The sequence below is a fragment of the Odontesthes bonariensis genome, chromosome 17 (genome assembly GCF_027942865.1).
Source record: "Odontesthes bonariensis isolate fOdoBon6 chromosome 17, fOdoBon6.hap1, whole genome shotgun sequence".
Lineage (NCBI taxonomy): Eukaryota > Metazoa > Chordata > Actinopteri > Atheriniformes > Atherinopsidae > Odontesthes > Odontesthes bonariensis.
This window is the reverse complement of record NC_134522.1, coordinates 3,295,100-3,366,735: the sequence shown is the minus strand read 5'-3', so window position 1 is coordinate 3,366,735 and position 71,636 is coordinate 3,295,100. Positions and strand designations below refer to the sequence as shown.

The 71,636-nt window shown below is 42.8% G+C and overlaps 3 protein-coding genes and 1 non-coding gene across 4 annotated transcripts in view; 2 read left to right on the top strand and 2 right to left on the bottom strand.

Annotated features, from left to right (window-relative positions):
• LOC142365874 (isthmin-2-like) overlaps positions 1 to 3,743 on the top strand; it is a 33,797-nt gene extending 30,054 nt beyond the window's left edge. The window contains exons 5-6 of the mRNA XM_075447622.1: positions 535 to 594; positions 2,878 to 3,743. Of these exons, the coding sequence (XP_075303737.1) occupies positions 535 to 594; positions 2,878 to 3,395 (578 nt within the window). The 3' untranslated portion in view covers positions 3,396 to 3,743. The remainder of the gene's footprint in view (positions 1 to 534; positions 595 to 2,877) is intronic.
• Positions 3,744 to 31,744: 28,001 nt separating this feature from the next.
• On the bottom strand, positions 31,745 to 31,817 carry trnat-ugu (transfer RNA threonine (anticodon UGU)). The gene has a single exon. It is a non-coding gene; the product is annotated as a tRNA-Thr (tRNA).
• Positions 31,818 to 32,235: 418 nt separating this feature from the next.
• Positions 32,236 to 43,994, bottom strand: hhipl1 (HHIP-like 1). The gene is made up of 9 exons (XM_075447664.1): positions 43,544 to 43,994; positions 41,531 to 42,177; positions 40,953 to 41,096; positions 39,893 to 40,221; positions 39,669 to 39,795; positions 37,732 to 37,877; positions 37,567 to 37,648; positions 34,952 to 35,034; positions 32,236 to 33,705 (listed from the first exon to the last, which is right to left on the bottom strand). The coding sequence occupies exons 1-9, from the start codon at positions 43,826 to 43,828 to the stop codon at positions 33,152 to 33,154; spliced, it is 2,397 nt and encodes a 798-aa protein (XP_075303779.1). The 5' UTR covers positions 43,829 to 43,994; the 3' UTR covers positions 32,236 to 33,151.
• Positions 43,995 to 45,770: 1,776 nt separating this feature from the next.
• Positions 45,771 to 69,964, top strand: LOC142366039 (coiled-coil domain-containing protein 85C-A-like). The gene is made up of 5 exons (XM_075447809.1): positions 45,771 to 46,464; positions 63,110 to 63,189; positions 65,880 to 65,966; positions 68,014 to 68,112; positions 69,176 to 69,964. The coding sequence occupies exons 1-5, from the start codon at positions 45,804 to 45,806 to the stop codon at positions 69,266 to 69,268; spliced, it is 1,020 nt and encodes a 339-aa protein (XP_075303924.1). The 5' UTR covers positions 45,771 to 45,803; the 3' UTR covers positions 69,269 to 69,964.
• The last annotated feature ends 1,672 nt before the right edge of the window (positions 69,965 to 71,636 follow it).

The window sequence follows — 71,636 nt, the reverse complement described above, 5'->3', positions numbered from 1 at the left end:
TTATGAGTCGCTGCCCATCTTTGGCCGCAGGCTGCAAACCCATCTCTTCAGGAAACACTACCCTGCTCCGCCCTCTGAGGACATCACCTATTTCGTCCTAGCTCCTTACGCACTTATTTGTTTCCTGAATTGTCTTCCCATTTGTCTCGGTACCTAACTTACCGCACTTACTCTAGCACTAGTTATGCTCTTAGCTGTTTGGTTTTGGAAGGAACTGCACTTATGATTTCTTGTGACCTTCTTTTGCCTACCGATGTGGAACACACTTACTGTAAGTCGCTTTGGATAAAAGCGTCTGCAGAATGACCGTAATGTGATGTAATGTGATGTCTATGCCAAACGACTGATGGAGGGATGAATCCTCCCCAGAGCCCGGACCTCAACATTACTGAAGCAGTGTGGGATCATGTTGGCAGAGAACGGAACTGATTGAGATCGAAGAAAACAACTTTGGTCATTTGTGCGTCTGGCTTCTGTGAAGATGTAGTTTAACAGCACTGGAACCCATTTCCTCTGTGTTTCTGCGTCTCGTAGATGCTGTGGCGGCGGTGACTGAGCTGACGCCCCCACAGACGACCAGAAGCACCGACTCGAGTACGTACGGAGGAGTGTGTGTGTTTGAGTTTTCGTGTTTTTCGCTCTGTGTTATCGATCAAAACGTTTGGTCCCAGTCAGCGGTCTCACCTTCAGTCTGACTCGGGGTGAGACGCACGCCTGTTTTTCATATTTAAAAAGCCTTCATTGTGCTGAATGAAACGCTGACCCTGCCCCCAGAACCGTTTCTGTTTTATTGCTCTCCTGCTGCTGCACACCGGCCACAGAATGTGATATTTCTTCTTTTTCCTCTGCAAACAACGCAGGAGATCCTGCAGAGAGCAGAACACGATCTGGTGTCAGACAGTTTCTCTCTGTGGAAGGCAGAGGCGGTCCTGGCTACATTTACGCCCTGGGCGAACCGTCCCTTGCCATCCCAACATATTATATTATTTGTATTATTTTATTATATATAATCTTAAATACAAAAAGGTACAAAAAGAACTGAGAAAAAAACATGATAAACAAATGAAATACAGTATATAAATATCAATCACAAATCCTTAAATAACCTCAAAATCCTTAAAAAATAACCGAAGAAGGCTAAAAATAAATAAATAAAGGCTACTCTATGGAGCATAAAAAAAGATTCCTGCAGTTACGATAAAAGGGCTCAGACTGTAGCAGCTGTTTTCACCCTGTTTACAGCTGGCTTTAACATTAACATGTTGTGTTGCAAACACAAACTAGACTACGTGCCTCTGGGGGAAATTAGTGGCATGACACGATGCCTAAATTCTAATTCTAGTTAAAAATCAAATTCTGTTGGGCTGCAGAGACACATAAAGTTGTGTATCGTCTGCATAACTGTGATAATTGATGTTAAAATTCTGCAATATCTGACCCAAAGGGAGCATATACAAGTTAAACAGAAGAGGTCCAAGAATTGACCCCTGGGGGACTCCACGAGTCATGGCCACTCGCTCAGATTCATAGCTGCCAGTTGTAACAAAATCGTGTTTTGCCTTTAAGTGATATTTTAGACTGGAACTACTACGCTGAGAAGTAGTGTTGCGCGGGCCCGCCCCAACCCGCCCCATCACGCAGCCAACCCAGCCCGCCCGACCCGAAAGATTACACAATGATTTTTAACCCGACCCCACCCGACCCGCTTAAAAAACAAAATTAAATGAATAAGTATTTATTTATGTAGGTCTATTAAACACAAATGAACTGTCTGCGGCCGCGCCAGGGGGTGCGTAATGTCATAGGCTGCCAAAAGCTGCGCGCATTCACCCTTAATTTCCCTTGCATCAATACAGTTGCTACTCTAAAGTCTTGACCGCAGCACATCCATCTGACGATTATGGTTGTAATTCCACTTTTCATTGCCACATCAGAAACCCAAGCTCTGTGCATGTCATATGAATTTAGAGAGAGAGAGCTTCACGTGAGTAGGCTGCCGGTTTGCTTGCATTCTGCGGTCTTCAGCATTGGTGCCGTGCGCAGGGGGAGAGAGAGCAAGCACACAAGTGCAGACGCTGTCAATTGGCATTCTGCTGTCTCGGATGTGCATAGGTGTGATTTTAACGGTGTAATTATGATAACTGTCTGTGATCTGACCCGACCCGACCGCAACCCGTGGATTCTAAGAAAATAATGGCCCGACCCCACCCGGCCCGCGGGCTGGCCCGAGGGTCCCGCCGGGCTCGGGCCGGCCCGCGCATTACTACTGAGAAGACAATTCAACTTGGCAGTGTTTACAGATGACTTTGGTTCTGTCGACTCCGCCGTCTGGAAGAACTTTAAAATGAAAATGGCCGAGTAAAAGTTCCGTACCCTTCTCCATGTTTGGTGGATCCGCCGATTACTTTCTTTTCCTGTTCCGCAGCAGACAGCAGCAGACTTTTACAAAATAAAAGCCTGTGAGCAGCAGACTTTTACAAAATAAAAGCCTGTGAGCAACAGACTTTTACAAAATAAAAGCCTGTGAGCAACAGACTTTTACAAAATAAATAAATAAATAATAAAACAGGGGTGATCCGTGGCGTAGTAGGTTCAGCTGGCCCCGGTTCAAGTCCCGCATCGGACGGCCCTGTGCTGCGTGTTGTTCCCCCTCTCTCTGCTTCCTGTCTCTCTGAAGACACAAAAGCCCAAAAAAAAAAGTTTTAATTTTTTTAAATAAATAAAAATAATAAAACCTGCGTTAATGCGAGATCAAATATTTATTGGCATTAAATAATTAAAAGCCCCAGTTTTTTGTTTTAGTCGAACTACACAAATTGTTTGGATTTTGTGTCATAAAATGTTGTAAATAAAACTCTCTCCGATTCTCTAATCCAGATGTGGACAGCTGTGAGAAGTGGCTAAGCTGCAAGAACGACTTCCTGCAGAAGTACCTGCACCAGGTGCTCACGGCGCTGCCCAGCTGCCCCTGCTCCTACCCCTCCGAGGTCGTGTACAGCGCCGTCAACATCCAGGACGCCAAGCTTCGAAAGACCTTCCGCTGGAGGGACGCCAGCGGCCCGAAAGAGCGGCTGGACATCTACAAACCCTCGGCCCGGTTCTGCGTCCGCTCCATGCTGTCGTACAACAGCACCACGCTGGCGGCGCAGCACTGTTGCTACGACAACCAGATGAGACTGATAACGCGCGGCAAAGGAGCGGGGGCGCCGAATCTGATCAGCACCGAGTTCTCCCCGGAGCTGCACTACAAGGTGGACGTGCTGCCGTGGATCCTGTGCAAAGGGGACTGGAGCAGGTTCCACTCGGTCCGGCCGCCCAACAACGGGCTGGAGTGCCCGGATAACCCGCCCGAGCCGGAGTTTCAGGCGGAGCTCAGAGAGGCCCAGGAGTACTAACAGAAACTGAGGCTCAGGGGGCTTTTCTGGGCTCGTTCTTCACGTTTGTCTCGTCCTCCTGCATCAGTTTGGTTTTAAAAACTGAGAGAAAACCTTCTGGTTAGATGAATAATGAATGAAGACACGATGCAGAGAAAAAGACTCAAAGAATCAAACCGATTAAAGTGTGTTTCAGCTAATCCGTGTCTGTATGTTGCTGAACTGAAGGGAAATACATGTGTTCAGTGTGTCTGTGTGTGTGTGTGTGTGTGTGTGTGTGTGTGTGTAGGGAGGATGAGGGTATTTATTGGCCCACAAATATTTTTAATTAGATCCAAAGTCCCATGAAAGAAGTTTCTGTAAAGCTGAAAAAAAAGGGAATAAAACAAAAGGACTGTTGGAGTATAATTTGTCATTTTTTTATTTTCCTTTTCAAAAACAAAGAGAAAGAAATGTTACCACAGCTCGCTTTTCTTCTGCTGCACACCTGTCTCACGATAACACGATTCCTGCTCCTGAAGCAGGAAAACATCGGGCTGGTGTCAGAGAACAGAAGGAAGCTGAGGCCGGGCGGTAGAGGAACGAGGAATAACGAGAAGAAGAAAAACTGGATTCATTTTGTGAAAACTGAAGCTGAAATGTGGCACCACAGAGAATCAGGTTCATGCTCGTTGGGTTGAAGTTAACCATCCTGTGAGCTTGTATGTGCACGTTAGAGTTAGAGTTAAAGGGATAGTTCGCCTCTTTTGACATGAAGCTGTATGACATCCCATATCAGCAACATCATTTCTGAACATCTTCTTACCCCCTGCTGCGTCCTGTGAGCAGAGTTCCAGCCTCGTTTTGGTGCTGATGAAGGTAGTCCGGCTAGTTGGCTGGGGTTTAAAAAATAAAGCGTTTTGCTTCTCAGAACAATATGCGTTCAAAAGAGTAATACATTTGCATCACAAAATGGTTCTCCAGGAAAAAGTCAGACCTCACAATCGCTTGGCCCTATTTTCTCTCCCTTCATATCACTGCCTGCTGTGCAGACCGAGCAGCAAACACCGTAACAGGCGCGGCTGTCGGCAGGCGGCAGCAGGCAGTGATACGAAGGGAGAGAAAATAGGTCCAAGAGATTGTGAGGTCTGACTTTTTCCTGGAGAATTTTTTAAACCCCAGCCAACTAGCCGGACTACCTTCATCAACACCAAAACGAGGCTGGAACTCTGCTCACAGGACGCAGCAGGGGGTAAGAAGATGTTCAGAAATGATGTTGCTGATATGGGATGTCATACAGCTTCATGTCAGAAGAGCCGTTAACATTAAAATGAGGCGTACGCGGGGGGATAAAAATAATGAGGCGTAGAATACCAAAGAGGTAAGAAGAAAAGTAACCAGCTCATTGTAGCCTAATGTAGCGGAGTAAGAGGACAGTTTCTGCTGCACACATCTACTCAAGTAAAAGTAAAAAGTATAGAGATTTAAAACTACTCCTAGAAGTATAATGTTTTCAAAAACTTACTCAAGTAAACGTAACTCATTACTACCCACCTCTGATTAAATCAAACCTCATTCCCCACCTCCCCTCCAACGTAAATCAAGTTTTTAAACCTGTAAACGCGTCTATCGAGCATTTTTTATGCCTTAGAAAATAAATCATGAGTAAAATAAGCAGTGAACCAAATACTGATGTTACTTTGAAGCCCGTGACATCTCTGAAACACAAGTTATCTTTGGCATCGGTGCCCTGACGCAACATTTGTGACAATATTAGCAGAGAAAAGCATGTGTCCTTGTAGAGAAAGTCCTCTGAAGGCAGCAGGGAGCACTAAATCCAACGTATGAGTGAGTTGGTTTGACAGTCTAACTGCCCCTCGGTGCTGTTATCTGCTCTCTGTCCGCCCACAGATCGAGCCTGAGCTCATCTTCATCCCTTTGCTATCTTTTCTGCTCTCGGTTGTTTGAGTTTCAGCCTTTGTGGAAATATTTCCCACTAAAGGGAGCGCTCGCTGTGAGAGGGCGAGTGTTGATGGAGGGAAATCAGACGGATAGGTGTGCGTGTGTTTGTTTAACTGAAGAGTAAATGAAAAATTAAAACAGGAGAGGGGAAGAAGAAGAAGAATGTGTGAGGAGGAGCTGGAGGAAGTTGTCACACCTCGGTTGACAGACGGGCCCTGACACTAACCCCCCCGTCCTCTGGTGTAAGTGTGTGTTTATGGGACGCTCGACACTGGAGGGGAAACGCAAACTCTCTGTAAACACGCCAAGCTTTTGAAGTTCCGTCCTGCCGGACCGACGCTGGTTGCTCAACGACGCTCAGTTAAACGCTGACAGCGTGTTGTTTTAAGAACGCAGGTCATCCTGGTTTTTGGTTTAAAGTGAACACAGCGAGCTCAACAACTCGCTCATCTGTCCACCGACTCATGGAAACAAGTTCCTGTGTTTACTTTCTTTCTTTCTTTCTTTCTTTCTTTCTTTCTTTCTTTCTTTCTTTCTTTCTTTCTTTCTTTCTTTCTTATTATAGCTGGGTAACGGTTAAAATGTTTAATCTAATTAATCACATGATTTCCCTGATTAATCACGATTAATCGCATTTGTACGCAGAATCCAAAAATGAATCCAAAAGTAGCGTATAGCTTTTAGCATTTAGCTTTATTTTAAATGTGCTGCCATATGAATGAAAGTGCCATAACATTTGTTGTGCAAACACACTTTTAACATCAGCATCTTTCTGTAGTTTTTATGTAGAAGCCTCGCTCCACTGTCTGTTTCCTTGAATGACTTGCTGCTATCAGTTGTGTGTTTTGCCTTTAAGTGATATTTTAGACTGGAACTACTACGCTGAGAAGACAATTCAACTTGGCAGTGTTTACAGATGACTTTGGTTCTGTCGACTCCGCCGTCTGGAAGAACTTTAACATGAAAATGGCCGAGTAAAAGTTCCGTACCCTTCTCCATGTTTGGTGGATCCGCCAATTACTTTCTTTTCCTGTTCCGCAGCAGACAGCAACAGACTTTTACAAAATAAAAGCCTGTGAGCAGCAGACTTTTACAAAATAAAATAAATAATAAAACAGGGGTGGTTTGTGGCGTAGTGGGTTGAGCAGGCGCCCCATGTACAGAGGCTATAGTCCTCGCTGCAGCTGGCCCGGTTCGAGTCCTGCATGTTGTTGCCCCTCTCTTTGCTCCCTGCTTCCTGTCTCTCTGAACTTTCCATTAAAGGCACATACACAGGTCTGTAGACCGTGCAGACTGAGCAGTAAACACTGTAACAGGCGCGGCTGTCGGCAGGCGGCAGCAGGCAGTGATACGAAGGGAGAGAAAATAGGGCCAAGAGGTTGTGAGGTCTGACTTTTTCCTGGAGAACGATTTTGTGATGCAAATGTATTACTCTTTTGAACGCATATTGTTCTGAGAAGCAAAACGCTTTATTTTTTAAACCCCAGCCAACTAGCCGGACTACCTTCATCAACACCAAAACGAGGCTGGAACTCTGCTCACAGGACGCAGCAGGGGGTAAGAAGATGTTCAGAAATGATGTTGCTGATATGGGATGTCATACAGCTTCATGTCAAAAGAGGCGAACTGTCCCTTTAAGTATCCATCTCATCACACAAGTATCGATCAATACCCAATACCAACGTTAGTATCGATACTATCGATATTTTAAATCGATCCGCCCGGCCCCATCAACCAGGGCAAAACCGTCCAGTGTTTCCTCGTCTCATGCATTCTAATAAGACGTCAGGAAATTGTCAACTTTTTAAATAAAAGGGGGCAGAATATGTCTCAAACAATCCTTCCTAAAGGTAGCGTTTCCCTTCTCTCAGATGAAGTCATCTGCTTCTATTTATCGCCGTTCTGAAGCTAATCTGAAGCTAATGTCACTCTTTGTCTTGTCAGTGCGGCGCGGTGCCGCCCAGCTTCCTCTCAGTCATCAGCAACAGGAAATCTCCTCTGGAATATAATGTGCTAAACGATGCTGCCACACAAACATCCACATTTCATTAATTACTGCACCTCTTCGGGACAAACGCTCACATCCCGCTGAGTTTATCTTCCTCTCGTTTATCTCCTCCAGATGGGAAAAATCAGGAAAACAAAGCTCATTTTCTTTTACTCTGATAGAAGTTTAACCTGGAGGGTAAAAGGGGTTTCGGGCTCAGTGCATTACCATTTGGCATCGCTTCATACTGTTTATAGTATATATCATGGCTTCTTTCCGCCAGTCACCATCTAACAGCTGGAATCCTGGAGTAAAAAAACACGCCGTTTTGATTAATTCGGCCTTTTATCTCTGCGCCCGACGACTGAAACAGATCGTTTGGTTGTGTGTTCTGCTCAGCTGAGACATTTTTGTGGGTTTGTGGGGAAATGTAATTATGTTTAAAAAAGCTATTGAAAAATGGATTTTTCTGTGTGTGTCCCCTTTAATCCAAGTTTAAGTTTTACAGGGTTTTTGTTCTGACCGCAGGCTAATAATTTTTGTTTCTCGAGTCAGATCTTTAAGAGCGATTGTCTGTTATTAAACCAAGCTGTCGGCGCTGGTTACAGCGTCACGTCTGTCAGATCCTTCCTGCTTCTTCTGTCTCCCCGTCAACAGATAGTTCATTTTGGGATGTTCAGGGACTGTTTTCTCTCTTAAGGCTTGTTTAAACTGGTCAAACCCGACTGATACCTGCTAACATCTGACTTTATCTGAGTTTATCTGAGTTTATCTGACTTTATCTGACTTTATCTGAGTTTATCTGACTTTGGTATTGTTTGGCTCCGGCTCTGATCAGCATTGATGGGGAGGATGTGAAACCGACAGCAACGGACAAAAAGAGACTCAGACTGTGTTCGAAACGGCATACTACTCCCACTACTCCTACTAACTTTTTGAGTTAGTATGTGAGTTTGAGTAAGCAGAAGTTCCCGGATGCATACTAGATTCTCCGAAATGTTGGGTATGCATCATGAGGTTACTACTCATACTCAAACTACCCAAGATGCAACGTAATGTGACGTCGCCGATCGTCATTTCCTGTCAAAACGGCAGTTTCAAGCTAGCTACAACGAGGGTAGGTTCACTTCCTGTTTTCAAAACAAAAGCACCAATTGTATGGTAATGGCTTTCCCTATGATAAAAGGCAACGGGCATTTTATTTTGTGAAAATAACCGGAAGTGCGTTAGCTCACTGCGGCTAGCTTTAGTAGCGCCGAATTCGTGGGAACAAAATTGTAAACAGCCGGTATTTTGTCAGGTTTTCAACACGTTGGGGATCTAAACGACTACTTTCTCACCTGAAAATGTTTCAAATGTTGCTAAAGTTTACAGAGTTTAGAGCTTAAGGGAAATCAGCTTCAGGCCGGCTGATTTCGGCTCGGGCAGGAGCGAAATGCATTGTGGGTAAACGCTCTGCATACTGTCTGATCGATGAGTATGCAGAATGGAAGTATGTAGTGTGCGGTTTCGAACACAGCCTAAGACTTAGACTCAGAGTGGGTCGTCCAATAACCGGAAGGTTGACGGTTCGATTCCCACTCTGGCCACTCAAAGATTGGTGAAACTGACAGCTGGAGGGGTGTCAGTCCACCTCTGTGCCACGGCCGAGACGCCGAGACGCCTCATAGACTGACGCTGCCTGTTGGAGCTGACGTATCAGCGCGGCCGCCATCTTGGATGGGTCTCCAATGCCTCCACATTGCATTTATTTCCACTGAGGAAGGTGTTTATCCCCAACTTCAATAATCATAACTCCCAGAATCTTTATGTCTCTGGTCTGAACTCGACACAGAAACATGTGGCGTGACGTCACTTTGCTGCCGTAAAGCGAAGCAGAACACGGCATCAGCTTGAAGCTGGGGGCCGAATGTCCGCGGCGTGGAGGCATTTTAAACTGTGAGATATGCAAACTTTGGGATTTAAAGAGGTGGCGAGGACATGGCTAACATCCCTGATGAGAACAGGAACAGGCTCAAACCTGACAAGGTAGAGATGTTGGTTTCCATCCAGAAAAACGTACATTTCTTTCTGTGAAGCCAGAGGAGGAGATTAAGAATCAGGAGTGCAGTTAAAGCACATTACAGGCCTTACTTTAGAACACTGTGGCACTTTTATTTGCTTATTTGTTGACATGCCTGCAGGTATTTCAGGTTTTTATATTAGACATTGTTGCACTAAACTACAATGTGAAGAATCTGTTTATTACTTGATTACTTTTGTTGAAGCTCCCTCACAGAAGTGCTCTGTTTATAAGTGTTAAATGATAAAATAAGTTAAGAAAATTAAAAAAAATCAGGGACATCCTGGATCTGTTTCTTCGCCATTTTTTTAATGTTCTGTAGAAGTATCGGATCGGGACTCAAAACCAAATGACTCGGACTCGGGGGCAAAAAAACCTGATTGGGCAACCCTACTTTGAAATTCATTTTGAGATTTGAAGAAATAAGAAAAAAATCATTAAAAAACAAGATCATATTTTGGACTCCGTGCTGCGTTCCTTGCACCCCCGACTGTAAAGGTCAAAGTTTCACAAACTCTTTATTTCCCTAAACCTGATCGAGTGTTTTTGGTGCCTAAACATAACCAGAGACTAAAGTCAAGTGAATGTGAAAAAGCCAAACTATCACATGTTCAAAAACACGTATCAGGGGATAGAAGGAGTTGGACGAAGAAGACCGATCTGACCAATAACGTCTCAGTTTTTTACTTTACTGTCATTGTTGTTCAGTTAAAGTTAAAACAAAACATGTTCAGGTTTAGATATGGGCTTTGTTCGAAACCGCATACTTCTCCTACTACTCCTACTAACTTTTTGAGTTAGTATGCGAGTTTGAGTAAGCGAGAAGTTCCCGGATGCATACTAGATTCTCCGAAATGTTGGGTATGCATCATGAGGTTACTACTCATACTCAAACTACCCAAGATGCACCGTAACGTGACGTCGCCGATTGTCATTTCCTGTCAAAACGGCAGTTTCAAGCTAGCTACAACGAGGGTAGGTTCACTTCCTGTTTTCAAAACAAAAGCACCAATTGTATGGTAATGGCTTTCCCTATGATAAAAGGCAACGGGTATTTTATTTTGTGAAAATAACAGGAAGTGCGTTAGCTCACTGCGGCTAGCTTTAGTAGCGCCGAATTCGTGGGAACAAAATTGTAAACAGACGGTATTTTGTCAGGTTTTCAACACGTTGGGGATCTAAACGACTACTTTCTCACCTGAAAATGTTTCAAATGTTGCTAAAGTTTACAGAGTTTAGAGCTTAAGCGAAATCAGCTTCAGGCCGGCTGATTTCAGCTCGGGCAGGAGCCAAATGCATTGTGGGTAAACGCTCTGCATACTGTCTCATCGATCAGTATGCAGAATGTAGTTTGTAGTTTGTAGTTTGTAGTATGCAGTATGCAGTATGTAGTATGCAGTATGTAGTATGCGGTTTTGAACACAGCCATGGAGAAAAACACGGTTACAGGCTGGCATCACGTCGCTGACGTTTGTTTTCAGGTATCCAGGTTTCTGATCGAGTGGCTCATCTCATCGACAAAGATCTTCACCAACAGAGACGGTTCAGATAACCTGAGTTTTCTGTTAAAGGATTCCAGGTAGAAAAATCCAGGTTCCTTCAGGTTTATCAATGAGGTGCCAAAGGGTTACAAAGGTCTCCGTTTTACACTGAAGGGTCAGAGAGCGTTAAAAAGTGAAGAAACCAGAGCGGATGGTTGAGTCAGGAGAAAAACTTTAACCTGGAGCAACAGATCCAAACTGTGCAAACAAATAAAACCCAGCAAAAAACACATAAATATGAACAATAATAAGTTACTGTTTGTGCGATGGTGAAGGTGCATTAAAAACATCTGGTTTTGTGTTCACTTGTTTGCGTGAGGAATGTGTTTTCCGTCCCTTTCTGGCACGGCGGTTTATTGCCCGTTTAGCCTTGGCGTTATCTTCTGTGCTGTTTCTCAGTTACAGGCGCTGAGAGCGTTCACCTTTCAGAGCTTTAAAGCACGGCAAAACCTGCGGTTTGTTTTCTGAGAGTTTCACCGTGAAGCTGACTGTTATTTAACAAACAATTAGCAGCAGAATGTGAAGAAACAGCAGCTTTGGTGTCGATGCCAGAGAGCTTTTCAGTGCTGAAATTAACATGCTAACCAGCTAAATGTGAGCATGTAAAACCAGTTTGTAAAAACAACGGGTTTTTTTATCCGCTCTTTGTTTAACATTTAACTTTTCTTCCTCTGATTGCAGCTTCTTATCAGCCGTGTTGAAGCCAAGATAATCAATAAAAGAAGCTCTTTCTAAGCAGCAGTTACAGCCTTTAAACTTTTAGTGTCCAAAGCAAGCCGAAACCTGGAAAACTGCCCCTGGATCGTATATATTCGCGGGTAGGATGTACAACAACAGCTGCTCTTTTTCTTTTCATCGGTTTAATTTAATTTAAATCATCGTTCAGTACCACAGTGCAGCAGCATCAATTCCCTTTGGGGATCAACAAAGTAATATTCTAGTCAATTTACACCGCCTGCATTTCCGGTTTTATTTTGAAATCCCAGTTATTTCCTGTTTATAACATCCCTTACCTGGTCCAGCTTCACCTGCAATCAAATAATTTTCACTTGTGCTTTCCCTTTATAAGCAGCTCATCCCCCCTGCTTCCAGGTAGCAGATCCTGGGCTCCTTCCTGGTGCCATCATACTGCTAGGTATTAAAAGCCATCCTAAATAAGTAGGTTTTTAGCCCAGATGTGAAGAGGCCCAGGTCAGAAATAAGAGGCAGCTGGACGGGGGGCTTATTCCAGAGCCTGGGGGCAGCTTTGGGAAAAGGCTCGCTCACCCCAGGGTTTGTATTCTGACCTGGGCACTTCCAGCAGAAACTGATCTGTTGACCTCAGAGCTCTACCAGGACTGTTAAAAGCTCAGATAAATACGATGGGGTGAGGCTGTTAAGAGCTTTAAAAACAAACATTAAAAAGTTTAAAATCAGTTCTATAAAGGACAGGAAGCTGATGGAGGGAGTTAAGAACAGGAGTGATGTGGGTGCTTGGCAACATGTTTTTGCCACTTCACAGTGAAACAGATTCTGTTTCCAGCAGAAGATGCTGCAAACATCGCTCGATGCCTTTCAGAAGCCAAACAAAGAGCCTGCTGGGGGTTGAAAGACGGAACAATCCCAAGTCTCTTTGGGAAAACCAGCCAAAAATGATGGTTTTTAGATGGTGAACATTTTAAATTGACAGTGCGTTCATCATTTAAATGTAGTTCAACATAATTTCCTCCAAACTTGATCAGAATATCTAAATAAACGTATGAAACCAGTAAGATTTTTAACTCTAAAACTGTTCCCTTTCGCTCTGAAGCAGGCAGAAAGTGCTTTGGTTTTTACATGCGCGACGTCAGGGTTTTGAATGCCCCAAAATGTAGCTGCTTATGTTTGTGATTTATATTAAGAGCTCTCTGAGGTCAACAAATGCTCACAAAGTGCCAATCATCACCGCCGCTGGCCACGGCTTCGTCTTTATTTTCTCTCCCACTGAGGAAGCCGCTTCTTAGACGTAACTCTTCAGGCCTCAGAATGCTTCTCGCAAACCAGCTTGTACGAGATCTGACCTGCAGAAAATGGTTCAGCTTTTTTTTTTTTTTTTAGGAGCCACATTTAAAACGTGCGGCTCGGAGCCAGCAGCACGGCCGGAGCCAAGACCAACCGAAGCGCCTCTGGACGGCGTCCTCTCAGAGACGTTCATGCTGTTGCACTTCATCACAGGTTATAAAAGGAGACAGACGGCTGAACGAGGACCAAATGAGTTTAAAAGAGGAGTTTAGAGCCTGAACACCGTCCCACAGCTGGAGAAGCACTTCCTGAAAGAAGCTGTTTGAGCAGCTTTCTGCCACAACATGCAGCGTGATCCTGTAATGATGCAATAAACACGTTAGCATGTAGCTCCTAGCATCAAAATCAAGTTTATATCGTGGATTAAAATGAGTTATTTTGGTCCACGCGTGTATTTATATATTCAATAAGAGTATTTCATAGTCGAAGGCTGCAGGACTCAGGAAATAAGTTGAATAAACAGAGTTTAAAGGAAGATAAAAGCAGGACTTTACTTCACAAACATGGCGTTAGGTTTGGGACCGAGCTGTAATTTAGGGAAAAATTTGGGTTTTAAAAGTCAACCAACAACACGGGACGTTTTAAAAAGGTCAAATGAACAGAATTAAACTCGTGTCATTATAGTAATTTAAAGGGACAGTTCGCCTCTTTTGACATGAAGCTGTGTAACATCCCATATCAGCAGCATCATTTCTGAACATCTTCTTACCCCCTGCTGCGCCCTGTGAGCAGAGTTCCAGCCTCGTTTTGGTGTTGATGAAGGTAGTCCGGCTAGTTGGCTGGGGTTTAAAAAATAAAGCGTCTTGCTTCTCAGAACAATATGCGTTCAACAGAGTAATACATTTGCATCACAAAATGGTTCTCCAGGAAAAAATTAGACCTCACAATCTCTTGGCCCTATTTTCTCTCCCTTCGTATCACTGCCTGCTGTGCAGACCGAGCAGCAAACACCGTAACAGGCGCGGCTGTCGGCTCTTAGATCCAAGGACTCCAGACTAAACATGGAGAAGCAGCATTTAGCTGTTATGCTGCAAACAAGTGGAACAAACTGCCAGTGGAGATTAAACTTTCACCAAATGGAGACATTTTTAAATCCAGCTTAAAAACATTTCTGTTCTCATGTGTCTATGCATGAAATCTGCACGATATCTTTGAACTTATCTGGACTGTTGCTTGTTTTTAAATTCATTTAAATGATTTTATTTGTTTCTCTTTATATTCTTTTATGTATTTTTAATGCTTCTTCCACTCCCTGCTGCAATGCTTTTATTTTATGTAAAGCACTTTGAACTGTTCTGTACATGAAATGTGCTACAAATAAATTTGACTTTGATTTGATTATTATGATGAAATTGTGCAAATTCTGCATAAATTTGTGCAGAAAATCAGCTCAAAGTTGCTTTTATTATGATGAAATTGTGCAAATTCTGCATAAATTTCAGCAGAAAATCAGCTCAAAGTTGCTTTTATTATGATGAAATTGTGCAAATTCTGCATAAATTTCAGCAGAAAATCAGCTCAAAGTTGCCTGAAAGTTGGCGGGAAAAAGTTTGAGAGGAAAAAAAAGTTCACATCTGATAAAGATTCAGGACTCTGGACTCATGAAATGAAAGCAAACACACTTTTATGATGACTGTTGTGATAACTTTTGATTCCTTTTTTAGTTTGTGATGGCTTTCATCTGATGTGAACATGCAGTCGTTTCTCGGTCGTTCCTCTTCTGTTCTGAGGGGGTTTTCAGCTGGACCAGCCTCAACAACAAGCTCCCCTCCTCAGCAGCTCCGGGACTCAAAATCTGCCAATTCATAACAAAATCTTGCTAAATGGTTTTTCCAGTTTCTCTCCGAGGTCTGCTTTGGAGTCAATGACTCGCGTTTCTCAAGGGGAAACCTCTCAGTTTGCAAAGTTGGGTGAAAATCTGTTTCAACGGGAGGACGACCAGAAACATTCTGCCAGAGAAAACGAAACACTCGCATCTGCTTCTGTTCCCTCCTTTATCTGCATCTTTAGAACATTCATATCTGTGTTATTTCAGGACATAATTTAAGGAAAAACCACAAATTTAACCTATTCTTTAAAAGCTGAGGCGCCCCTTCTGCAACATGTAGATGTATCTCAGAACTTCAGAACCACTTGGGGATATCACTGTCAGGAAATCCAGCGTTAAGAGAGCAAACCAGTGGGAGGAAGAAGATGGAGAGAAGTCATTAAATGGAGAAAGGAGCAAACAGGAGTTCTCCCAAATCCCCCGCTGATAAAAACCGTTTGAACTTCAGCTCCGGAGAAAAACGAGGAGAGAAAATAACGAGCGCGAGGAGGCTGGGAGGGAAGAGATGATCACACACATGCACAGGCGCACTCAGGAATTTGTGTTTTATGGCTGTTGGAGGGGCAGTAAATAACAGGCCGTTACCGAGTGTGTCGATGGACGACGACGAGCCCACAGAACCAGATGTCCGATTTCACCGAACACACACCAACACAAGACGACGTGTCACAGGTTTCATCAAACAGATTTACAGCCCGAGCTCTGAAGCTCATCTGTGGATCTGTGGCTTCCTGATCGGCTCAAGTCCCAAGTCTTAGCTTTCAAGTCTCAAGTAAGTCCCAAGTCTTAGCTTTCAAGTCTCAAGTAAGTCCCAAGTCTTAGCTTTCAAGTCTCAAGTAAGTCCCAAGTCTTAGCTTTCAAGTCTCAAGTAAGTCCCAAGTCTTAGCTTTCAAGTCTCAAGTAAGTCCCAAGTCTTAGCTTTCAAGTCTCAAGTAAGTCTCAAGTCTTAGCTTTCAAGTCTCAAGTAAGTCTCAAGTCTTAGCTTTCAAGTCTCAAATAAGTCTCAAGTCTTAGCTTTCAAGTCTCAAGTAAGTCTCAAGTCTTAGCTTTCAAGTCTCAAGTAAGTCCCAAGTCTTAGCTTTCAAGTCTCAAATAAGTCTCAAGTCTTAGCTTTCAAGTCTCAAGTAAGTCTCAAGTCTTAGCTTTCAAGTCTCAAGTAAGTCTCAAGTCTTAGCTTTCAAGTCTCAAGTAATTTTTTCTTGGTCAAGTCAAAGTCAAGTCACCTTATTATTGCAGTTTCACCTGCAGAATCTGATCTTAATAAAGTGAAAACACAAAGATATAAGTAACTGTCAGTAAACATCATTGGCCAATGTGTCCAACCTGTCCACCCCGTATCATATCAAGCTAACGTTAGCTAACTACCGACTAAGCTAACGGGATAATATTAGCTAATTTGACGAGCACTTACTGGTCAGAATGGATCTTTAAATGACGAACAAAGTTGGAAGTTGTCGTCTGGCTGTCTGAGATGTTGATGCCGCATGTCTTGCACTGAGCTGTTCGTCTTTTGATGTCAAAATGGTGATTATGAAAACCGAAGACAACGACTCTCGGTCCCGCTGACATGTTGATGCATATCTGATATGAGTTTATTCTCTCCAATAAACACTAAGGTATATAGAGAGGGCATGGCTGACTGACAGGGTAGGGATCCAATCATGACGCCATTCTCAGCCTGCGCTCTTACCGGGTAATCCATGTTATTTTTTTATTAATTTATCAATTTTGAAAATTCTGAAAACATTAACTGAATAACACTCAAGTCATTCAAGTCATCGTGTCTCAAGTCAAGTCAAGTGCCGAGTCTTTAACTTCCAAGTCCGAGTCGAGTCTCAAGTCTTTTATTTTTTATCAAGTCACAAGTCATCAAAACAGCGACTCGAGTCCCCATCTCTGGTATTCAGAATGACCAACAGAAGTCACTTTATCTGATAGATAACAGAAAGATAACTGCGCGTTGCCCACAGAAGCCAGCTGTAAAAACCTGTTAAAACCCATCCAGGCCAGATTCTCTCCAGGATTAAGTGGAACTTGAAACTGCCAAAAGTTTAGTGTCTCTCACCGTGAAGAGCAAAGAATCTGCAATCAAACCTCAGAGTTAATGGAACATTAAATGTGGAAGAGCCGAGCCAAGATCAGCTTTTTAGGGCTGCAGGAAAGCAGCTCTCACAGTGTCATTCCGTGATTAACAAGAATAATTCACAAACTTCTCCCAATCCGTCTCTGATCGTGTAATGTGAGAAATTACCATGTTTTATTTCTTCCACATCTCATATCTGACAGTTATTTGGCTTTTTTTTTTTACTCCTACATAGTTCTTCTGTTGACTGACTGCTCAGAATCGCCGGCCTTAAAGGTGTAAAGCGGGGATACCCAAATCTGGTCCTGGAAGGGTTTTAGATCAGGGGTCTCAAACTGATCCGTTAAAGGGCCGGTGTGGCTGCAGGTTTTTGTCCCAGCCCTGCAGCAGCACAGCTGACTTGTTTCATTCAATCAACTGAACTGGTTAAGACCTGGGCTGTGTTAGAAACCGCATACTTCTCCTACTACTCATACTAACTTTTTAAGTTAGTATGCGAGTTTAAGTAAGCGAGAAGTTCCCGGATGCATACTAGATTCTCCTAAATGTTGGGTATGCATCATGAGGTTACTACTCATACTCAAACTACCCAAGATGCAACGTAACGTGACGTCGCCGATCGTCATTTCCTGTCAAAACGGCAGTTTCAAGCTAGCTACAACGAGGGTAGGTTCACTTCCTGTTTTCAAAACAAAAGCACCAATTGTATCGTAATGGCTTTCCCTATGATAAAAGGCAACGGGTATTTTATTTTGTGAAAATAACAGGAAGTGCGTTGCTCACTGTGGCTAGCTTTAGTAGCGCCGAATTCGTGGGAACAAAATTGCAAACAGCCGGTATTTTGTCAGGTTTTCAACACGTTGGGGATCTAAACGACTACTTTCTCACCTGAAAATGTTTCAAATGTTGCTAAAGTTTACAGAGTTTAGAGCTTAAGCAAAATCAGCTTCAGGCCGGCTGATTTCGGCTCGGGCAGGAGCGCAATGCATTGTGGGTAAACGCTCTGCATACCGTCTGATCGATGAGTATGCAGTATGCAGTATGCAGTATGCAGTATGCAGTATGCAGTATGCAGTATGTAGTATGTAGTATGCAGTATGCAGTATACAGTATACAGTATGCAGTATGTAGTATGCAGTATGCAGTATGCAGTATGCAGTATACAGTATACAGTATGCAGTATGTAGTATGCAGTATGCAGTATACAGTATACAGTATGCAGTATGTAGTATGTAGTATGCAGTATACAGTATGCAGTATGCAGTATGTAGTATGCAGTATGCGGTTTCGAACACAGCCCAGGTCTCCAGTCAATCTTCATTAAATAATGTTCTTCACATGTGCATTTCAGATTATCTTTGTATTTGTTTGACCGGCCTTTACCGTAATTCCAGCAGCACTTGAAAACTTGATAGTTCCTGAATCCTTCTGACCGTTTTCGGGCTTTAACACATGAAATGTGTTCAGGCTCTCAGACGGTTTGAGTTCGACTTCATGCAGCACTTGTGAGTTTTGTGGTCTGTTCATAAATGTTAGTACAAGGTATGCATCGCAGTAAAAACTATTGAAAGACGGAGAAATCAGGCCTTTAAAAGGGGAAAAATAATAGATGAATGCTTTTTAAAGTGTTGCAGATTTATGTGTCTGCTGGGAGCCGTGTGCCTCACGATGACCACCGAGTGGCCGTCGTTGTTGGCTTTAGCATTTGTGAGCCAAAAGTGCAGCTGTAAGGCACATCAACAGGAACCCATAATATCTTTACACACTTCATGGAGTGCATTTCAACCCGAGAGCAAGAAGTAGTTTTAAAACAAAAGGCTGTAAAAGAAACACCTGAGCAGTAAGATTTAGAGCTGGAAACTTCCTGAATTCAGCCGTTTGTTATGAAAAGCTGTGTTCTTTCCTCTCTGGCAGGTCGTCCAACCGTGTCCTGAGCAGCTCGCCGTGTTCAAAGCCGCCATTCATCAAAAACTGCCCCGAACGCAGTACGCAGCAACCCCCGAAGGAGCGGAACGACTCTCAGAGTAAGTCTGAAGGTCAACAGTCTCAAAGACTTTTAATCCAGACACAAACGGTGCAGCTGATGACATGTAAGATTACTGCCAGAACTGAACTAATATCACTCAGATTATTCAGGGACTTTAAAGTTTAGTTTGGTCTGGAATCAGAAAAAGAAAGCAGATAGTGCTTCCATACGGATCTAAATCACCTTTAGGTGATAAATTATGCTGGGAAATTGGTCTTCAAGCAGCACTAGAGAAGTTTGTGAACCTTAAAAAGTGCATTGACTTTGCATCGTAAAGTTGTTAGCCTGTTAGAGCAGCTAACTGAGGTTTCCAAAGCCCAAGTAATGCCTGGAATAGGAGCCAAATCGAGATGAGTTGAAGAGTTGAATGTCCATTGTTATGCATTTTTTTTGGGCCTGAACACGCGCTGGAGTCCCGCCCTGCTCCACACCGCTTTGCTTTATGGTCACTTGGCATTTTTTGTGGGCTTTTGACAGTGTCTTTGTGGCCTCTTTCACATGAAAACAAATTCACGTGCATGTCTGTGCACGTACGGGTTCAGACAGAGGCAGTGCTTAATTTGCAAATCACAAGGTGCCGAAACGCAACATACATATGACCGCGCAGGGATGACGAGACGGGCACAGGTCCCGGAACGCATACAGAAAACGGTGCTGAAAACAACACACAGATGCCCACTGACAATGCTGTGGGGCTTACAAGCCTTAATTTAAAAAAATATCCATGGTATAAATGTTATGACAATAATTTACAATTATTTTAGGCTATACGGCACAGCACAGGCTGGCGGGCAATCTGCCCGCGGTACCGGCCTCCTGCCCTGGCTCGGCTAGCTGTCGGTGACGTTGGCTAGCTGTCGGGAAGTTGGCTAGCTGTCGGTGACGTTGGCTAGCTGTCGGGGAAGTTGGCTAGCTGTCGGTGACGTTGGCTAGCTGTTGGGGAAGTTGGCTAGCTGTCGGTGACGTTGGCTAGCTGTCGGGGAAGTTGGCTAGCTGTCGGTGACGTTGGCTAGCTGTCGGTGAAGTCGGCTAGCTGTCGGTGAAGTCGGCTAGCTGTCGGTGAAGTCGGCTAGCTGTCAGTGAAATTGGCTAGCTGTCGGTAAAGTCGGCTAGCTGTCGGTAAAGTCGGCTAGCTGTCGGTAAAACCGGTAAAGTCGGCTAGCTGTCGGTGAAGTCGGCTAGCTGTCGGTGAAGTCGGCTAGCTGTCAGTGAAATTGGCTAGCTGTCGGTAAAGTCAGCTAGCTGTCGGTAAAACCGGTAAAGTCGGCTAGCTGTCGGTAAAGTCGGCTAGCTGTCGGTGAAGTCGGCTAGCTGTCGGTAAAGTCGGCTAGCTGTTGGTAAAGTCGGCTAGCTGTCAGTGAAGTCGGCTAGCTGTCGGTGAAGTTGGCTAGCGGTTGCGGCGCTAGCCTCCTGCTGCAGCCGGTTTTGCTCGTCAGCATGACCGTTGCAACCACCCGTGTCGCCGCTTATCGAGGTTTTCTGACTCGGTTCGAAGCGTCGTGCAACTCTTCCTTCTTTTTGAAAAAAGACAGTAAATTCAACTGTCTTTTGACATGTTTGCGTTGAAAATGTAACTCTTTGTTCCTCTCTGCTGCTTACTCCCCAGACGCCGCAAATTTCAAAAGTTTTATCTGCGAAGCGGGGTTTGATGACCAGTAGCTTTCAATGCATCAACAACAAATGACGTCGTTTTATCTTAATAAACAACATGAAATTCATAGGATTTGTTCGGAATATTATTGCTTTATTTTATAAACTTTTTTTTAATATTAATATTTTTTTTTCTATTCAAGAGGTACCAGATCAGCCCAAATAAGTCCCGGAACACGGGCAGGCCAAAACCAAGAGGTGCCTTATCCTGTTCCGGCAGGAACCGGCACAAATTAAGCCCTGTCTGGCTCTCCCTACAGTTATGGGATGTAATTCCACTGTCGTAAAAACTGAACCCTGTACCTCAAGTACCATGTGCTTCCAAAATGACTGGTCACATGATAATTATCTTGGTCACCGTGATAAAGATGGTGGGTCCCCTTACACCAGGATGCAGGCACCATGCAGCTCAGCTGTTCCGGTGGTAGTTGGGACATTTTGTACAGTGAATATTTTGAATATTAGTCATCCTTAGTAATTATAGTAGCAAATACCAGCATTGTTAGTTTTAGTCGAGGGTATATTAGTGGGACTAAGTACCAGAATTAAAAGTATTGTCAGTTTTTAGGTATTTATTCTCCAACAGCAACATAATCAACCACTCCCTGTTTAAGCAACTGTAGCTCAACTGAAGTCTTTTATTCATGTTTTTATTGATGCTTAAAATGGTCTGAGCGAAGAAGGACCAATCACAGGAGACCTCAGAAAGTCCATAATCAACCTGAGGAGTGACCTTTAGAAGGGAACTGGTTTTCACATGTAGAGTTTTCTCTCTAGTTTTCATTGCTGTGTTTTACTGTGTTGTCTACGGGTTATACATAGAAAGTATCAAGATCTGCCAACGGCCACATTCCTGCTGGTTTTAAACCATTAATAATATATGATTCTGAGAACGGGTCCAAAAAAATGATCTCATCCTCCATCTGAGAAAATATCTTCAATAAATGCAAATGCTCTGTTTATCTTTAACACAATCACACAAAGAGGTTCCCTTTCTAAAGTAAAAGGTAAAGATTTTATCAGCGAAGGACACGAACAGATGTTGACCCTCTGAAGTCTAAAGGAAGTGCTGAGGTGTCGTATCACCTGCTCAGGACATTCTCAGATGTGAGATTTGTTTCAGATAAGTGCAAAAAAGAAAGGGCAGTATGAAACCCTGAGCTGAAGCTGGTAAGATCATAGTTAATTAAGACAAACAAGAGGCTCCACTGATGACATCATGGCTCCACCGGCTCCACCATCATGTTTTAATTTTCAGAAGATTGCTTCGGCCCTCTGCGTCATGGACACCAAAGAAGAGGAAGGATGTCCGTTTCTCAGAGATTGTCGTGAACTGTGACCTGAAATGTAAAACATCTAAGGTGCTTTGCTTTGAAAGGTGTGTGTGTGTGTGTGTGTGTGTGTGTGTATGTGTGTACTTGTGCAACCATCTTTATGGGGACCACAGATCAGTCTTAGACCATCAGAGTGAGGACACTTGAGAAAGTGAGGACATCTTGGCCGGTCCTCCTTCTTGCTTACCTTTATCAGCTCTGAGACACAAACGATCAGAGGTGGGTAGACCAGCCAAAAATTGTACTCAAGTAAAAGTACTGTTACTTTAGAGTAATACGACTCAAGTAAAAGTAAAAAGTCGTCATCCAGATAACTACTTGAGTAAGAGTAAAAAAGTGCTTGGTGAAAAAACTACTCAAGTACTGAGTAACTGTTGAGTAACGTCTGATTTATTTGTTAACACAAGCATTCAATCAGACAGACAAAAATACTAAATAATCATCTTTAGGCAGATTAGAGTTCATCCAATTGATAAAATAAATTAATTAATTACAAAATAGCTTAAATTAAAATAATCCAGGTAAATTCAAGAACTTCAATAAAAAATAAAAGAGACTTAGGAAATGTTTAAAACATATGTAACCCATATGTAACCTAAAAAACAAACATTCACCTATCCATGGGGGGAAAAAACGAGTTTAGGAAACTTAGCGCTACATGTTTCCTCAAGTTAGATGTTGAGTTTCTGCTGAAATGTGCGTTTGTTTTGGTTGACACAGAAGACACATAATGTAGCTGCTGTTTCTCACTCTTTGTAAGGTAAACATGCTTTCAGTATGAGGCCTCGTCTGCGTCTTCATTTCCCACCGTTGGTTCTGACATTTTTCATCTGTTTCATTGTTTGTTTGCTACGACTGCTAATGCTAAAGCTAACCCATCCCGCCGCTGAGATCGAGTACGGTCACGTGACCAGACTGCACGGCTGCGTCTGATTGGTGGAACACAGTCAGGTGGTAGAGCCTTTGGCGGAAGTCTCTCTCTCTGTCAGAATAAAACATTAAAATGAGGCGTACGCGGGGGATAAAAATAATGAGGCGGAGAATACCAAAGAGGTAAGAAGAAAAGTAACCAGCTCATTGTAGCCTAATGTAGCAGAGTAAGAGTACAGTTTCTGCTGCACACATCTACTCAAGGAAAAGTAAAGAGTATAGAGATTTAAAACTACTCCTAGAAGTATGTTTTCAAAAACTTACTCAACTAAATGTAACTCGTTACTATCCAACTCTGGTAATGATGCTATAAGGTCCCCATTAAGGGGAATTTTCTTTCCCATATAACATGATTACATACATATGTAGATAAAAGGGATAAGATATGAATCAGGTACCTGACATTCTTAAAAAAACAAACATCTGTTTGATGCATGCTTAACATTTGTTTAATGTAGATATTCTGTTTGATTTTGAAAGAAAATGAGACACTATTCCCTTGCAAATGGCTTTATCACAGTATTTTGGAACTTCAAAGCACAGGAGATGAGTCAAAGGGACGGTTCATGTTTAACTTTGTTGTTTACGTTGAGTCTGACCCATATTTGTTAGTGGAATGGAGTGAGCTCCGACCTTTGATCTCTCTCTGAGTTGTGGTGTAAAACCTCCTGAGTATCTTTATCTTCTGTGTTGTTGTTGTTTGTTGTTGTTGTGCCAGCTGTTAATTTCCAGGGATCCACCGCGACGTCTCACCAGGTGAGCGTTCACATCTGTTGGGCTTTTTGTATGACCTCACAAGCAACAACGGTGAGACTAATTGCTGCTTTCATTGCTAGTTCTGAGCGTGGCATTTAGAGCGTGGATCACTATGTTAATGGTCTACAGACTCGGCTGTCTTGTAGTCTGATGCAGATGCAAACATCTGGAAACAACTGCAACAAAACCTTATTCAACTGGACCATAAACATTTTGTATGTTCAAAATGCTTTGGGATTCATATTGCATCATCTTGGCCCCATGAAATAAAATCTGATAACAAAGTTGGGACAGCTCCATGTTTCCCACTGTGCAGCTTCCCCGCTTTCTTTTAACAACATCTGTAATCATCTGGATCTGAGGAGACCAGCTGCTGGACCTTTGGGAGAGGAACGTTATCCCAGTCCTGTCTGATAGACGATTCCTGTTTTATTTTAGGGCTGGGCGAGTTAACTCGTTATTATCGCGTTAGCTCGTTAATTATTTAACGCCGATAAATATTTTATCGCACATTAACGCAGGTTTTATTTTACTTTATTTATTTAAAAAAATAATAATAATAATTTTATTTTTGGGGTGGCTTTTGTGCCTTTAATGGATAGGAAAGTTCAGAGAGACAGGAAGCAGGGGGCAGAGAGAGGGGGAACAACACGCAGCACCCCTGTTTTATTATTTATTTTATTTTGTAAAAGTCTGTTGCTCACAGGCTTTTATTTTGTAAAAGTCTGCTGCTCACAGGCTTTTATTTTGTAAAAGTCTGTTGCTGTCTGCTGTGGAACAGGAAAAGAAAGTAATCGGCGGATCCACCAAACATGGAGAAGGGTACGGAACTTTTACTCGGCCATTTTCATTTTAAAGTTCTTCCAGACGGCGGAGTCGACAGAACCAAAGTCATCTGTAAACTCTGCCAAGTTGAATTGTCTTCTCAGCGTAGTAGTTCCAGTCTAAAATATCACTTAAAGGCAAAACACACAACTGATAGCAGCAAGTCATTCAAGGAAACAGACAGTGGAGCGAGGCTTCTACATAAAAACTACAGAAAGATGCTGATGTTAAAAGTGTGTTTGCACAACAAATGTTATGGCACTTTCATTCATATGGCAGCACATTTAAAATAAAGCTAAATGCTAAAAGCTATACACTACTTTTGGATTCTGCGTACAAATGCGATTAATCGTGATTAATCAGGGAAATCATGTGATTAATTCGATTTTAATCGTTGCCCAGCCCTAAGAATAACATAGGCACGATGTTCCTGCGGTTACTGCGGCCCACACGTCATATTTATCAGCGGATAGTAGCCCACACATTAAGCGTAGTCGGCTATATGAACCACTACACATGGATGGATTGCCGTCAGCGTGGTCATGGACATTGGAAATTCTTACAGCGTCAGAAGCAACAAGGAGAACTGAGCATGAAGTGGAGGGAGGTCAGAGATTTGTTTTCTCTGTTGTCGCCTACCTATAGGCCACGGTAATGTCTTACGCCAAATACACAACGTTTGCATTTAGGCTTAAACAGCGTCTGGTACCATGGCAGACACTGTATCCTATTCTGCCTATTAAAGTCTATTTACTAAACTATCTTAGGCATTAGGAAATTGAAACAGGAAAACTTCCTTATGATATTTTTAAAGACTGAAAAGGTTATACAAGCTGGAATGCATGCAGGGAGTAAATAGTGTTTTGTTTTTTTTGTTCATGTTGCTGTAACAGGATTGTAGGAGGAGATGGAATTGAAAAGCAAAATGGCTGAACTCAAAAGTGTTTTTATTGCTTAGATAAAGCCTGTAGCTCTGTTAAACCTGTTGAGGTTTGTGCACATTTGAATAAATGTTCTTATACATCCAGTAAAGGCTCATTTTCTGTTTACAGTAAGGCAGTGTTGGTGGTGGGGTTCTGGCTGGGGGCATGGGCCCCCGTACACCTGTATGCCCAGCTCCGCCCCTGGTGAAGCTCAGGGTTTAACTCTCATATCCTCTAATCGCTCCTCCGGATGGTGAGATGTGTACAGCGGGATTTAAAACTCCTTTTTATCCGACTTTGGAGCTTTCTAAGAGTCGACTTGCTAATAACTCTTGGCTGGCAGAAAGTGGAAGAACATTTTGTATTCGCCCTGTGAAAATTAATGTCAGATGTACTTTCTTTTCTCGCTCTCCACCTTTGTAACAGAAACTCTCGGTCCAATCAACTCCACGCACTTCTGTTCGTGGGTCACTTGCGCAGGTTAGCATGCAAACCACAACATAAAGATGAAGGTCCTCAAGCGATTCGGGGCAATTAGCGGTCGCTGGTGGCCTCATTTGCAGTTTTCTTTGATCGGGTCGTTTTACGAGCCTCCATAAACTCGGTTGGTTGAAATTAGCTAATTTATGACCTTTCTCTGTACAAACTAACACTTCTCTCTGTCCTCCTCGTGTCACCGCCACAGACGGCAGATGCTTGTTTCTCATTAAGTTTAACCCTCCTGTTGTCTTGCAGGTCAAAAGTGAGCCACTACCATGTTTAGCTGTAGAAAAAACACCTTAAACTATCTTTTTCCAACTTGAAATGTTATGACTTTTCCTAAAGGGCCCCCATCATCAGAAAAAGTCACACTTTATTTTTGTTTATGTTTCCATGTGGGCTGTACACCACTAGGGTACAAAGATTGTCTTATGGGTCATTTTTGACCCGTGAATTATAAAAACATTTAAACACCAGAAAAAAGTTCAATGTTTTTTTTCCCTTTCAATATAATTAATTCAGAAGTAATTACTTCACATTTATATAATAGCAATAATAAACCTTTATTATGTAAAAGAAAACTGAGAAAATAAGAAAACTGTTGGTACAACTGACCAAAAAAAAAAAAAAAAAGTGTAATCCTGAAAACTGGTGATTGTCTTTTTGTATTGTGTAACAAAAAATACATGATAAAAAATGTATTGAATTGAGTTGAATAGATAAATAACAGGTGGTTTCATCATACAAAATAGATTTTGGATTTAAAATCCTTTCCTTTCCGTCTCTCAGGTTGTGTTTTTCGGGTCACATTTTCCAGAAAAACTACGACCTACGATGAAGCCTTGCGCGTCTATTCATGCAGACATGTTGCACTGCTGACCCCTGACCGCCATAAAAGCTGGATAAACACGGCACCTCAAAGCACAGATAATAAAATCGAAGGGTGCAGGCAGTTAAGAGAACAAGTCTCTGTTCACATCTCTCACACAAAGTGATCAACGGGTCGGCCGCTGTGGCTCATCGCATCGAGACAAAAGGCAAAGACAACTCTTCTTTTGTCTCGGTAAGCTGCCGTTTCCACTGAGCAGACAGACTGAATGAACACGGGGACTCGCTGATAACCTCTTGAGAAAACAAGGCTCTGTTAAGCAAACAGCCCTCCAGACAATAACCCGACCTTCGGTGGACAATGTCCAGCTGTGGAAGCCTCAGTTCTCAGCGCGGGATCACAATAAGGGTCAACACAAGAGGTCAACCTCCCCTGAGGATCTTAAGACGAAGGGATCCAAGACATCAAACCTCTTTCAAACTGCCTGTTCAAGGGGGGGGGGGGGGGGGTAAAGATGGAGATAAACTGGGGGCCAGGTATGCAAAACAACAGGACATTGTTGTCTTTTTGCATTAAAACTTCACACTTCTGAAGGTAACCTGACCGGGGACGGGGAACCGATCTCAGTTTCAACCCAATAAAAACAGCTAAAAGCACAGTGTCTGCTCAGCAGAAGGGTTGATATGCGCTTCATCCCACCAGATAACGATGAGATGGAACAGTCTACATGTTAATGTTGGAGTTCTCACACCAGAATAGGGATGCAGCACCATCCCATGGACTCTCGCCACTGGATTAGAAGCCAACTGTTGATAGCAGAAATGTTCTTTACCAGTTCTTTCTCTAATGTCCTACGTTCATGCTAACATTCAGGCGTGTATGTTGGCAACAGTTCTTATCGTCACCCTCTTAAAAAAGAAGAAGTGAAGCTCAGGCACGTCACCAGACACTTTTTACCGGTGCCCCTGTAAACATGCGTTGTGCCCCGGTAAAAATCCCCACATACATCCTTCAGACTACGCTACGACTGATGTGCAGAGGAAGAATAACACGGGCACGATTTTCCCTATTTCAACCACGTAACCTCCTTTAGCCGATGCTGCACAGGCCTACCAAAGAGTGAAGAGGTTGTTTGCTGTGTTAAAGATGGAGAGAAACTGGGGGCCAGGTATGCAAAACAACAGGACATTGTTGTCTTTTTGCATTAAATCTTCACACTTCTAGTTTTGCAAAAGTTAACCTGACCGGTGGCGGGGAACCGATCTCAGTTTACAGAAGCAGTTTGAAACTATCTCGGCCAAAAAAAAAATTCGGTCTTAATATAAACAGACAAAACTAAACCATATGAACCACATACAGTTCGATACGAAACTCCTAATTTACTTCCTGTTTCCTTTCAAGCAGCCAGACTAGTTAGTGCCCACGGAACCGGAAACCCGCACATCTGGAAAGGCTCCATCAATGCTGAAAGGTATAAACAGGTTTTAGAGCAACATCTGCCCCCATCTTCAGGGAAGGCCTTGCATGTTTCAGCAGGACAACGTTAAACCACATCCTGCATCTGTTCCAGCAGCAGAAGAGTCCAGATGTTTCACCAGAAAACATCTAAATAAATTAGGGCTGGGCAACAATTAAAATGTTTAATCTAATTAATCACATGATTTCCCTGATTAATCACGATTAATCGCATTTGTACGCAGAATCCAAAAATGAATCCAAAAGTAGCGTATAGCTTTTAGCATTTAGCTTTATTTTAAATGTGCTGCCATATGAATGAAAGTGCCATAACATTTGTTGTGCAAACACACTTTTAACATCAGCATCTTTCTGTAGTTTTTATGTAGAAGCCTCGCTCCACTGTCTGTTTCCTTGAATGACTTGCTGCTATCAGTTGTGTGTTTTGCCTTTAAGTGATATTTTAGACTGGAACTACTACGCTGAGAAGACAATTCAACTGGGCAGTGTTTACAGATGACTTTGGTTCTGTCGACTCCGCCGTCTGGAAGAACTTTAAAATGAAAATGGCCGAGTAAAAGTTCCGTACCCTTCTCCATGTTTGGTGGATCCGCTGATTACTTTCTTTTCCTGTTCCACAGCAGACAGCAGCAGACTTTTACAAAATAAAAGCCTGTGAGCAACAGACTTTTACAAAATAAAAGCCTGTGGGCAACAGACTTTTACAAAATAAAAGCCTGTGAGCAACATACTTTTACAATAATAAAATAGATAATAAAACAGGGGGGGTCCATGGCGTAGTGGGCTGAGCAGGCACCCCATGTACAGAGGCTATAGTCCTCGCTGCAGCTGGCCCCAGTTCGAGTCCTGTATTGGATGACCCATTGCTGCGTGTTGTTCCCCCTCTCTCTGCTTCCTGTCTTTCTGAGCTTTCCATTAAAGGCACAAAAGCCCCCACAAAAAAATTATTATTCTTTTTTTTAAATAATAAAAAAAACAAAAAACTGCGTAAATGCGCGATAAAATATTTATCGGCGTTAAATAATTAGCGAGCTAACGCGATAATAACGGGTTAACGCGGCCAGCCCTAGTTATTCTTCCTCGGCACATCAGTCGTAGCGTAGTCTGAAGGATGTATTGTGGATTGAATTGTGTTTTTATGTTTGTTTTGTTGTGAATTTTGTGATTGTTTTGTTGTGAGCGGTTGAGTGAGGGGTTGGAATATTAAAAGCAAAGCTTCCTCCATCCCCTTTTCAAATCGTAGTGTTGTAGCTAATTGTGAAACTCTATTCTGTATACAGATTTGAAACAAATAAAGAAACAAACAAACAAACAAACAAAAACAAGATGTATGTGGGGATTTTTACCGGGGCACAACGCATGTTTACAGGGGCACCGGTAAAAAGTGTCTGGTGACGTGCCTGAGCTTCACTTCTTCTTTTTTAAGAGGGTGACGATAAGAACTGTTGCCAACATACACGCCTGAATGTTAGCATGAACGTAGGACATTAGAGAAAGAACTGGTAAAGAACATTTCTGCTATCAACAGTTGGCTTCTAATCCAGTGGCGAGAGTCCATGGGATGGTGCTGCATCCCTATTCTGGTGTGAGAACTCCAACATTAACATGTAGACTGTTCCATCTCATCGTTATCTGGTGGGATGAAGCACATATCAACCCTTCTGCACAGCAGACACTGTGCTTTTAGCTGTTTTTATTGGGTGGAAAAGCGTTCACCCTCCACTGATAATCGAGCTGGACGGGAGGAGGTGAACATTCCCGGTGTTCCCTGCAGAACTGGGATGAGAGGGGTGGGCTGTGAAGACAAGACAGGTTTGGACTCTGGCTGCAGATCCCAAGGCTTTGTATTTGTGTTCTTTGGTACACTCTGAGGCATTTTTCAGGATAACTTAATTTCATGTCAAAATGAAGTCAGTTCTGTTGTTTTCTAACAGCGGCCCATCTGGGACTGATCCACATCGCTTTTAAGAGAAGCAACACTGACATCTAGTGGCATCTCGTTGTATATACTTTTATTTTTTTACATGGATACTTTACTGAATTTCTACTTTTATTTCATTAGTTGTTTTTTCTTTTTTAAATACATTGTAATTTGAGTAATTTCTTCGGTGATTAATGAGGTTTTTCTGATCCCACAGTTACTGTAAAGCTTTCACAGGACTGAAAAAGAATTTCGTTGCAAATCTGTTGGTTTCCTTAGCTAGGAAACTGTTTTTGAATTGGCCCTATATGAATTAATTGGATTATTTTATAATATCCAGGCTGAAAACAGTTCTATTTAGCTGTGCATATGACACCTGAATGCACTCTTCACTTTTAAATGAATTAATTAATGATTATTTTTAATGTTTTTTTTATTTTTATCATTATTTCTTAATCTTTTAATTTTAATTTTTTATTTCTTTTTAATGATTTTTTGCCTTCTTGTGATTTTATGTAGTTGTGAAGCACTTTGAATTGCCTTGTGTATGAATTGTGCTCTATAAATAAAATTGCCTTGCCTTGCCTAAATAATTATGATTACAATGAATTGAATTCCAATTGGCTTGAATTGGACTTTATTATTGAAGTGCCTTGAGATGACATTTGTTGTAAATAAAAATGAATTGAATTGACTGAGAAACACGGCTGATCTGCATGTTAACTGTGTTTTTCAAAGTATTTTTGCTTCCTCATCAAGAGCAAACTTGAACCCAAACAAAAACCTCTTTGGATTTTATTTTATTTCGTACAAGTTGTATGTAACTCTTCTGCTGAAGTCCAACCCTTGTGCGGTCTTAACATTGTGTTTACTCCCCTTTGTCCTACGGGTCAGAAATGACCCGCCCTACCAAAGCCCCAAAATAAAGCAACTTAATTGAATTTTAAATCCAAAATCTATTTTGCATGATGAAACCACCTGTTATTTATCTATTCAACTCAATTCAATACATTTTTTATCATGTATTTTTTGTTACACAATACAAAAAGACAATCACCAGTTTTCAGGATTACACTTTTTTTTTTTTTTTTGGTCAGTTGGACCAACAGTTTTCTTGTTTTCTCAGTTTTCTTTTACATAATAAAGGTTTATTATTGCTATTATATAAATGTGAAGTAATTACTTCTGAAATAATTATATTGAAAGGGAAAAAAAGAGTGAACTTTTTTCTGGTGTTTAAATGTTTTTATAATTCACGGGTCAAAAATGACCCATAAGACAATCTTTGTACCCTAGTGGTGTACAGCCCACATGGAAACATAAACAAAAATAAAGTGTGACTTTTTCTAATGATGGGGTCCCTTTAGGAAAAGTCATAAGATTTCAAGTTGGAAAAAGATAGTTTAAGGTATTTTTTCTACAGCTAAACATGGTAGTGGGTCACTTTTGACCCGCAAGACAACAGGAGGGTTAAACCAGGGAGCTAAAACACCTACGGGATAGTTTCATAGATTCACTGGAGTGAGAAAGGACACACTGAATGGTGCTTTAGCTTGTTTACAGCTCCTGAGCTCTGGTGCCCAGCATATCAATGACCTGCACACTACTACTAAAGCTACTGTCACTTAGACAACAAAATAGACCTCCATGTATTCAGTGTCTGTTAGTCTGAAACCATTTTAATCAGTCAGTGGGTGTATGGTAACATTGGCAACACCTGAAAAGTTTAAACACACTCAGGCCCCAGCGAGGATCGAACTCGCGACCCCTGGTTTACAAGACCAGTGCTCTAACCACTGAGCTATGGAGCCAATACGAATGCCATCGCCAGATTTTAATAGTTTTAAAGCTGAACAATATAACTGTAACTGTTGACTAAACATTTCGCATATCTGCTGATACAATAAGAGTCATAAAGAGATTACCCCGAATAACTATGATATGTATGAGTGTTGTTGCACAGAAAACGGAAAGCCTTACGTCATTAATAGTGTAGGTTTTGTACGTTATGCAATCACGAATTAAGCTAACATCATAGCCGTTAGCTAATGGTTAGCATTAGCTAATGCTTAGCATTGTATGTCCACTACCGTGTTAATTCTGTGAAAATGTGGGCTTCAAATCTGTTAAGAGCCCCTGTTTGTCTTCATATTCTATTAGAAACCTTTTATGGGACAACAGGCAGCAGTTTGGTTGGTGTGTGGAGAAAAAAAATGCAGACCAGGAAGCTTTTATTCAAATCGTTTACCAAATTATATTAACATTCATTCAGTGGGCAGACACACACTAAAAAACAACAACCCCAGAAATTATGTTTGACTTGTTACTGCAACAAATCAAAGACACCAAAAGTACATTCAAATGAAACTATTCTGAAACACTATTCTGTAAGTAAACTATTCAGATGAGCCACTACAGCAGTAAATATAGTTGGTGTTAGATCGTCAAACATCTGGAATGTGTTGATTATAAAAATAAAATCTTACGCTTTATTTCCCTCAGTTACTCCTGCCAGTCTCTGACATTTCTGTAACCTCTTTTATTCAAACTTTACCCCCATTTAAAGCGGTTTGTTTCAACATTTACTGAGATTTACCAACAAAAACACCTTTTTCTGCAGGTAAACATGTTGCAGATGTGGGCGAATCATCACTCATTCATGAGTAAATTCTTCAAAGCAGATTACAAATGTGTTAAATGTGAAAGTTATCTTCATAGTTTTATTTAAGACAGCAGGTTTAGTTCATGATAGTTATGGAAGTTTTTCTGTGCCATCAGAGTTTGAATACGAATTTCTAATATTGAATTTTTACGGCATCAAAATCAGACTTTGAATTTGAAAAACCAACAAAAAAAATCAGTGTCAAAAAAAATTCAACATAAAAAAAAATTCAATTGCAAAAAATTCAGTGGAAAAAAATTAAATGGAATTCAGTGGAATTTTTTGAAGTTGTATTTTTTTCCACTGAATTTTTTTTTAGATGTTGTTTTTAGAAATAGATTTTTTTTTTACACTGTTGCTTTTTCAAATTCAAAGTCTGATTTTGATGCTCTAAAAATTCAATATTAGAAATTCATATTCAAACTCTGATGGCACAGAAAAACTTCCACAGATAATTAGCTCCGACATCATCGCAGTCCACCTTTAGGCCTCCGTAATGGGCTCTGAGTTGCCACAGATCACTCCAGCATCCTCATAGTGGGCGCAGTTGTGCTTCCCCACACCAGCATGTGTGCAGTCCAGCAGGCTGGACTCGGTCCCTTCACACTGGACGTCATCCAGAAGAATCCGCAGTCCCTTCCCCTCACCGAACTCTGAATTCCTGGCAGCCTTCAGGGCGTACTGGAAGCCCAGCTGCCGGCACACCACCTGAGCGTTCCTGGTGATCCACAGGTCGTCGCACACCGTGCCCCACTCCCCGTTAACGTAGATCTCCACTCTACCGCGGTCAGATCGCCTGTGGTCGTCCCCAACCAGCCTCACCGCCCCGTTCTGGGGCCCGGCGGCGCTGTCCGTTTTGGGTTTCCTGCGCCGGCCCTTCCGCCTGGAGCTTCTGGCGGTGGTCGTGGTGGGCTCAGGCGTGGTCAGGGCTGGTCCCAGATCCCCGAGACGATCCACCAGCTCCTGGAGCCAGTCGTACGACTCTGTGGGCTGCGGCTCGGGCTTGTTTTTGCTTGGCAGCTCCACACCAATCAAGGCTAATGGAAGAATCGCACAAATATGAGTAAAACCACAACGAACGAGTCAGATTTAACTAGTTTTACTGAGTGGCAGGTGTTTCCTAGGTGGACTCACTTTCTTTTTTTTTTAAATTGATCAAATGCAAGACAAAAATATGAAGTGTATACAGGAAGAGAAGTAATTTTCTTTTTTCTTTACCCAAACAACTTAAAGCAATACAATGTAACTTCTCAAAAAGCCCACTCTGGAGCTCCCCCTACAGGCTTGGAGGTAATGTACGGTTACACTGTCGTAAATACAACACCCTTTCGCTTTCACGTTTCACGTTTGATGACGAACCGGCGAGGAGTCAGAAGGTGCAAGCTATGTCGACCGAGAAGGTAAGAGTAATCAAATGTTTTACAGAAATACGACAGCTAACATCGCTAACGAGAGGTCTTGCTAGCGGCTAAACCTAGCGAAATCAGTTGAAAATAGTTTTTTTCAGTTATAACAAACTAGCGAGTCACTTTCCGAACACAGTGAAACATCAAGCAAGTACAACACAGCACAAAGCGTGGCAGCAAATAAGCTACTTACTAATCCAGCAGAAAGGTGGCTAGCTCTGAATCGAACTTGTATCCAAATGTTTCTTTCAGCTCTCGCCAACGAGCAAAAGCTGTTCCGAGAGCAACTCTAGTCCGGTCTCTTGCTTTGTCGGCCTCTCTCTTTCTCTTCCTTGCTTCATCAGTCAACGTCTTCTTCTGTTTCTTCGGTGCCTCTGCCATGATGAGCGTACTGACAATGTTGCGCTAGCTTAGCCTTATACCTGGGAGCGTGAGAGGGGTCTATTTGTTTTTGCGGTAGGTGTGCCAGAAAGCAAGTCGAAGTACTTCCGCTCAGCTCCCGGGCCGCTCCAGCAAAGTTACATAGCGCAGTTTTTCCAACTCAGACCCCCGAAGGGCATAGGAGACAGGCCAATCGTAATATTAAAACTCATTCTAGCCGCACAATTTTTTTCAATCTGTTATTTTAAGGTAGAAATGTTACATAGTGTTGCTTTAAGAACTTGTGTACAACCCACCCTCCCCTCCCCTAGGTCTTTTACATGTTGTAGGATTTCACAGATAAGTAAATAGTTAAATGAAGACAAAAACAACAACAATTAAGAGCGCTAAGGATAATTAAAATAAATAAATAAATAATAAAAAAGAAGGTAGACAAATAAATACTATAATAATAATAATAACAATAATAATAAAAATACATAGGAATTGGACTCACTTTCTTGAGGAACAAACTGGATGAGATTGCTTTTTACTCTGACAGGAAGGGGGTCATAGTGACACTGTCTCGGTGGAGCACGTCTGAAAAACAACGAAAAAGTTGTTCATTTATTTATTTAACCTTGCTTTGACATGAGTGTTCTGGCCAAGATAAGCAGCACCTCTGTTCAGCATTGATAAAACCCAACAAATACACATACGTTCAACACAAAATAATATAGAAATGTCAATAAAAGGGAACTATAAAACATCACAAGTTAAACAAATACAAGTTTGAGATACCAAAAATCAGACATATCTGCTTCTAAGTTGGTAACCTCGGAGTGTTGATAGACTTTCAGCAGCCACATCAAAGCTGTCACCAAGGCAGCTTTTTACCACCTCAGAAACATCAGCAGAATTAAAGGTTTCCAGGAGAAACTCATCCATGCATTCACCTCCAGCAGACTCCATCACTGTAACGCTCTTTGTAGGAGCTATTTGTAAAGTTAGTTTTTGTTTTTTGGTTCTAGTTGTAAATTTAATTTGCTAATTATGAGTAACTTTATTTGATTAATTTCAGTGCTTTATTTAGATTAGATTTTTTGCTAATATTCTTTGTTAGTTATTTGTTTAGAATATTTTGCTAATTGGGTCACACTGGGCACCTGGAGTCCCAGCATGCACCGGGGTGGGCCGATGTTTTTTTTACCAGGGAAAAAGGAGAGAGCTGCAGGTTTTCTTTGTTCTTTTGTTTGTTTTATTGTTTGTAAAATAAATCATCAGAAAAACGCAAGAATTCATTTTTGGACATTCATCTTCTTTTGCCCGCGTTACACCACATCCCCCATGGTGCATCAGTGGCCTTTTGATTTTGTTTGGTTTAAGTTTAATTTGTTGTTTTTTTTATGGACAAATGGCCACTACAGCTCTTTTAACTGGACTTCCCACAAAGAGCATTAAACATCTGCAGCTCATCCAGAACGCTGCTGCTGGAGTTTTAACCCGGACTAAGAGATCTGAACACATCACAGCAGCTTTAAAATCTTTACTCTGGCTTCCAGTCAGTCACAGAATAGATTTTAAAAGCCTGCTGATGGTTTACAATCTGTGATCTGTTCAGAGAATATAAAGCCAGCAGAGCTCTTAGATCCAAGGACTCAGGTCAGCTGGTCCAGTCCAGAGTCCAGACTAAACATGGAGAAGCAGCATTTAGCTGTTATGCTGCAAACAAGTGGAACAAACTGCCAGTGGAGATTAAACTTTCACCAAATGGAGACATTTTTAAATCCAGGTTAAAAACATTTCTGTTCTCATGTGTCTATGCATGAAATCTGCACGATATCTTTGAACTTATCTGGACTGTTGCTTGTTTTTAAATTCATTTAAATGATTTTATTTCTTTCTCTTTATATTCTTTTATGTATTTTTAATGCTTCTTCCACTCCCTGCTGCAATGATTTTATTTTATGTAAAGCACTTTGAATTGTTTGTACATGAAATGTGCTACAAATAAATTTGATTTAACTTTGATAATATGTGATTTAGTGAAAGCATCGAGTCATTTTTAAGTTTATTCCAAGCAGAGGAAGCAGCATACTCACATAAATATCTTTTTAATTATAGACAAAAATAAATGATCAAATGAAGTTAAAATAACTTGAAATGATTTAGTCATTTGTCTGTATATTTCCACATTAGTTTTCTTATTATTGTTCAGAGTTTTTTTCTTTTTTTGTGGCACTCAAATTGATTGATTGATTTTTTAAAAAAAATTGATTTAGTAATTTATTATTATTATTATTAGTTAGTAGTCATATTTTTATTAGAATTGGTATTATCATTGTTGTTAATATACAATTATTGTAAATATTAATAATTTTTTCTTCTTTTTTGAGCTACTTGACTAATTTGAGTTTCCCCCATTGGGGGATGAATAAAGTATTTTTCTATTCTACTCACAGCACTCCATACCTCTGCTCTGAATGGATTTAAGAAGAAATTTGATCCTTTACAAGGCGAAGTAAAACTTTCAGCTCTTTGAATTCTTATTCGACTTCCAGCTCAAGTCTGACGGCAGTTAAAAGAAGCTCGGCAGCTGGGAAACGGATCAGCTGAGCCAACTCCTGCTGAGCGGACGGCAGAGAGCGCCAAAGACGGGAGATTTTTATTTTTTAATTTTAATTTTTTATTTATTTTATTTATTTGTTTATTTAATTTAATTCAATTAATTTATTTGTTTATTTGTTTGTTTATTTGTGTATTCATTTATTTAATTTAATTTTTTTTATATATATATATATATATATAAGACGGGAGATTTTGAGTTAAACCGGCCAGTCGCAGAGCTGCCAAAACTGCTTCCACCACAAACGGAGACAGTCAGAGCTCCACTTCTGCTCAGAGAGGAGCAGAGGAAGAGATTTCCCACCCAAACCGGAGAATCTTCAGGCCGGCCAAGTATGATCCCAATGCTGCATATCTCCCCGGCTCGCTGAGCAGAACCACGCGCATCTGTTTATGATTATGACCAGATGTTGTCTCACACGTTTGTTTCCAGGAAACTCCAGTGTTTGTGCACAGTGAAAAGTTTTCCTCACAGACGAACGGCAGAGGTCTGACGGCTTTGCTCACCTGGACGGATCCACCACTTTGTAAACGACTCCCGACGGGGACGTGGCGCTCGGTACTCCCGTGGACATGAAGTACAGCTCGCCTGCAGAGCGACAGAAGACATTATTACACAACCAAGAACAACAAGAGCACTGAGATAAGGCTGCTTTCAGGCCGATCCGCTACCAGATTCATCCTCAGCAAAGGAGATGATGTACTGGTGGTAGTTGTTGATGAGTCCGGGGAAGGCACAGGTCAGGCCCAGGCCCATACAGATCTCATTGTACTTCCAGCTCCCCGTGTTCCGGTCCTCCTGCAGGCTCATCAGACGCCTGCAGCACACACAAAGCCCACTATCTGTGACCTAAAGAGTCTGAGAAACTGATCAACATTGTCTTTATTTGGTGCCGTCCCACATATATAAAACATGCCAACTGAACCGTGTCTGCACCTCTAATTCATTTCATTTTCTTTCTTTTAGGGAGCGAAAGGTGAAGCTGCAACATGAGCTCAAACAAAGAAGAGTTCTCATGGAATTGTCCAAACTAGGCACCAAACACACCGTTACCTTCAGGTTCTGGTCTGACACTCAGTGGGGTCACATGGCACTGAAAGGATCAGATTATTGGCTAAATTACAATCAGAATGAGTTGAGCAAGACCAAGACCATCACAGACCAAATGTAGAGGGACGTAGCTTCATCTGGCTCTGCGTTCTCCATCTTTCTCCAATGCCTGAGTTTGTTGTTGTTGTTGGTGGTGAAGAGGTCAACAGGAAGTGGATCTATTAGCAACAGCTGGAATGGGTACAGCGTCACCTATCATACCGGGGTATGACACGCTTTGTGCCTCTGATCCCATTCATTCACCGCCAGATATCCAAGGAGAATTACCCTTGCTCAGCTCAGTCTGATTGTAATTTAGCCAATAATCTGATCCTTTCAGTAGAGATGGGAATTGATAAGAATTTTACGATTCCAATTCCATTTTCGATTCTGCTTAACGATTCGGTTCTTTGTCGGTTCCCTTATCGATTCTCATTTGGAGAAAAAGGACAACAAACCGGTCGATCAGCATCAACTTTGTTTAGTTTAGAAGTAACACGAGTCATGACCTCACAAACCCAACAACGGTGAGGTCCACATTGGTCTATCCTGGCCTGGGTAATTTAACTCTTCCTGCTCTGGTGAAAGGAGAAGCTGGAGGTAGATGTGAACTGGGGGTAGTACCACCAGCCTCTGGCTCTGAGCCAGTCAGGCTCTGTCTCTCATGATTTCATCTAAATGTAATGCCTGAGAAGGCATTCATTTAACCTTAACCGTTACTAACAGCAGCTTTTACAATCAGGCAAATGGTGCTAACATGATAGGCAGTGTTTGTTAGTTAGTTAGTGACCTGCAGTGTTAGCCGAGGACATGTTAACGTTGCTAACGTTGCTGGGTTCAGATTCACCGACGTTAATCATTCATTCATAGTTATTGCATGTTGGTAGTATTTCCTCCCTTTGGTGAAATATTCACTTTGCAAGTTGCCCTGTTGTCGTGTTTTTTAGGGATGTGGAACCAAACTTTCGAGCGTTTGTACCGCTTGGGCGCCATGTTTACTGTTGGCTGCTGGCTGCGCTGGACTCGCCACGCAACGTTGCGTGGTGACATCATTCAAATCAAATCAAATCAAATGTATTAATATAGCACATTTCATGTACAAACAATTCAAAGTGCTTTACATAAAATAAAAGCATTGCAGCAGAGAGTGGAAGAAGCATTAAAATACATAAAAGAATATAAAGAGAAACAAATTAATTAATTTAAATTAATTTAAAAACAAGCAACAGTCTAGATAAGTTAAAAGATATCGTGCAGATTTCATGCATAGACACATTCGCGCCCACTGGAATCGATAAGGGAACTGTTTGCAAAATCGCCAAACGATTCCAAGGAATTGAAACACTGGGAACCGGTTCTCAACAAGAACCGGTTCTCGATTCCCATCCCTACCTTTCAGTGCCATGTGACCCCACTGAGTGTTTCCCTTCCCCACATTATATTTAGGTCTGTTCTCGACAGATAAACACGACAGCTGGGGTTATTTTGAAGAGATAACAGACGTTCGGATTAAACCTACCCGCTCATGAAGTCTCCAAATATGTAAATGCCGTTCAGGTTGGGGTATTCACAGCCGCGGTACACGTAACCACCCGTCACCGACTTACCCATCTTGTGGGGATAAGCATAAATGGGCAGCACATCATCTGTGGATAAAAACAGGCCATAACTGCTGTTACTGTGGTTCTGGAACCTGCAGCACATGCTTGACACCAACTCTAGAACTCTGGCGGTGATGCCTACCCAGCGAGCTGTTGGCGCACAGCTTCTTATCGTAGCAGGAGAAGCCCTCTTTGGCCCTCCAGCCGTAGTTCTGACCTTTCTCCACGATGTCGATTTCCTCAAACTTGTTCTGGCCCACGTCCCCACAGAAGATTCGCCCCTTGCCCTCTTTGGTCCGCGGGTCACCCCGGTCCACGGAGCACCTCCACATGTTACGGACGCCGTAGGCGTAAACCTCGGGGCGCGCTCCGCGCTCGTGTATGAAGGGGTTATCCGGAGGGATTCTGTACATCGGGCCTCTCTCGTTGTCGTCCACATCGACACGAAGAACTTTACCCAACAGAGCCGACCTGGAAGAGACGGAAACCTCTGCAGCATTCGATTGGCTAAAGCCTCGTTTCCACTATGCAGTCTGCTACGGGTCGGTTACATTACATCACATTACGGTCATTTTGACTTTTATCCAAAGCGACTTACAATAAGTGTGTTCCACATCGGTAGGCAAAAGAACTTCAGGTCACAAGAAATCACAAGTGCATTTCCTTCCAAAACCAAACAGCTAAGAGCAGAACTAGTGCTAGAGTAAGTGTGATAAGTTAGGTACCGAGACAAATGGGAAGACAATTTAGAAAACAAAGACAATTTAGGAAACAAATAAGTGCAGACCGTGCAGCAAACACCGTAACAGGCGCGGCTGTCGGCAGCAGGCAGTGATACGAAGGGAGAGAAAATAGGGCCAAGAGATTGTGAGGTCTGACTTTTTCCTGTTGAACCATTTTGTGATGCAAATGTATTACTCTTTTGAACGCATATTGTTTAGAGAAGCAAAACGCTTTATTTTTTAAACCCCAGCCAACTAGCCGGACTACCTTCATCAACACCAAAACGAGGCTGGAACTCTGCTCACAGGACGCAGCAGGGGGTAAGAAGATGTTCAGAAATGATGTTGCTGATATGGGATGTCATACAGCTTCATGTCAAAAGAGGCGAACTATCCCTTTAAGCTGAAGAAGCCCGGACTGCATAGTGGAAACGAGGCTTATGAGTGTTTGAGTTATGATTAATGCTTATTGCTCCTTACTTGTTCTGGGAATTTCCGAATTTTCCAAACGGGTCTCCGGCCATCCCACCGTCCCCGGTGAAAATGTACAAGTAGCCGTCGTCTCCAAACAGCAGCTGCCCTCCGTTGTGGTTGGACGCTGGCTCATCGATCTCCAGAATGACTCTTCGGAGAGAGAACGTGGAAAATAAAGCGTCCATCGTTACAAACAGGGGCGGTCCTAGGGGTGGGCCGACCGGGCAATCGCCCGGGGCGGCACCCGAAAGGGGGCGGCACCATCGCGAAACCCCGCCTCCAAAGGACATCGTGAAAATGTTAAAATAGTTATAAACATATTCAAAATCGTTTAAAACGTGTTATTTCTACACTATTGCCACATTGTTGTAATAATAACATTACTATAAGTGTTTTTTGTCAGTTATTATAAGCATTTTTTGCCGATTGTTTCCTTTTTTTACCGGGGCGGGGCCACCGCGAAAGGGGCGGGGCGTCGGAGGGGGCATAGCCTGGGGTGCAATTCATTGTAGGACCGCCACTGGTTACAAACATGAAAACGCCGTTTCAGCTCGTGGCCCCCCGGGACTGCGGTCCATACCTACCGCTCAGACGCGTGGTCCACCGCGTTCATGTCATTGGCCGTGACCTTGAACTCGCTGATCCTTATCCTCTCGTCGAAGCCGACCTCCACCGAGTAATACACGTACAGCTTCCTGTTGTACTTGTGCCGGGGGTGAAAGGTGATTCCCAGGAAGCCTCTCTCGTCGCCCTCCCACGATGACGTCAGCACCGCCTTCGTGATGTTCAGAAACGGCCTGTCCAGTCTGGACCGGTCGGGGAGATACGTCCACACCAGGCCGACCTGCTCCGCCACGAAGAAGCGATGCGTGCCGTCGTTGGCGTGCACCATGGCGAGCGGGTTCCGCAGCCCGTTGGCCACCTCCTCCAGGCACAGATTCAAACAGCCGTCCACGTCCGTCTGAACCCGACCCAGGTTCTGGGTGAGCTCCTGGTTGCTGAGCAGGTGAGGGTAACAGTAGTCCGGGTCGTCCAGCTCCAGGTAGCCACAGAGACGCGTTTGGTGATCTTTGACCTTCGCTAGCCGAAGGTCGTCGGAGAGGAAAGGGATGGTCGAGCGGCACTTTCTCCAGAACTGGGAGCAGTAGTCGGGACAGAGGCCGGGGATGGTTCTGACCGGGGTGCTCGGGTCCTCGGCATCAAAAAGATGAGCTGCGTACGGAGAACACTCCTGAAATCAGAAGAACAGGTTTCATGATCAGAAACGGTCTTCATATTATTATCAATGCTTCATCTTACACATTCAGTGTTCGAGGTGTTTGTGCCGCTGTGCATTCTGAGCAAACATCTCCACTTTGGTCTGGTCTGTCCAAAGGACATTGTTCCAGAAGTCTTGTGGTTTGTTCAGATGCAGCTTTGCAAACCTAAGCTGTGCTGCCATGTTCTTTTTAGAGAGAAGAGGCTTTCTCCTGGGATGTCATACAGCTTCATGTCAAAAGAGGCGAACTGTCCCTTTAAACCCCAGTATGGATCAAAATATGATGTTCTGATGTGTAAAAAACTAAAAGAAGAGGTCATTTCTTTTCCACACGACTAATTCCAGAGATCCTTCAGATCTATGCAAATGAAAGAGGAACCTCTTTAGTTTACGTTCCTCGACACGATGGGAGAGCACAGCAGGATAAAGCCGACAAATATGAAACAAACTGGACCTTCTGTGGCCTGAAACACAGAACTAAAACTTCAGCTATATTCCTCAATGTGAAGTTATGGTGGTGAGTGTCGTGAGATCAAATGATGCCTCATAAGACCTTTAATGAGACGGCGGGCACATCTGCACACTCAGCACACTGCAAAAAGTGAAATCTAAGTAAAAAGAAATATCTTAGATCAAAGGGATATATGCTTATAGAATAGTTCTTCTTAGTAAGCAGTTTTTATGTTGCACTGTTTCACTTGTTTGAAGTGTTTCTGTCCATAATTATCTAAATAAGATATTTACAGCTTGTTACTGAGATGTTATGACCTGTTTTGAGTAAGTACATGCTTGAAGCTAGAATCTCAACAGTTTCAAAGCTGGTTTCAAGAAATATAAGGCCTAGTGCACACCACTATGTCAAGATAATGGCTCTAGCGTTTACTTAATTCAAGAATATTTTTCAATATATTGAGAAAATAGGTCACGTGTATTTAATTAATCAAGAAAAATGTGCTTGTTATTAGTTAAAATACACTAACTCTAAGGTATTTGTGGGTTAATTGAGATTAGATATTTTTACTTGTGTTGAAAAATCTTGACAAGCCACATTTTCTTGTTCCATTGGCAGATAATTTTGCTATTTTTAAGCAAAATACACCTAATTTTTGTACTTTTTTTTCTTGTTTTTGAAAGCTGGCTTTCAAAAAGTCTCAAACTCCTCTATCTCTATCTCTAAAACGTTTCTGAATCACTCTATAAAGCACGTTTTATCTGAGAAACCACTCTTTTTCAGGCCGTTCCTCTGGTTACATAAGAGAAACTTTATATTTGTGTTTGTTCAGCCTCTTGGCGCATGATGGAGACGCGGCCGAGGCGACCTTTGTCCGCGCACGCCTACCTGGCACAGCAACTCCAGCACGTACCCCGCGCAGCTGGAGTACCCGTGGTAGTCAAAGTTGTCCATGATCTGGTAGTACTTGGCCATGAGAGCCTGGTCTTTCTGGTAGTCACAGCAGCCGAAGTCCTTGTACATCACGCAGAACTCCAGCTGCCGGTGCGGTCGGAAAGGCGGTTTGAAGTCCAGACACTGCGGGTGGAGCGCCGCAGGTGCCAAACACAGCGCCAACACGCACAGAAAGCCCGCGGGCCGCGGCCGCGGAGCTCTGCCCGAACACCGCTGCATGGTGGCGTTAGGTGGGCAACATGCACGCGGGCAGCTGCACGCGGGTTTCCTGTGTGGACTCTGTCCTGTCCTCTGCGCCGTTTGGCGTCCCGACGTGCTGACGCGTGCGCGCGGTGTGTCCTCCGTTAGCCTGGACGGTCGGTGCACGGCTGTCCGCGTGCATGTGCGCGTGAACTGAAGTTGTTCACAGCCACAAAGTAAAGAAAAGTCTAATAAACTCTTTCTGTCTTTTTTTTATTCATCCAATCCTCTGAAATTCAATTAGAGCGCGCAGTGCATTGTGGGGATGCGGGTTCTTCCGTTATTATGCATTCTTGTGCAGAACTGTCAGCTTTGGCAACATCATTGTTGAAGATTCCTGCGCGTCATCTCCGTCCTCCAGCAGATGGCGACCACAGCCCGCCGTGAGGAGCAGCTGGGGAACATGGAGGTCCCCGCAGGGGCGATTTTAGGATCTGGTCTTCAGGGGGGCCCAGCCCCCAGTGCTCACAGAGGCACATTATTTCTCACTAATTGAGGCGAACTAGTACATTTATAAATTTTGGAGCTATTAGTTAAAGCTATTAGTTTTGCTTTGAGTAGTGTTTTTTCACTACAACATTCAATTTTGACCTCTTCATTTCAAAAGACTGTGGCTCGACAGGGATAACAGAGAGCCTGAGACAAATACTGAAGATAACTCAACATTTATTTTGGGAGTAAAGAGTTAAAACAAAAACAAATGCTAGAAAATAAATTAAATGGTCACTAAAATAATGCATCCTTGAGCAAAAAAAAAATGTGTTTTTGCATAATATAATATTTAAAAAATGTGCTGAGCCAGGGGGTGCCGAGCTATCTCACGGTGGGGCCTGGGCACCACTAAAAATACCCTAGCTGAGCCCCTGGGTCCCTGTCTACACCAGGCATCCCCCCCCCCCCCCCCCCCCCCGGAAAATTTTAAAAATTCAACCCTCTGAAATGGCATTTCCTGCGTTTTTTGAGAGGATTTCAAAGTAAGAAACGGAGACTGTAGATAACTGTTTCAGGCAGTATTGTATTCAAAGAATGTATACATTTTCGATGAAGAATACGAATTCAATATATACATTTTTGTAATGCCTCCACATGCATCATTTTATTGTAGTAGAGATAAGTCAGAGGGTGCAACGTGAGTGAGGTCCACATGACGATCTGAAATGCTACAATGACAGTCACTTTGCAGCATCTTAAGAATAACTTGCCAGGCTACTTAGGGTTAAACGGGTTAAAAACGCAAAACCTTTTTGCAGATGCACTGTATCATTTAGATGGTAACTGCGTTTGGGGGGGATGAAATACTGTGTTCATTGGTGTTTTCATTCAAACATATTATAACAACCCTTAATGTGTGGGCGATTGTACATCATAAGTAAGGAATCCTTGCGCCGCCGGGGTTCATCCCAACAGTGATACGAAGAGAGAGAAAATATGGCCAAGAGATTGTGAGGTCTGACTTTTTCCTGGAGAACCATTTTGTGATGCAAATGTATTACTCTGTTGAACGCATATTGTTTTGAGAAGCAAAACTCTTTATTTTTTAAACCCCAGCCAACCAGCCGGACTACCTTCATCAGCACCAAAACGAGGCTGGAACTCTGCTCACAGGACGCAGCAGGGGGTAAGAAGATGTTCAGAAATGATGTTGCTGATATGGGATGTTACACAGCTTCATGTTAAAAGAGGCGAACTGTCCCTTTAAAGAGGCGAACTGTCCCTTTAACACAGACTGTGAGCAGATGGATTTAACAGGGAGCTGAAACTGGAGAAATAACTTCTCAGCTGGATCCAATAACACAGAAAAGCTGCCTGAATGATGCATTTTTACCTGTGAGCCTCACAGCCTGCAGAGGACGCAGTTTCAGTTCAGGGTGAACCCACCCGCGTGTCCGTGCGTGTGCACGCTTCTTCATTCACCCGGTAACTTAGTTAGAGGACTTGTTTCCAGCACCGGGACATGGAGGCGGCGGACGCGAGCCGGCTATCCGAGGAGGACGCGCTGATCCTGGGGAAGGAGGAGCTGGTCCGGAGGCTGCGGGTTCTGGAGACCCGCAACACGGACCTGATGCTGGAGCACGGCCGCATGATGCAGGACGTGAACCGGAGCCTGCAGGTCCACCTGCAGGAGATCCGCAGTCTGAAGGAGGCCAACCAGCGGCTGCAGGAGGACAGCCAGGAGCTGCGGGAGCTCTGCTGCTTCCTGGACGATGACCGGCAGAAGGGCCGGCGGGTGTCCCGGGAGTGGCGGCGCTTCGGCCGCTACACGGCCGGCGTGCTGTGGAAGGACGTCGGGCTGTACCAGCAGAAGCTGACGGAGCTGGAGGCCGGCCAGGAGGCGCTGAGGGCGGAGAACGCCGAGCTGAGGGAGATCGTCCTCATGCTGGACGAGGAGCGGAGCGGCGCCGGCTCCCGGAGCTCCATCGACAGCCAGTCCAGCCTGAGCGGCCCGGTGCCGCCGCGGGACGGCGGGGACGGGAGCAGCACGTCCAGCGGCGGCAGCGGCGGCAGCCCGGACCACCAGCACCCCCACAGCCCCCTACTGAAGGCGGGTGAGGGGAAGACGGGCTCCCTGAGGAGGTCCATGGATGATCTGCACCTGAGAGGCTCCGGAGGCTCCGGTGAGTGATTCTGATTAGATTAGATCAGATCAGATCAGATTACATGAGATTACATGTGATTAGATGAGATTAGATTGTACTTTATTTATCCCACAGCGGGGAAATTCACTTGTCACAGCAGCAACAGACATGAACAAGAAATTTAAAAAAGAGAAATTTTAAAAAAAGAGAGAAAAAGCAAGTACTAAAAAGTAAAGTGACCAAAAAGTAAAGTATAAATAATATTGCACATTGTGAAGTTGAAATGAATAAAATATAAATAAACACGGATAAAGAAAAATCTCTATATGAGTGGTGGAGATGTGACTTCTGCTGGAGTTTCACTGCAGAAACTCAGCAAATATCAGCCTGAGATCAGAGGATGCTCAGTTTAAAAACTATAACACACATGCAGGAAAGTTACAAGCCTCACTTTTCTCCTTTTAACTCAGTCTTTAGGAAGCTGAACTAATCTAAACTCAGTTAATGATGGATTCAACATGCTCCTAACATGTAATTTAACCTTTAAATTTCTTTAGCTGATGATTTAAAGGTTGGATTTTAAAGGTGCCGTAAAGTTTTATGATGATCCCACAATTCTTTATTTATTTACAGAAACAGGAAACAGCTGCAGAGATTCACTGAAACATGTTCCAACATGAACATAAACCCAGAATCTGAGGCAGAACCAGAGTTAGTTCAGTTCTGAGCAGCTTTAAAGTGAATATCTGCAGATGTTTCCATGGTAACAGCTGCAGAGATTCACTGAAACATGTTCCAACATGAACATAAACCCAGAATCTGAGGCAGAACCAGAGTTAGTTCAGTTCTGAGCAGCTTTAAAGTGAATATCTGCAGATGTTTCCATGGTAACAGCTGCAGAGATTCACTGAAACATGTTCCAACATGAACATAAACCCAGAATCTGAGGCAGAACCAGAGTTAGTTCAGCTCTGAGCAGCTTTAAAGTGAATATCTGCAGATGTTTCCATGGTAACAGCTGCAGAGATTCACTGAAACATGTTCCAACATGAACATAAACCCAGAATCTGAGGCAGAAACAGAGTGAGTTCAGTTCTGAGCAGCTTTAAAGTGAATATCTGCTCTGAGCTGCTTTCTCCTCCAGCACAGCCTGAACCCTCTCAGACGAGCTTTCTGTCCTTTCTTTAAGGAGTCTGCAGGAATAGTTCTCCAGGCTTCTTGAAGGACATCCCAAAGCTCTTCTTTGGATGTGGGCTGCCTTTTGTTGCGTTCTCTGCCAACATGATCCCACACTGCTTCAGTAATGTTGAGGTCTTAGCAGGTGGAGATGTGAGCTGACCAGGAAAAGAAGAGCGCTCTGACTGCAGCAGCTCTGAAGCTACGTGTTTCAGGAAAATGATCTCGTATCATAGCAGAGATAATACAGAACTCTACTTTATTATCAGAGGTCATGGCGTGGCCACCGGCTGCTCACCTCATCCACACGAGTCCCAGTTAGTACGGCTGGATAGAAAGAACCGAGCGTCGCTTAAAAAGCTCTAAAATGCAAAGGATTGTGGGTCAGAACGACCTCCTTTCTCCCATAAAGGATCGTCCGGTTTATCCAATGATAAACTCCTTTTATTCGCATTCATGCCAGTTAACAGATCAGTTTCTTCCTGGGAGGTAAAGTGCACGGGTTCCAGGGGAAAAGACAACGTTTGTAAAAGCATAAATCCGACCAGAACAGGACCGGGTCATCAGGTGGTCTCCTGAGCTGCAGACCATCACTCAGGAGGCAGTTTATGGGGCTGTTTGAGGGTTAAAATGTGGGTTTGCTGACATTGCTCCTCTTTTATGTGCTAAATGGTGATTATATTGAAAGTTTTGTTCTGTAAATGTGATTCTCAGAAGTCCAGCAGCATGCAGCATTCAGATAATCCTCCACAGAGAAGGAAACCCAAACCTTTACTTTTCCTCTTGTTGTTGCTCTGTTGACATTTATATCCGCAGTGGATGGTGAACGTGGGGCAACTCGTTCGTTTCAGCTTAGAGATACAGATTCAATTAAATTAATGTGTAATCCAATTAATTCAATTCCAAATTAGTCCAAATTATAAGAAAAGTTTCCCAGCTAAGGAAACCAGCAGATTGCACTGAAACTTCTCTCTCGTCCTGAGCGTACATGAGGCGACTGTGGGAGGAAAAAACTCCCTTTGAACAGGAAGAAACTTCCATCAGAACCAGAACCAGGAACTAGAGCCCTGGACTCCCGCGGGACCCAACGCAAAGCAGTGCGGCGCGGGACACATTTTGAAAGCTCAGCGCGGGCGGGAGCGGTGATAAGCTGCAGTCCCGCTAACTAAAAACGTGTTTAATATAAAAGTTATAAATTATTAATTTATGTCTATCACATTGGCTATACAGTAGGAATGGCTTACAAATGCTGGGTTAGCCAAATGTTTTGTATGGCTGAACAATAAATATACAAAATTTCCACTTGGAATTACGCGCTGTCTGTCTGTCTTCCCTTCCTCTTATTACTACTACTATTATTAGGCTATTATTATTATTATTATTATTATTATTATAATTATTATTATTAGAAAAACTGGCGAATGCATAAGCCAAGACTTTGATCTCCTGCTGCTGAAAACAACTGAGAAGAAATAAAGCCTAACTAAAATGAGTTAAAAAGCGCGATCCATCTCTCCTTTTATTCAGGAGATGCGTATTGCACAACGACGAGGGACAGGGCATGGCTAACCTACTTAAATAATAATTGGAATACATGTTACATTTTCAACATTCTGGGTTTAGAAAAGGTAGGGTAATTAATAACACATATTGTTTTCATTCCACTTGTTTTTATTTAAATCAATGTAACCTGAGCTGTAGGCTTAGATATTTATGCTCAAATCCACTCAAAGTAGGGGGCGGGGCTCCATCACGCTGTGTTTAAAATCATATTAACTAAAAATATATACTTTTACTTCCAAGAATGGAAATGTGAGGAGTGGCATATAACATATGTACAATGTATTATTCTTAATATTCACGGTAGATTTTGGTAGGTATGTTGGGTAGGCCTCAGCTGCTTGTGCACTATGTGCCCCACCTGAAGGATCGGACAGCGGTGTGCGCAGCTAAGATCATGTTTCTTTCCTCAAGCCAATGACAAGAACTTCCGTGAGAAGTAACGCGAACGTCTGAATCATGCGGGAATTGCGGGCGGGCGCGGGACTGTACCAGGAACCATCTGCCTGGACCAGCTGGGGCTGAGAGGACAGGAAAGAGGGGACAACAAGCACCGTAACACCAGGCCAGAGATACCCGCTGAGAGAGAGAAACACAAGTTAATGACAACAATGATGTCACATGTACATGGAGAGGTGCATCATGGGAGCTCCCCCAGCAGTCTGGGCCTATAGCAGCTTAACTATGGGATGTTTCAGGGTCACCTGAATCATCCCTAATCTATAAGCTTTATCAGAAAGGAAAGTTTTAAGCCTGGTCTTAAAGGTAGAGAGGGGCCTGATAACTGAAGGCTCTGCCTCCCAAACTGGCAGCTGGTTCCACAGAGAGGGGCCTGATAACTGAAGGCTCTGCCTCCCAAACTGGCAGCTGGTTCCACAGAGAGGGGCCTGATAACTGAAGGCTCTGCCTCCCAAACTGGCAGCTGGTTCCACAGAGAGGAGGCTGATAACTGAAGGCTCTGCCTCCCAAACTGGCAGCTGGTTCCACAGAGAGGGGCCTGATAACTGAAGGCTCTGCCTCCCAAACTGGCAGCTGGTTCCACAGAGAGGGCCTGATAACTGAAGGCTCTGCCTCCCAAACTGGCAGCTGGTTCCACAGAGAGGAGGCTGATAACTGAAGGCTCTGCCTCCCAAACTGGCAGCTGGTTCCACAGAGAGGGGCCTGATAACTGAAGGCTCTGCCTCCCAAACTGGCAGCTGGTTCCACAGAGAGGAGGCTGATAACTGAAGGCTCTGCCTCCCAAACTGGCAGCTGGTTCCACAGAGAGGGGCCTGATAACTGAAGGCTCTGCCTCCCAAACTGGCAGCTGGTCCCACAGAGAGGGGCCTGATAACTGAAGGCTCTGCCTCCCAAACTGGCAGCTGGTTCCACAGAGAGGGGCCTGATAACTGAAGGCTCTGCCTCCCAAACTGGCAGCTGGTTCCACAGAGAGGGGCCCGATAACTGAAGGCTCTGCCTCTCAAACTGGCAGCTGGTTCCACAGAGAGGGGCCTGATAACTGAAGGCTCTGCCTCCCAAACTGGCAGCTGGTTCTACAGAGAGGGGCCTGATAACTGAAGGCTCTGCCTCCCAAACTGGCAGCTGGTCCCACAGAGAGGGGCCTGATAACTGAAGGCTCTGCCTCCCAAACTGGCAGCTGGTTCCACAGAGAGGGGCCTGATAACTGAAGGCTCTGCCTCCCAAACTGGCAGCTGGTTCCACAGAGAGGGGCCTGATAACTGAAGGCTCTGCCTCCCAAACTGGCAGCTGCTGCGCTGCCTGTTTTAAACTGACAGTAACGTGTCCTGATCAAACAAACTACACATGATAAACTCATCAAATAATTACAAAATAAGCTGTTTAAGCCTCTAAGTACTTATAGAAAGTGATTTTACACATTAGCTTAGCTTCTGTCGCCATGGCAGCCATGAGTTTTATCCGTTGAACATTACTTTGTTTAGGAAGCTGTGAGAGTTTTTTGGGTTTCTTGTCGAGTTAAATGAAAGGCCGAATCACTCTTCACGTCCTCCCTCTATAGAAAACTAAGGAGTGTCTCTGGGTTGTTCCTGCGCTGGGCGTCTCTTTGTGTGCGACGGATTCTAAATGCAACAAAGAGTCGGGCTGCATTGTTATGGTAACGAGGCATCATGGGAAACTCTCGGGCTCAGAAAAGGCTTGAACATACAATAAGAGCGTAAACCTGTTTCTGCACAGCTTCCACTGTCTGTGACAAAGAACGAGACGGGAAAATAAAAACAAAGCCATGAAGCTGAAATATTCTGAAAGTGGTTTAATCCGCCGTCCAGGAGTCAAATGTAACCCTGTAACCTCCAGAGGAAGATGGGGCTTCGCTTTAGAATTTAAATTAACACAACTCTCAAGCTCCTCCCCCTCCCTCTCTGCTGTGCTTCAGCTCTGCCTCCGAAGCTCCTCCCCCTCCCTCTCCGCTGTGCTTCAGCTCTGCCTCCGAAGCTCCTCCCCCTCCCTCTCCGCTGTGCTTCAGCTCTGCCTCCGAAGCTCCTCCCCCTCCCTCTCCGCTGTGCTTCTGCTCTGCCTCCGAAGCTCCTCCCCCTCCCTCTCCGCTGTGCTTCAGCTCTGCCTCCGAAGCTCCTCCCCCTCCCTCTCCGCTGTGCTTCAGCTCTGCCTCTGAAACTCCTCCCCCTCCCTCTCCGCTGTGCTTCTGCTCTGCCTCCGAAGCTCCTCCCCCTCCCTCTTCGCTGTGCTTCAGCTCTGCCTCTGAAACTCCTCCCCCTCCCTCTCCGCTGGGCTTCAGCTCTGCCTCCGAAGCTCCTCCCCCTCCCTCTTCGCTGTGCTTCAGCTCTGCCTCTGAAACTCCTCCCCCTCCCTCTCCGCTGTGCTTCAGCTCTGCCTCTGAAGCTCCTCCCCCTCCCACTCCGCTGTGCTTCAGCTCTGCCTCTGAAGCTCCTCCCCCTCCCTCTCCGCTGTGCTTCAGCTCTGCCTCCGAAGCTCCTCCCCTCAGTACACTGAAAAAAAACAACTCATAAGATTTACTTTAAAAACCCTTTGTAAGTATTTGCACTCAAATGATTTAAGTAATATTTAATGCTGCAATATCAAGTAAATTTCACTTACCATAAAACATAACAGTTTTGAAGATATCAAGTAACATTTACTTAATTACATCTAAGTTTTAAGTTATATTTATTTAAACAAATGAAGTAAACTCTACTTGTTTTTCATAGGCAGGAACATCATTTTACTCAAAATTTTAAGTACATTTTATATATCTGTAGTTTTTGCTGTTATGAAGTAACTTAGTAGATTTTAACGATACACTTTCAGAGTAAAGTTTATGTAGTATTTCTAGGTTTATGTACATACAACTATTAAACATTTAAATTGTATGAGGAAACCTAAGTAAAACTTACTCTTCCCCCATAATTCATGTATTACTTAATGTTTAATTTGACTTAAGAAGCTCTAGTTCTTACTGAATCTTAAAAATACAAGGTAGAAATTATGACAGTTACTTCACCAAAAAGTCACTTTTTTCAGTGTAGAGGCGAGTGACCATAGCAACCGTAGAAGCGGCAGTGATTATTGTCGGCTCGTGTGAATCTCACACAATCTCATCCCAGTTGTTGGAGCTGAGCACCAGTTTTACTTCTGGATTAAACCAAGTTTTTTTTTGTTGAAAATCGAGGCTCTTTTGAGTTAAAATGGGGGATTTTTCTGCCTTCAGAGGTGGTTTATAGTGTTGAACGGTGGCTGTAATTCTGCCTCAGAAGCAGCTCAGACTCGTGGCGGTGCATCACACTCGTGTTTGTCAGCTGCCGTTCTGATTTTTGGTCGACGAACGTGAAGAAAGCACGCAGGACGTCGGCTCTATCGCCGACAAATGAAGTCGTTAATCAGTTTTTAATCTTAAATGAGAATCTCGGTGCTCATTTGAATTAAATTATCTTTACCCACAGCCGGCGATCAGAGACCCGTCCTGGTTCTGATGAAATTAAATGACTTGTGTTTGATATAATGGACAGAAATCCTGCAGTTTTCTCTAGTTTCTGCCATGTTTTACACATTTTGAAGATGAAACCAGGCCGTTTTTTTGTGTTTTAATGTTCCTGTCCTTTGAGTTTATGGTTTCATTGTTTCTTGGTTCTCTGATTTTTCTCTGTTTTGTGTCTTAGTTGATGGTGACTCTGTGTTTTTTGGTTTCTGTGGTTAATTCAATTCAACTTGCTTCTGCTTTTCCATCGTGTTTTACGGTCCCGTTCTGGTCATTAGTCCCAGTTATCCCAAGTTCCCCTCCTTCGGTCCTCAGCTCCACTTCCACACCTGCCTCCGCTCGATCAGCCACGGCTTCAGTTACCACCTCATTAGTTCCCCTCGGTATTTATTCCCCTGTGGTTAAAGGGACAGTTCGCCTTTTTTGACATGAAGCTGTATGACATCCCATACTAGCAACATCATTTCTGAACATTTTCTTACCCCCTGCTGCGTCCTGTGAGCAGAGTTCCAGCCTCGTTTTGGTGTTGATGAAGGTAGTCCGGCTAGTTGGCTGGGGTTTAAAAAATAACGCGTTTTGCTTCTCAGAACAATATGCGTTCAACAGAGTAATACATTTGCATTAGTATGCGAGTCTGAGTAAGCAGAAGTTCCCGGATGCATACTAGATTCTCCGAAATGTTGGGTATGCATCATGAGGTTACTACTCATACTCAAACTACCCAAGATGCAACGTAATGTGACGTCGCCGATCGTCATTTCCTGTCAAAACGGCAGTTTCAAGCTAGCTACAACGAGGGTAGGTTCACTTCCTGTTTTCAAAACAAAAGCACCAATTGTATGGTAATGGCTTTCCCTATGATAAAAGGCAATGGGTATTTTATTTTGTGAAAATAACAGGAAGTGCGTTGCTCACTGCGGCTAGCTTTAGTAGCGCCGAATTCGTGGGAACAAAATTGTAAATAGCCGGTATTTTGTCAGGTTTTCAACACGTTGGGGATCTAAACGACTACTTTCTCACCTGAAAATGTTTCAAATGTTGCTAAAGTTTACAGAGTTTAGAGCTTAAGAGAAATCAGCTTCAGGCCGGCTGATTTCAGCTCGGGCAGGAGCGCAATGCATTGTGGGTAAACGCTCTGCATACTGTCTGATCGATGAGTATGTAGTATTTGGTTTCGAACACAGCCACTGTACATTATTTTCTCTTTTTCTCTGAAATGCTCCCAAACTTTAGACATTTTTCCTCTTTTATCTGATTTTTTTGCTCCTGGTTGTTTCCTCCATCGAGCTGCTGCAAACGTTGTGCGACAGTAATAACCGTCCCTGTGAAACGGGGCGAGCAGAACACGTTGGTGGGAGTTATACGAAGCTTCGAGGCTCAGAGGATTTTTGGTGATAATTATTCGAGGAATCATTTCAGCTCTTTATCGCACCCATCAAAACTGAAACTGTTACCGTACGCTCACACCAAATAAAGACCGGATTTATTTTGTACCCTTTTAATATGGTGTTGTCACCGTGAAATCAGGAAAAACTCTTATTGTTCATATGAAAGCTCATTATTTGTCTCACGGTATAAGAAGAAAACAGTCTGACTAGTGTCCCGGACAAAGATTACCAAAGACAATGAGGTCATTTGTGTTGTAAAAATTAGTCACGGCCTGACGGGGATTTGTTGGGAAAAGCTGCCTGGTCAGGATTTCCCACATTCCTGAGAACACAAAGACCCAGAGGCACTGTGGGAAAAACTGCAACATGGGAAAATGATGAAGAGACATTGTTTAGTCCAACATCACTGGGTAGAGCTCACCTGCTGGGATGAGCCCGCTGAGGTGCTTCCACAGGCCAAACCGGCAATTAGCCTCGATGCACGTAAACATGGAACAAATAAGTGTTTGTTTTATGCACAAACAGCATTTAATGTATTTTAAGGACGGATTACTCGGCTTATTTCACAGTGACGGGGCAAAAAAAAGCCTCGTTTGTGACGCCATGATGACGCTGGGGCGTGTAAATGTCAAACCGAGTTTAACGGCGATATGTGACCAGAGGTGGAGTAAGAGTATCCAAGTAAAAGTACTGTTACTTCAGAATAATATGACTCAAGTAAAAGTAAAAAGTAGTCATCCAAATAATTACTTGAGTAAGAGTAAAAAAGTGCTCGGTGAAAAAACTACTCGAGTACTGAGTAACTGTCGAGTAACGTCTGATTTATTTGTTAACACAAGCATTCAATCAGACAGACAAAAATACTAAATAATCATCTTTAGGCAAATTAGAGTTCATCCAACTGTTAAAATAAATTAAAATTAATTAAATAATTACAAAATAGCTTAAATTAAAATAATCCAGGTAAATTCAAGAACTTCAATAAAAAATAAAAGAGACTTAGGAAATGTTTAAAACATATGTAACCCATATGTAACCTAAAAAACAAACATTCACCTATCCATGGGGGGAAAAACGAGTTTAGGAAACTTAGCGCTACATGTTTCCTCAAGTTAGATGTTGAGTTTCTGCTGAAATGTGCGTTTGTTTTGGTTGCCACAGAAGACACATAATGTAGCTGCTGTTTCTCACTCTTTGTAAGGTAAACATGCTTTCAGTATGAGGCCTCGTCTGCGTCTTCATTTCCCACCGTTGGTTCTGACATTTTTCATCTGTTTCTTTGTTTGTTTGCTACGACTGCTAATGCTAAAGCTAACCCGTCCCGCCGCTGAGATTGAGTACGGTCACGTGACCAGACTGCATGGCTGCGTCTGATTTTTCTCCGTGTCAATGATGTTTCCAAAATGGTTCCAGTCTCACTTTTACTCGGCCATTTTCATTTTAAAGTTCTTCCAGACGGCGGAGTCGACAGAACCAAAGTCATCTGTAAACACACACAAAACTAAATGCTAAAGGCTATACACTACTTTTGGATTCATTTTTGGATTCTGCGTACAAATGAGATTAATCGTGATTAATCAGGGAAATCATGTGATTAATTAGATTAAACATTTTAATCGTTGCCCAGCCCTAAAGTTTATTTTTTACACCAGTTTCTGTACATAGAACCCGGCCTCTAGCCATCCTGTGTTTTCTGGACCCCGCGGTGGGATTTTCGTCCCCCCGTCGGCCTCATTCCCGGCCATCTGTCCGACGCCATTATGTGGCTGACAATGGGGAGCCGGCCTTCAAAGACTCAACCCCCCCGAACGCCTCTGAGGGGTCAGAGGTCGTCTCCTGCCGGCGACCCTGCGAGGCTCTGATTTATCCGAGTGTTTCTGTGTTTCTGGCTCAGAGTAACACCAGAACACATCTGATGCTAACTGTAACTGAAGTTAACTTCTTTGTTTCAGTCTTAATCTTCTTTGCTTTTCCCTGTTCGGTGTTCACTGAACTTCTCCTTCTGCTCCTTCTGCTTTAAGTTGGATTTGTGAAGCTTTATTTCCTGTTTCCTCCGTTTTTGCTTTGTTCTGTTGGGTTTAGCCTCCTGTTCTCGTTGGTCTCGGGTTAATAAGATCCTCATTATGACCCGTCCTGTTGGATTTTTCCTGTGCAGGACGTTTAAATGGCCCCTCGTTCGGTAAATTCTTCTGAGTCTTTTTGCTTTTTACGTCTGTTTTTGGGTACAGAGCCTGTTTCTGCTGGGGCTGAAGCTTCGAAATGTTCCGTCTGTTGTAAAATACATTTTTTATTTAAAATCAAATCAAATCAAATTTATTTGTAGCAAATTTCATGTACAAACAATTCAAAGTGCTTTACATAAAATAAAAGCATTGCAGCAGGGAGTGGAAGAAGCATTAAAAATGCATAAAAGAATATAAAGAGAAACACATAAAATCATTTAAATTAATTTAAAAACAAGCAACAGTCTAGATAAAATCAAAGATATCGTGCAGATTTCATGCATAGACACATGAGAACACAGATCTGATGAAAACTGACAGAATCTACAAGGTAAAATAAAAAAATGTGCATTTAATGCCATAAAGCAGAAACGTTTAGGCCCAGTTGTCCCCATATTTTCTTCTCTGAGATGTTGCAGTAACATCCTGATTAAGGAGCAGAAATGTGTGATTTTACTCGTCAGTAGAATATAAACAGTTCTCTCACTCTAACACTTCCATCCAGTTAGAGGTCAGAGGAAGCTGAGGAGCTGCAGGAAACCTCCCCTCTGAGGTCGGATTGAGGCGGTTTCTCCCCTTCTCAGACTTTATTGAGCCGCATATTTTGCTGAGCCCATCAAATGCAAATAGTCCATGTTTGTTTGAGTCAAATCTGGCCTAAACCTGAATTAAAAACACGTTTTTCTGTTTGATGTCTGGTACGTTTGAGACCAGAAATGTGAGTTTCATTCCCTGAACTCGTCTCTGTTCTGATTCAGACAAGTTTCAGTGCAAATCTGCTGGTTTCCTTAGCTGGGAAACCTTTTGTCCTGTGGGATCATTTGAATCTTAACTAACTGAACATCAGTGTTTTAATCTTGAACTTTTCTGCTAAAAGAACAGTTTTATTACTCATGTTTAGGTCAATTTATTTTGTCCAGTTTTTTTCTGCTTTTTTCTGCCATAGAAAAACGGGTTTTCTGACCGATCTGATGAAAACTGACAGAACCAGAAGGTAAAATAAAGAAACTTCTCTTAGAACAGCTGCAGGATGATAATCCAGAGCAGACCTGCTTAGTTTAAGGCCTCTGAGTGACGTCTGAGGACGCTGAAACATCACCGGTCTGAGGAATCTTTATTCGCAGCAACATGAGCACAGAAACAGGAAGGCCAACCGGATCCGTGCTGACCGGCTGTAATTTAAGGACGACCTCTGCTCGGGGTTTGAGGTCGTTACTCTGAGCTCAGATTTACTGCACAGACGGAGCTCGTGTCTGACTTTTAGGCAGAGATGGGACCAAGTCACACATGTGCAAGTCTCAAGTAAGTCTCAAATCTTAGCTTTCAAGTCCCAAGTAATATTTTCTTGGGCAAGTCAAGTCACCTTATTATTGCAAATGCAGAATCTGATCTTAATAAAGAGAAAAGACAAGATATTACTTGTCAATATTACAGATTCTTGATATTACTGACAACTGTCAGTAAACATCATTGGCCAATGTGTCCAACCAAGCTAACGTTAGCTAACTACCGACTAGGCTAACAGGATAATATTAGCTAATTTGACGAGCACTTACTTGTCAGAATGGATCTTCAAATGACGAACAAAGTTGGAAGTTGCCGTCTGGCTGTCTGAGATGTTGATGCCGCATGTCTTGCACTGTGCTGTTCGTCTTTTGCCGTCAAAATGGTGATTATGAAAGCCGAAGACAACGGTTGTGTTCGAAACCGCCTACTGCATACTGCATACTGCATACTGCATACTGCATACTGAATGCTGGATACTGCATACTACATACTGCATACTGCATACTACATACTACATACTACATACTGCATACTACATACTACATACTACATACTACATACTGCATACTGCATACTACATACTACATACTACATACTGCATACTGCATACTACATACTACATACTACATACTGCATACTACATACTACATACTACATACTACATACTGCATACTGCATACTACATACTGCATACTACATACTACATACTGCATACTACATACTACATACTACACACTGCATACTACATACTACATACTGCATACTGCATACTACATACTGCATACTACATACTACATACTACATACTACATACTGCATACTGCATACTACATACTACATACTACATACTGCATACTGCATACTACATACTACATACTACATACTGCATACTACATACTACATACTACATACTACATACTGCATACTACATACTACATACTACACACTGCATACTACATACTACATACTGCATACTGCATACTACATACTGCATACTACATACTACATACTGCATACTACATACTACATACTACATACTACATACTGCATACTACATACTACATACTACATACTGCATACTACATACTGCATACTACATACTGCATACTACATACTACATACTACATACTGCATTCTGCATACTACATACTACATACTGCATACTACATACTACATACTGCATACTGCATACTGCATACTACATACTGCATACTACATACTGCATACTACATACTACATACTGCATACTACATACTACATACTACATACTGCATACTACATACTACACACTGCATACTGCATACTACATACTGCATACTACATACTACATACTACATACTACATAATACATACTGCATACTACATACTACATACTCATCGATCAGACAGTATGCAGAGCGTTTACCAACAATGCATTTGGCTCCTGCCCGAGCCGAAATCAGCCGGCCTGAAGCTGATTTCTCTTAAGCTCTAAGCTCTGTAAACTTTAGCAACATTTGAAACATTTTCAGGTGAGAAAGTAGTCGTTTAGATCCCCAACGTGTTGAAAACCTGACAAAATACCGGCTATTTACAATTTTGTTCCCACGAATTCGGCGCTACTAAAGCTAGCCGCAGTGAGCTAACGCACTTCCGGTTATTTTCACAAAATAAAACACCCGTTGCCTTTTATCATAGGGAAAGCCATTACCATACAATTGGTGCTTTTGTTTTGAAAACAGGAAGTGAACCTACCCTCGTTGTAGCTAGCTTGAAACTGCCGTTTTGACAGGAAATGACGATCGGCGACGTCACGTTACGTTGCATCTTGGGTAGTTTGAGTATGAGTAGTGACCTCATGATGCATACCCAACATTTCAGAGAATCTAGTATGCATCCGGGAACTTCTCGCTTACTCAAACTCGCACACTAACTCAAAAAGTTAGTATGAGTAGTAGGAGTAGTAGAAGTAGGCGGTTTCGAGCACAGCCAACGACTCTCGGTCCCGCTGACATGTTGATGCATATCTGATATGAGTTTATTCTCTCCAATAAACACTAAGGTATGTAGAGAGGGCATGGCTGACTGACAGGGTAGGGATCCAATCATGACGCCATTCTCAGCCTGCGCTCCTACCGGGTAATCCATGTTATTCTTTAAATTTATTTATTAATTTTATATTCAAACTGAAAACATGAACTGAATAACACTCAAGTCGTTCAAGTCATCGTGTCTCAAGTCAAGTGCCGAGTCTTTAACTTCCAAGTCCGAGTCGAGTCTCAAGTCTTTTATTTTTTGTCAAGTCACAAGTCACAAGTCATCAAAACAGCGACTCGAGTCCCCATCTCTGGATAAAAGGATAAAAACCTGGATCGTTGCCTTGAACTCCAGCAGGTTTCGGTCCTTCAGATCCTCTCAGAGGCCGGGTTTCTCTCCCCACTTTGTTTCTCTTTTCATCCTTTCCTGCTGGATGAATAACAGTCTTAAGTATTTATTTACTGCAAGAATTTGGAGCTCCAGATCAAATGACTCCAGATGGAGGAAGAACAAAGCGTTCTCTGTTCGCCTCAACACGTCAGCTATACATCATGGAAATGAGCTTTAAGGAAATATGCTGGTGTGTTTGTATCCAGTGTGACTTCAGATCCATCCTGGAGTTTCTGCTGCTCCCAGAAATGATGCCGGACTGTTGGACTGTTGGAATTATAATGCTGAATGCAGCAAACACCACATGGATGCTTTTCTGAGCAAAGTCTGAGGGAAATGAAACAAACTTTGTGCACAAAAACACCTGAAGAAGAGCTCAGTCAGTCATCCTTTAACTGGAATAAAAAGCAGTTTATATCACTTCAAACGCACAAGAAGAAATTATTACACTGGGAATTTTAACATTTGATTAAATAGAAGATATTTAGGGGATTTGACTCATTTTATTCGGGTTAAAGTCATTTTTATGTATTTTTGCTCATGATTGAAATGAGCCAATTCAACTTTAAATTATTTTATTTTGAAATACGTGCTTTTATATTGAAACAAGTAAAACAGGAAGTAGCGCCGGTTAGCTCCGTTAGCTTCACACCTGTAGCGGTGATGTTAGCTGCTAGTTTATCTTTATTTTATTCCTCCATGCTTCGTGGTGTTTGCTGTAACTGTGTGAATGTGATGCATTCAACAGACTTTTACAATAATAAAACCTGCGTTAATGCACGATAAAATATTTATCGGCGTTAAATAATTAACGAGTTAACGCGATAATAACAAGTTATTTCACCTAGCCCTAGCAGGAAGTAAACAATAAACATGGATATAATTTTAAAAAATGACATTTTGAGATCATATTTGGCCCCTAAAGAGTGTTTAAATGTCTTAAATATCCATTTGCCAATAAAAGACTTTAAAAACTGCCTGTTGGGGTATCTTTAATCATCTTTAATTCAGACTTTATGTGTCTTACATGTTTTTAACTGCAGTTCTGGTGCACAATGACCCCGTTTCCCCCCCTAGCCTGGCGAATCGTCTCTTCCTTTCAAACCGAACACATCAGGTAAATAAATGAATGAACCAGAAGAATGGGACATTCTGCTGAAATCCAGGTGTGCAGAACGTGTAGAGACTCATCTGAGATCGCCTGAAGCTTTAATGTCACCTGACAGACAAGAATCTCTCTGTGAGATAATAATCCAAAGCATAACAGCGCCGAGTTTCAGGCCCTGGAGCGACTAAATCTAAAATATAACATCTTCTTTAGGGACGACGTGTTCTTTTATCATTTAAAACCCGACTGGAGTCCTGTGTCGAGTGCAGGATGTTGCATGTTGAGAAAACCTGACTCCCATCTGAACATTTGGAACAGAGTCAGAAATAGTTGAAGTCTTTGGTTGTGTGCAGAGGAATGCATGTGAAACAATGCTAAAGGCTAAATGCTAAAGGCTAAATGCTAAAGGCTAAATGCTAAATGCTGCAGCAGAAAGTGCCCCAGGTGCTTAATCCCTCATCCTGTTGTGAGAACATCCGAACACCAGCGAGTACAGCATCGCTGTGCAGGGATCAGTCAGCTCAGCCGGGATCAACACCGGGTTTCTGAGCTGTGTGTGGGGATTAATTCAGACCGGCTGCTAAACATTTAAAGAACATGAGAGGAGAAACTCTCACCTGACTGAAACTGGTGTTGGTTTACCCGCAGAGTCGGGAAAAAAGAAGCTTTCTCTCACAGTTACTTCACATTTCTTTGTTTTATCGCTTTAGTTTAGTGTCCCATTTGCTCTTAAAACAAGGTTTATTCGTTGAAATGTTCTCCCAATCGACAAACCAAATCACATTGTGTACAGTCCATTATTGTACACAATCTGTACATACTGTAAATTCTGTTTATACTGATAATCTGTTTATACAGCCATAGATATATATGTTGGAATCTGTTTTGGCTTCTTGAACCATTTCATAAAGTCAAGTCAACTTTATTATCAATGCTGCCGTATGTTCAGGACATACACAGAACTGAAATAGTGTTGCCCTCTTATCCCTGGTGCAAAACAGAAATAAACATGAAGTAAAATATAATCAATATATATAAAGTAGGAGGTAAAAAAACGAAGAAGAAAGAAAGAAAAATACTTAAAAAAAAATATATATATATATATATATATATATACAGGCTAAAAGATATATAAAAACAGCAGTGGCAAATCTGTATGTATATATATATATATATATATATATATATATATATATATATATATATATATATATATATATATATATATATATATATATATATATATTTATTTATTCTCTCTTTTTCTTTTTTTTTACCTCCTACTTTATATATATTTATTATATTTTAATACACTGAGCACCAGTGTTTTGCACAAGGGATAAGAGGGAAACACTATTTCAGTTCTGTGTATGTCCTGCAGATATGGCAGCATTGATAATAAAGTTGACTTGACTTTATGAAATGGTTCAAGAAGCCAAAACAGATTCTAACAAGTTATCCATTATTATCCCCTGTTTCCCATCTCTGTGGTTATATATATTCACTGCAGAACAGTGAAACTATGACGTGTTTTAGATGAAAACCTTTGCTCAGCCCAGAACCAACAGATGTAACCTGTTTCCTTTCAGATGCCTCAGACAGCTACACCAGGCAGCTGGAGGACCGGCTGAGGATGCTGGAGGATGAAAACAAGCAGCTGCTGTCACAGGTAATTATTACTGCTTTCACCGTGTTTTATCTTTTTAAGCCGTAGGACCCTTTTGTAGGACATTTCCTGCTTCTTCCCTCATCTTCAGCCCAGTCCTTGTACCTGAGCATCTTCAGAGGAATGTGTTTTTTCTTTGTTAAGCCACTTAACTCTGAGCTGTGAACCATTCAGGCAGGAAAAAGGCTCCTAACTCAAGGGATGAACCAGTGTTGTGTCCACACAGAACAGACAACTTAGCAAAGAAGCCGTTTTGAATAGTTTGCATCATTTCCTGCCTCATGTGGGCTCTACGCTGCAGTATTCCAAGCTTTTAGAACAGTATTCAGATGTCTTATCTCTGGCTGGGCATTAATACAGTTTTTTTTCAATTATTATTTTATTTTTTGGGGCTTTTGTGCCTTTAATGGAAAGTTCAGAGAGACAGGAAGCAGGGGGAAGAGAGAGGGGGAACGACACGCAGCACAGGGCCGTCCGATGAGGGACTCGAACCGGGTTTTTATTTTGGCTTTTATTTTGGCTTTTATTTTGTAAAAGTCTGCTGTTCACAGGCTTTTATTTTGTAAAAGTCTGCTGCTCACAGGCTTTTATTTTGTAAAAGTCTGCTGCTCACAGGCTTTTATTTTGTAAAAGTCTGTTGCTCACAGGCTTTTATTTTGTAAAAGTCTGTTGCTCACAGGCTTTTATTTTGTAAAAGTCTGCTGCTGTCTGCTGTGGAACAGGAAAAGAAAGTAATCGGCGGATCCACCAAACATGGAGAAGGGTACGGAACTTTTACTCGGCCATTTTCATTTTAAAGTTCTTCCAGACGGCGGAGTCGACAGAACCAAAGTCATCTGTAAACACTGCCAAGTTGAATTGTCTTCTCAGCGTAGTAGTTCCAGTCTAAAATATCACTTAAAGGCAAAACACACAACTGATAGCAGCAAGTCATTCAAGGAAACAGACAGTGGAGCGAGGCTTCTACATAAAAACTACAGAAAGATGCTGATGTTAAAAGTGTGTTTACACAACAAATGTTATGGCACTTTCATTCATATGGCAGCACATTTAAAATAAAGCTAAATGCTAAAAGCTATACGCTACTTTTGGATTCATTTTTGGATTCTGCGTTAAAATGAGATTAATTGTGATTAATCAGGGAAATCATGTGATTAATTAGATTAAACATTTTAATCGTTGCCCAGCCCTAGTCTTATCTAATCATGACTGGAAGCAACTGTAGACAATGTTTAGACCCGATTCTCTGGGTATTATTCAGGGTTATGTGTGAAAACAGCTACTGTTCTTCCTCCAGTCAAATGGAGGGAAGGTAAACTCAACATGTAACAAACCGTATGCTGTATAACACTGACTCTGTGTGTATGATTCATACCAAACGAGCAGTAAAAGCCTCGGTATTAGCTCATATTTGGTCTTGTTTATGTAGCTTCCCCCTGTGTTCCCTCCCTCTGTTGCATTCAGGTATTTTCAGTTTGTTTCATTTCACACTCCAAAGCACAGAGGAATTACCTCTGCCTCAAAGCAATAACAGCAAAATCAGTTGAGCAGGTTCAATATTGCTTTCAGTTCCTTCGTTATTCTTACGTCGCCACTGAAATTACAAACCTCTGCTCTAATGGGATTTTAAAGATTGTTTTTTATTAGTTATCTTTGCAACTAATTTCACCACCTGTGTTAAATCAGTTTAGCTCACTCTTTTGTTTTAAAGCGAGTGTTCACATTTTTCATCATAAATGTTAGAGGAAAAGATCAGTGTAAGCTACAGTTAGCCTTTATGCTAATCTTAGCGTAGCTTAGCATAAAGCATAAACAGCTAGCTTCACTGTAGCTGAATGTGCTAGAAAACCCTAAACTGTGGAGCTATTTCTTTAAATGATGCTGACTTTTGTTCACCTTTTGACACAACAGGTCTTATCTCCAGTTTGGGAATATTAGCATAGCCACCAGAGCTGTTGCTAACAAGATGCTAACATGTTTGCTGTTAGCTGTTGGGAAACTTGAATTGACCAACGTCTGCTAATGAATTCTTTTCAGTTCAGCTGTATTGATGAAGTGTCAGATAATAAGAGGTAAATTACCCCCCGCACGGATGCATAGTTTACTTTTTAAATGACCTGAAGGTAAATAGAAAGTCTTAACTCTGGGTAGAGGGTGTTCGCTGCTCTGTGGATACAGTTCTGCACCAAAACATAAAGATACAGTCATGTTCATGTCATGAGGGGAGAAGAATTGTTCTTTCAGAGCTACAGACAAACAAAAATTTACTTTTTTTCTTTTCTAACATCCAGAGGTTGAACCCTAGGAGGTTGAACCCTACAAGGTTGAACCTTTGGAGGTTGAACCCTAGGAGGCTGTAGCTGGGGCACCAGAGCATATGTAACACCCTCCTTACTGAGCGGGTTCATGCAGCCACAGACAGAAGCAGATTATTGGATCGTTAACAGTGGGAAATGTGTTTACTCTGAATAAGTTTCTGTGTCCCAGCTGTGAGTTTGAGGTTGGTGTCTCAGTGAGGGGATCGTCTGTCTGACCTGCTGTATTGATGAGCAGCCGATTGATCGTTTCCTCTTAATGCAAACACAGCAGGTCTCCTGTTACCTGCTGCTTCCTCAGCTCCTGGACAGCTTTCCCGTGGATTTACTTGGTGTTTGCAGTGATTGTGATCTGACGCTCCCCTTCTGCCCCACCAGAACCAGACGCCCGCTGGAGAACCTTCCCCCACGGAGCTCTTCCTCCCTCTGGGACAGAAACCCGAGGCCGTTGTTCACGCCATGAAGGTACATTTGGGACAGTTTGGGACAGTTTGGGACACTTATTCTACCTCCATTGAGCCGGTTATGTTGGCTTCTGCTTTACAGACGACGCTCCTCGCAGAAACCACACCAAGGGTTGTTTGTTTTTGCAGGAAATAACTTTTACATTCAAACAATAAACGACCTGTGGAAACACTGGCTGTGTTCGAAACCGCACCTACATACTGCATACTACATACTACATACTTCCATACTGCATACTTCCATACTACATACTGCATACTACATACTACATACTACATACTACATACTACATACTTACATACTACATACTTAAACACTACATACTACATACTACATACTACATACTTCCATACTACATACTTCCATACTGCATACTTCCATACTGCATACTTCCATACTACATACTGCATAATACATACTACATACTACATACTGCATACTACATACTACATACTTCCATACTGCATACTTCCATACTACATACTGCATACTACATACTACATACTGCATACTACATACTACATACTACATACTACATACTACATACTTCCATACTACATACTACATACTTCCATACTTCCATACTACATACTGCATACTACATACTACATACTACATACTACATACTACATACTTCCATACTACATACTACATACTTCCATACTACATACTACATACTCATCGATCAGATAGTATGCAGAGCGTTTACCCACAATGCATTTCGCTCCTGCCCGAGCCGAAATCAGCCGGCCTGAAGCTGATTTCTCTTAAGCTCTAAACTCTGTAAACTTTAGCAACATTTGAAACATTTTCAGGCGAGAAAGTATACGTTTAGATCTCCAACGTGTTGAAAACCTGACAAAATACCGGCTATTTACAATTTTGTTCCCACGAATTCAGCGCTACTAAAGCTAGCCGCAGTGAGCAACGCACTTCCTGTTATTTTCACAAAATAAAATACCCGTTGCCTTTTATCATAGGGAAAGCCATTACCATACAATTGGTGCTTTTGTTTTGAAAACAGGAAGTGAACCTACCTTCGTTGTAGCTAGCTTGAAACTGCCGTTTTGACAGGAAATGACGATCGGCGACGTCACGTTACGTTGCATCTTGGGTAGTTTGAGTATGAGTAGTAACCTCATGATGCATACCCAACATTTCAGAGAATCTAGTATGCATCCGGGAACTTCTGGCTTACTCAAACTCGCATACTAACTCAAAAAGTTAGTAGGAGTAGTAGGAGAAGTATGCGGTTTGGAACACAGCCAGTGAAGAATGGCATCTGTGAGCTGTAGTTCTCAGCTGCTTCCTGTAGCTAGATATCTGGTATTTAAGGGTATGAACAAACAGCCTTTTTGTTTGTTCATACAAACTAAAATGTTTTCCTCTTATCAGCCCAGTCTGAATGTCCTTTAGTCCATTTTGCAGAGGTTGTTGTGGAGAAAAGAGGAGTCCGACTCACCTTTGCAGCCTCTTATGGGGAATTTATTGATCAGAACGACACAGAGACGGCAGCGTGTGACCTCTTTTACCTCCTGATATCATTCTGTGTGTATGCGGCCCAAACCGAAATCTTTATCTGGCACCTGCTGTCTGAGAATGCTGCTACATCTTTGTCATTGTGCAGACAGAGTTCACTCTGGTCCTAAACAATATGTGGTGTCAAGGCCCTGCAAGGCAAAGGGAACCTTTTCTCTGAGGGATCAGGGAGCAGTCGTCACCCAGCCCTCCAACTGGGGCATTAGTGGCTGTTTTCATGGACAGATGACCACTGCCCCTTGATCTCCAAAAGCAAAAAGGCATCTTACCTCTACGGGATGGAAGGGTAGAAGGAACTGTGTCAACTCTGACTGCTCATTTCCATTTTTGTTGGGAAATTGTTTAGATTGATTTCTTAGAAACTCATCAGAACGTTTAAATTTTTCCTTCAAATGAGACGTGAAAGCAGAGTTTGAGCAAAGTTTCCACGGTTCTGGTGCATAACTTTCTGTAGGTGTACTGAAACGGCTTCAGATGGATTTAAAGTGTGTGTCGGTTGTGTTTGAAGGTGCTGGAGGTGCATGAGAAGCTGGACAGGCCGAGCCCGATGGAATACGATGAAGATCTCAGTGAGAAAGAGAAGGCCATCGTCAGGGAGATGTGCAACGTGAGTTTAAAGGGGGTTAAAGGGGACGTGTCCGGGAACAAGGGGACGGTCCGGGTAAAAAGGGGGCGTGGTTAAATGGGACGGTCCGGGTAAAAGGGGCGTGGTTAAAGGGGACATGTCCGGGTGAAAGGGGGCGTGGTTAAAGGGGACATGTCCGGGTTAAAGGGGACGTGGTTAAAGGGGATATGGCTGGGTAAAAGGGGAAGTGGTTAAGGGGCAAGTGTCCAGGTAAAAGGGGATGTGGTTAATGGGGGCGTGTCCTGTAAAGGGGGGCGTGATTAAAGGACACGTGTCCGGGTAAATGGGGGCGTGGTTAAATGGAATATGTCTGGGTAAGAGGGGGCGTGGTTAAATGGGATATGTACGGGTAAAGGGGGCGTGGTTAAAGGGGATATGTCTGTGTAAAAGGGGGCGTGGTTAAAGGGGATATGTCTGGATAAAGGGGGCGTGGTTAAAGGGCACTTGTCCGGGTAAAAGGGGGCGTGGTTAAATGGGATATGTCTGGGTAAAAGGGGGCGTGGTTAAATGGGATGTGTCCGGGTAAAAGGGGCGTGGTTAAAGGGGACATGTCCTGGTAAAAGGGGGCGTGGTTAAAGGGGACGTGTCCGGGTGAAAGGGGACGTGGTTAAAGGGGACGTGTCCGGGTAAAAGGGCCGTGGTTAAAAAGGGCACGTGTCCGGGTAAAGGGGGCGTGGTTAAAGGGGACATGTCCGGGTAAAGGGGGCATGGTTAAAGGGGACATGTCCTGGCAAAAGGGGGCGTGGTTAAAGGGGACGTGTCCGGGTAAAAGGGCCGTGGTTAAAAAGGGGCGTGTCCAGGTAAAAGGGGGCATGTCCGGGTGAAAGGGGACATGTCCGGGTCCCCTGGTCCACTGGTCCACTGGTCCACGGTTCCACGGTTCCACGGTTCCTTTTTCACTCTCACACACGCCTCACTGGCCCATCTGTTTGGTTTTTAGTTAAAAATACGTATTTGATGAAACTCTCCTTCATACGACAGACTTCCTGTGGATCGTCTCAGTTTAATCTCCTTCGTGTTTCTAACTGTCGTTTCATCCTCGCAGGTGGTTTGGAGGAAGCTGGGCGACGCCGCCGGCTCGAAGCTCTCCGTCCGACAGCAGCTCTCAGGAAACCAGTTCAAAGGACCTGCCCAGTAGCCAGACTCCCGGGGAGGCCACCGGTGCTCCCAGTACACCCACAGAACTCTCCTGAATGGGCCCAGAGGCCTTGCAGAGCGGCATAGTGGCGGTTAGAAGAACTGCAGCTCAGAGCACTGAGTGCACAACCTTCATTTCCTCTCCAGGAAATGAGTCGTTTGGTCTGAAGACGCACGTCTCAGAGACTGTCGAGCTGCTCGCTGGCGCCACCGTGTGGACAGATACGGCACACTTTATGTTAAAATAAGTCAGGATAGATATCACATTTCTGATCTTTCGTAGCTTCTAATGGATCGTACATTTCAGCTGCTGGATCAGAGCTGCTCCTCGTGCGTTCAGCATGTAATGAAGGCAGCTCTCCGCTGCTCGTGCACAGTATGCAGCGCAGGTCATTTATTCACCGGAGCTGAACAACACTCGTCTGATTATCGAATATTCGCCGCTTAAATCAGCGCACCCCCGAATCAGAAAACGTTGGGATGGTAAAACAGTGATTGTTCCTTTAACTGCAGGAGCTATAAACTCCAGATGTTTCATGTTCTGCCTCATCAGCTTCATTTAATTCGTTAATAAAGATTAATTTTGACATTTCAGACACATTTCAGACAAAGTCTGGACGGTGGAGATAAAGATAAAGCTTGTTGGGAAGTATGGACGGAGGATGGAGGTTTTCTGATTGGCTCATGTCACATGTCTTTAATGATGGCTGAGGAGGAGGGGAGAAGTGGGGGGGGCTTCAGTCTCACCAGGTGAATGACCCGAACGGACTTCCAGATGGTACCTGAGAAGAGAAAAGATGGAGGCAGGAAAGAATGAATGGATGGAAAGATATGGGCTGTGTTCGAAACCGCATACTTCCATACTACATACTGCATACTACATACTGCATACTGCATACTGCATACCGCATACTGCATACCGCATACTGCATACTACATACTGCATACTGCATACTCATCGATCAGACAGTATGCAGAGCGTTTACCCACAATGCATTTCGCTCCTACCCGAGCCGAAATCAGCCGGCCTGAAGCTGATTTCCCTTAAGCTCTAAACTCTGTAAACTTTAGCAACATGTGAAACATTTTCAGGTGAGAAAGTAGTCGTTTAGATCCCCAACGTGTTGAAAACCTGACAAAATACCGGCTGTTTACAATTTTGTTCCCACGAATTCGGCGCTGCTAAAGCTAGCCGCAGTGAGCAACGCACTTCCGGTTATTTTCACAAAATAAAATACCCATTGCCTTTTATCATAGGGAAATCCATTAGGATACAATTGGTGCTTTTGTTTTGAAAACAGGAAGTGAACCTACCCTCGTTGTAGCTAGCTTGAAACTGCCGTTTTTGACAGGAAATGACGATCGGCGACGTCACGTTACATTGCATCTTGGGTAGTTTGAGTATGAGTAGTTACCTCATGATGCATACCCAACATTTCAGAGAATCTAGTATGCATCCGGGAACTTCTGCTTACTCAAACTCGCATACTAGCTCAAAAAGTTAGTAGGAGTAGTAGGAGAAGTATGCGGTTTCGAAAACAGCCATGGCGAGAGATGGGATGTGTTAAGGGTGAGGTGTTGGGGAGGAAAGATGGATGGAAAGACGAGGGAGAAAGAACAAGATAAACGGTGCTGAGAGGGTGAACAAGGAGTAAGAAGAGGGGTGGAGATGTGGTCGTGCTTCTGAAGTTAAAGGAGAAATTCAGGTTTTTTTAAACCTGGACCTTATTTCTTGGATAAAACACGTTCATCTACTCACCGATAACAGTTTGGTGAAAGTCGGCGTCCTTCGGAAGATATTTAGATCACTGGAGATCGGCGTATATCCACATAACGGGAGAGAACAGGGCAGAGACAGGACAGCGTCCTGTGAGCAGAGTTGCAGCCTCGTTTTGGTGTTGATGAAAGTAGTCCCGGCTAGTTGGCTGGGATTTAAAAAATAAAGCGTTTTGCTTCTCAAAACAATATGCGTTCAAAATAGTTTGCATCACAAAATCCTGGTTCTCCAGGAAAAAGTCAGACCTCACAATCGTCTGCACAGCAGGCAGTGATACGAAGGGAGAGAAAATAGGGCCAAAAACGCTTTATTTTTTAAACCCCAGCCAACTAGCCGGACTACCTTCATCAGCACCAAAACGAGGCTGGAACTCTCTGCTCACAGGACGCAGCAGGGGGTAAGAAGATGTTCAGAAATGATGTTGCTGATATGGGATGTTACACAGCTTCATGTCCGAAGAGGCGAACTGTCCCTTTAAAGTATTGGTAAAGTACCATCATATTTGATCATAAGTAGTAACTATGTGGTTGAATCCAGAATGTTCAACATTAAACTCTGAAATAAACGTTTTCATCTGATTTGACTGAGTGGT

Coding starts and splice junctions, on each gene's coding strand:
- hhipl1 (XM_075447664.1), bottom strand. CDS start 43,828: ATGCAGCGGTGTTCGGGCAGAGCTCCGCGGCCGCGGCCCGCGGGCTTT. Junction 40,222..40,952: donor TTCGGAAATTCCCAGAACAA/GTAAGGAGCAAT, acceptor CGTCTCTTCCAG/GTCGGCTCTGTTGGGTAAAG. Junction 39,796..39,892: donor GTGCGCCAACAGCTCGCTGG/GTAGGCATCACC, acceptor TTTTATCCACAG/ATGATGTGCTGCCCATTTAT.
- LOC142366039 (XM_075447809.1), top strand. CDS start 45,804: ATGGAGGCGGCGGACGCGAGCCGGCTATCCGAGGAGGACGCGCTGATC. Junction 46,465..63,109: donor GAGAGGCTCCGGAGGCTCCG/GTGAGTGATTCT, acceptor GTTTCCTTTCAG/ATGCCTCAGACAGCTACACC. Junction 63,190..65,879: donor ACAAGCAGCTGCTGTCACAG/GTAATTATTACT, acceptor CTGCCCCACCAG/AACCAGACGCCCGCTGGAGA.